We start from the raw sequence: 66,465 nt of genomic DNA on the forward strand, positions 1-66,465 counted from the left end.
ATTGAGTTCAACAACTTTAGATCATGAACTCTCTCCTCCATCCCCACCCCCTTTCCGATCCCCCTTTTTCTCCAATAATTTCTTTTCCCACCTATTTCCACTATTTTAAAATGTATTTCCATCCATTGTTTTATCTCTACCTTATAGCCTATTTCCATCCCTCCCCACCCCCCACCTTAGGGCTATCTGTACCTTGCTCGTCCTTTCTACCCTTAATGTCACCATTAGCACATTTCTTAGCCAATATCACCACTGTCAACACCTCTTTGTCCTTTTGTCTGTGACATCTTTTGGTTATCTCCACCTATCACTGGCCCTCTATCCAGCTCTACCTGTCCCACCCCACCCCTTAAACCAGCATATATTTCACCTCATTTCTATTTTTCCTTAGTTCTGTTGAAGGGTCATATGGACTCAAAACGTTAACTGTGTTCCTCTCCCCAGATGCTGCCAGACCTGCCGAGTTTCTCCAGGTATTTTTGTTTTTGGTCAGTCCACTTGTCACCCTCCTGTGCTGTAACTCTTTCGAGTACAAACCCGTTTCCATCTATTTCAGATGAAGTTACATTGTTTCATAGTTTGCCATTGTGAGATTCGAACTCTTGATACTCTTTTGAGTAAACCTGTTTCCATCTGTTTCAGATGAAGTTACATTGTTTCATAGAAAATGTGATTGATCAAGGCCAGATGTATGAAGTTAATGGCAACTCTTTTGAGTACAAGCCTGTTTCCATCTGTTTCAGATGAAGTTACATTGTTTCATAGTTTGCCATTGTGAGATTTGAACTCTTGATCTTGGGGTTACAAACCCAGTACCATAACCACTTGGCTGTAACCAGGGCGAGGGAGTCACTGCTCATTCACATAGAGCAGGGCGTGGTCACAGTACGCACAGGACGCTGCGTCATGACGTACGACGCTCCGCGTGCGTGGGCTGTCATGTGACCTGCTGGGGTTGAGGTAGGAAGGCGGCGGCGGCGGCGACGGCGGTGGTGGCGGACATTTTGTGAGGAGCAGGCGGAAGCGGCGGGAAGGTGAGAGCGGACAGCCCGGGGAGCAGCAGGAGGCGAGCAGCCGCCCTTCTCTCTAACCTGCGGTGGACGAGGGCCCAGCGGACGCAGACCGGGGTCGGGAGTGTGCGGCTGGGGGCGGAAAGAGGGCTGGCCGGGGGTGCGGTGGGGGGAGTGGCGGACATTTTGTGGAGGGCGGCCCCGAGTTTTGGGGGGTGGCAGAGGAGGACGGAAGACCTCAACACCCGGTAAGGGGAGTTGCCGGCCGCTGCATGGCCATACCCTTGCCCAGTAGCTGAGGTACTAACCGGGGAGAATCAGGTGAAAACAGTCCCCAGGCCCTCCCTGGTGGAGGGGAGCATTGTGTCGGCATTGATGAACCCCAGGGACTTTGCACCTCCTCCAGTCTCAGCAGTGCAGTTTGCCCCCCCTCCCCCGGTTTAGCAGCCCTCTGGATCAGAAGTCCGTAGGCAGCATTCAGTACTGAGTGCAGCACTGTCAGAGGTGCCTTCCGGTGTTAACCCAGCTGCTCCCAGATTCCTGATTTGATGGGTGTTAAAGATATCTGGCCATTATTCAATGAAGAGTAGGGCAATGCAGCTCTCCTTGTCATTATTCCTTCTCACAATCAATGCCACTGAGAAAAGGAACCCACATTATCTGGTGACATAGCCAGATCCCGCAAGCAGCAATGAGATAGATGTGTGTGAAAGTTGGATTTTGTGCTCAATTCTTTGCTTGCTCCCACAACCATCTCTCTTGGCTGAAAATGCTATCCACTCAGTATTGGTTTAACATGGAAACATTTATGATCCATCATGTCCATGCCTGCTGAGAAAGAACAATCTTGTCTAATCCCACTTTTCAGGCTTTGGTCCTTAGCCTTCTTGATTATGACACCTAAAAGTGCATATCTGTTTTTTTTTAAATATGATGAGCATTTCTGCCTCTTACCACCCTTTCAGGCAGTGGGTTACAGACCCCCATGATACTCTGGTGATTAGGAGCAGTCATGCTAGCCAATCTCTTCTCTGTCCTTGCTGAAGAAGTCTTAATTGTATCTCAACTCAGAAGGGCGATCCAATTTTTAAACTTTCTGGTTTTTAATTTAGACCAAATGCCATACCTATTTTTACTAATCTGATGTGATCTTATTACTTGTGAATAAATAGTCATTTAGTAGTACAAATTTTGACCTTTGTTGAAAAAGGAGACATGTCTAAACTTCAGGTGTAAGACGAGAAGCTTAGACATATTTCTCTTTTCAGAAGTACTTATGAATAATTTGAACTTGAGAGCTGTGGTTGGTTTAGTGATGCTAAAATTAGATTCACTGAATAATTCTATTGACATAACTGCAGCGTTTTTTAACTCCTGTTTTGTAGTGTTATAATGTACACTTCATTGCAGATATTTGTAGCAAATGTACTCTGCATTATTAGTGTGGCTAAGCTCTATCATTATGTTGACAGTGAAATATTAAACAACTTTGAAATCTAAGCAAGTTAGAGTAGAAAATGATTACTGCAGCTCACCACCACCTTCTCAAGGGCAACTAAGGATGGGCAATGAATGCCCAGCCAGCGAATCCCACATCCCGTGATTGAATGAAAAAAAAGGTCATTTGGCTCATCAGGGCCATGCCAGCTCTCTGTAACAGCAGCTCAGCTAGTCCTACTCCTCTCATCTTGAAAAATATTCGCTCTTCAGGTCCTTATCCCATTCCCTTTTGAAAGCCATGATTGAATTTGCCTCCGTCACACATTCAAGCTGTGCATTGCCAATCCTAACCACTTGCTACATAAAAGTTTTTCTTCACATCACCTTTGGTTCTTTTGCTAGTAATTTTAATCGACTGCATCTGGTCCTTGACATTTCTACCAATGGGAACAGTTTCTCCCTATCTACTCTGATTGTTAACCCTCATGATTATTAGATTAGGTTCCAACCTGTTTAGTCAAAGTTACTGAAAGATGTAGTTAGTACATTGGGTAACGGACTTACCCTGATTCTCATGTAATTTATACATGTCTGGTTTCATCGCAGTTTGCAATTATAATACCTAGTCCTATTAAGAGCAGAGAAGGGGCAATCTGTAACCCTACAAAATATAGACATAGCTTACTGTTCAGTGATGAAAGGTCAATTGATGCGGACTTTTAAATTCATTAGGTCACTTTTTTGTAAAATTGGTTTGGAAGCCAAATTAATTTCAGTATCCAGGCTGAATGTAATACAACAACTTCAAATCTATAGGCATTGTTGTATTTTTATGCTCCCAAGCGTAATCCACACTGTCACTGCAGTGTAATGGCGGTTGTTAACTTTTCATAATCTATCCATTTGAAGAGTGGAAGACACCATGCAATGCAATTGGATTACAAAATCTGAAATATGAATTAGAGCAGAGATCTGATAGGTGCACTACATTTGGAGCAGTAACCACTCAGGTTAGATACTATTATACAGACACTGTTCATCTCACTCAAGATGCTGCATTTTGTTGCATGTGACAAATACTTTTTTTCAAAGCAGTCATTGATCTGGAGCCTGAAATTTACAAGCAGTTAAAATTGAAAGACCCCACCAGCTGCATTGACCCTGGACTTGCTTACTTAGAGTATTACCTTTTAAAGGAACAGTTTCTGTTAACTACTAAGTGCCTTAACTAAGATGTGAGTAATGCCACAAGAAGTCCATTAGTTTCTTTTTCTTTGCAAAATGCTGATGGATCTGTGGCCTGCTCTGTTTTCAGCTTTTGTAGTATGTCTTTTTATTAGTGTAATTATGGGCTTTGCCTGTACAAATTTGGGTTTTGAAATGTATAATACCAGGGCGGAGTACTCGTGCTTGGAGTAACATAGCTAAATTCAGAGCATCTGGCCAGGTGTGATATTGACACATACTTAAATTGCATTTAAGCTAATATACTTTTTCTAATAAAGGCAAAATACTGCAGATGCTGGAAACCTGAAACAAATACCAAAAAATGCTGCAAAAACTCAGCAGGTCTGACAGCACTTGTGAAGAGAAAGACAGGGTTAATGTTTTGAGTCCGTATGATTCTTCAGAGCTTTTTCTGATACTGTACTGGTTCCAATGTTATAGTTAAGCCTGTTCACGTCTCAGATTTAATTGTGTTTCCATTATTGGGCTGGGATCCCTGTCTTGTACTAGGATAAGAAATAATGATGGTGTAATTCATTTAAGCAGTAACGCTGCTGTAGTTAGTAACCTAGCTGATTTTAGACTTGATTACAATTCATTAGTCTTGGTAGCCAGTCAGACAGCTATGTAATCTCCTTGGTTTAGGGAAAAATGGAGTGATGTGTGTCTGCCTCTGCTCAATGCAGTTACAATATTTCCGACAGTCTGAACTTGTTTCAAGATGAGTAACAAGGTTACATTGTTTGTTTGGATTCCGAGTTGCTCAATATGTTTTACCCTTGGTTTAGCCTTGCGGGAGATTTGACCTCTTCTAATTTGTTAGCTTGCTACATACAGCATGTACTCTGGTCACCCAGTTGTAACATTAACCAAACTAAGCCAAGCTTTATTAGAATTTTGTCCCCCTGTGTCTCAGTTTGGTGGGTATGTCCTACAATTTTCCTGTAAAAATTGCATTAGAATGAGGCTGCACATATATATATATATATATATATATATATATATGTATGGTTCAAACAGATTGATAAAATAGATACATTTTCTGCATTCTTAAACTTTGGGGAACAGTAAGCCATTTTACATATTTCTTTGCCTGGGAGAAGTGGATTAGTCTCCTTGGTCTGTTTTGGGAAGGGTGTGCCCACCTCTTGCTCGATTTATGACTCTTGTCACTGGGAATTCATTCAGCACAGTAACTTTGGTGCTGTGCAAAGTTTTGCTCTTTGACCAGTGAAACAACAATTGGAGATTACTTTTTTCTCTTCAAGGTTGGACTTTTTATTTTAAAAAAAATCTCAGCAAATGGGGATTGCTGGCAAAGTTGACATATACATGCCCTCCTCTGTGTCTGGAAGGAGCATTTCGAGCTGCATAATACTTGGGTAAAGAACAGTTGTGTAGAAAACCTGTCGCTGGTGGGCAGAACAGTTTGAGGTGATGGATTAAGAGCAGTGGACCAAATGGTATCAGCTGAAATGCTCTATAAGCAGAAAGTGCTGGAAAAGCTCAGCCAGTTTGGCAGCATCAATGAAGAGGGAAAGAGTTAATGTTCAAGTCCAATATGACTCCTCTTCGGAACCCTATACTCTATCAGTGGATGAGTGACGTGCATGAGTCTTATTTGTATCAGCTGTATGCAGTGGCCTTGTTTCGGGGTTTGAATTCTGTGTTTGTCCGAGAGATAACTAATCAGGCTTCCTCAGAACAAACAGTTAGTGGTGGAAAAAAATGCAACCAGTAAAGAAATAACTGAAATTGGGAATGAATAAGAAAAACAAGTATTTAAAAAGACTGACCGCAATTCTGTGTTTTTAGATTAAAAACAGCACAATATAACTACAAAGCTTGCAATTTGGATTCTGTGGCATTTTTTTGGAGCTCCTGATTCAGGTACAGGCTGGTCTATAGCTCTTAAACCATTTCTAGTTTTGTCAAATTAATTTCAAATCAACACCATCTGCTTTATGTAGTTTGTTAAATTTTGTTTTGCTGCTCCACTTCCATTTGGGTTTTCTTCCCCTTTCTCCACACTCCTCAGTCTACATCAAGAACTGGAACCTTCCCTTGGTCAGTGCCGTGTTCTGAGTTGCAAAATTATGGATTAAAAATAATCTAGTTGCTACTTCTGAAGGAAGTGTTGCATTATTGGAGATGCTATCTTTTGGATGAGTCTTGAGACCTTACCAAAGATCGCATGGTGCTACTTGAAGAGCAGAGTTCTTCTAGTACCTTGTTTACTGTTCCTCGTAACACATTAAAGACAGAATAAATTACTTATTCATCTTGTTGTTGGGATCTTACCGTGCAATGGTAGTCAAAGAGTTCCATTTGATGCAATGTATCTGAAACATTTGTTTGAGGAGGGGATGCTGCAAGTTTTTTTCAGTAATCTTTCCATTGCGTTTTATCTGGTTTTTTGAGCTGTAACCTAGATCTGGCATCATTAATTGAGAATTGCTCCAGGCTTACCTAAAACGGTCGGCTGCTCAGCTTGAGAGTTGTTTGTAGCAGCACAGACGTTCCTTGTACAAAGTGTCTAGTTTGACGGTGGATCCATAGTTCTGAACTTTAATAACTACTCACGGGCTTCCATTCCAAAAGGTTTGTTACTGGAAACTTCTCTGGAGTCCCTGCTGAGAAGGTAGCGCACATTATACTCTTTCCCCCCTCCCCCCTCCCCCCCACTCTTCCAGTCCTGTTTAACAGCAATAGCACTGTTTATATTAGCGATAGCACCTAGGAAAAGATCACTTTACTATATCATGCTTTGCTTGTGTGAGCTTTGAAGTTCATCACATCAAATTGCTGTCAACACTGCCACCTTCGGTACACTTGCACTTCACTGAACTGCATTCTTCACGAGTTACCAAGCAGGAGCAGAGTTGGTGTACACTATCTGGAAAAAAAATGAGTCTCTGCTTTCTGCAGGAAGTAAGTTTAAAAACAAAGTGCTGGAATACCTTGGGTCTGTGGTGAGAGAAAGGGTTATAGTTTCAAGTCTAATAAGACTCTTGTTTGGAACTGAGTCATATTGGACTCAACGTTAACTCTGTTTCTCTCTTCATGGATGCTGCCTGACCTGTTGAGTTTTTCCAGCACTGTTTTTATTTCAGATTTCCACATCTGCAGTATTTTGCTTTTAGCTAAGTTTAGTTTCTGTTCTTACATCTTCCCTTTCTCCCACTTGCTGCTTCCAAAGAAATCCACAAGAGAATTGTGTAGGAGTTTTTTTTTTACTACACTTAGTGGGTTTTTTGTTGCAGGTTTGACTCATTGCTTTGTGCATAGCTTTCCTGCAGATATATTGCAACATACTTTTCCAGGCACATCCAAGGCTCCTTGCTCAGTAAAAAAATGTGATCTTGACCATTCCATACTTCTGTCACTACACGTTCCCATGAAGACCATCTAGAGCCTATGAGGCATTGCTTGTCACAAAAGATTGTAGGTCAGTCAATCATATGCATCACAGTTCATTTCAGTGTGTCAAATTCAATGGGAATTTGAAGTACATGTAATATCTGTATTAAAAAAACACTGGAGACTGGTTACTGAAGAATAACCCATTGAGCTGCATTTGTGGTTTGTCACACTAAAATGCAGTGAGTTGTAACGTTTTTATCCTCAGTCATATGGCGATGGATGCTTTGGAATGCATGATTACCCAGCAATAGCAAATGCCAATATAAATGTGGATGTAAGGGAGGATTGTGTGGTGCAGTGGGTTTTCACTTCTAGGATCCTGAATTTGATTGCAACTTAGGCTGGTTGGATATGTTTCCATGAGTGCTGATTGTAAGGTTTGAATAGCCCAACCTTATTGGATCTGGCTGATATGTGACTTCAGTCCCCCACCAATGTAGCTAAAGCTACGTACAATGGCAGAGTACGCTGCTGTTATCCAAACTGCAACAGTTCAAAGAGATAGCACACAAGATTCTGAAAGGGCTTGACAGGGTAGACACCTGAGATAAATTAGAGATGGATAACCAATGCTAGTGATACCCACATCCCAAGACTGAATAAATGTAGCTAGCCATGCTTTGGTACCAAGTAAGTGTGGGATGAACACCCCTTACTTCTCCAGATTTGGCACAGAATTTACAATCCTCAGAAGACAACACTGTAGTAGTAAGGGATCTCTGGGAAGATGTTAAAGCGAAGGGAGCTTTGTTGTCTTGACCTAGGATGATCGCAGATATTTGGCCAGTTTTCTTTACGTGGAAGCAGTTGGAGTATCTTAATGTGTTTGTACATACCAATATTTACACAACTGTAGCATCACTGTAGAATGGATTCGCTTTTCACCAACGCAAAGATCTTGGGCACCAGAGGAATCAATGGGGATGGTGCACGAAAGTGGAGTTGAGGTAACTCCTAAGAAATAGAAGTGAGAGTAGACCATGCAGCCAATGCTGGAGCATCCACAACCCTCTTAAGAATTCCAAAAATTCACAACCTTTTCCATGCAGAAATTTCTTATCCCAGTGTTCTAGATTCCCCAACCATGGGAAACGATCTCTTTGTCTACTCTGTCCAGCCTCCAGAATCTTGCAGGTTTCAATGAGATCGCACCTCATTCCTCTAAACTCCAGAGAACATAGAACCAGTTTACTCTGCCTGTCATCATAGGACAACCCTCTCATCCTAGGGACCAATTTAGTGAACCTTTGTTGTTCTGCCTCCAATGTAAGTATATCCATCCTTTAATGTGGAGACCAAAACTGTACACAGTATTTGAACTGTGGTCTCACCAATTCACTGTACAATTGTAACAAGACTTCATTCCTGTATTCAACCCACTTGCAGTAAAGGCCAAAACAATCAGCTATGATGGAATTGAATGGCAGAGCAGGCTCAACAACCCGTGATGACCACCACCTTTTTACTGGCTATCCCGAGTTGCCCAGAAAGTGGTAATAGATTTCCAGCTTGATCTGCTGGCAGTAGTTTTTTTGGATACAATTGAGAGGCTTGTTAGACCACTGCATGCCAGTTAAGAGCCAGCCATGTTGGTATGTAACTGCAATCACGTATAGGCCCGGACCAAATAAGGACGGTCCGATTGCCTTGTCAAAAGAGCATGAGTGAACCAATTGGGTTTGTCTCAATTGCCTGTTTCTCCCGAATGGGCAGGACTGGTTTGTGCTGTAACATAAGCGCAGTGGTGACTATAAGTGAAATCTCAAGACATAGCGCACCTTATCTCTCGTCAGGATGATCCCTGTTATAGCTTTGACGGATTGGGAGTAGGAAGGACTGTTTGTTTTACGCAAATATGTTTTAGTGATGGACTTAAATCTTGCCCCTGCAAGGATATGAGTCCTCTGCCTCCCTAAGTGTGTAACTGGTATTGCTGCGTTTGGACAACTTGCTTGTTCCGCTGAATGGGCAGGGCTGCTTTGTCGCATTGCAGACTTCAGTTTCCCGGAGATGCCATTGCAGATTTTGTTTTTTACCCCGGGAACAGGCCACGCCCGGGCTTGCACATTTAAAAAAAAAACAGCTACATCGCAAACGGATTAAAGCAGCGAGCCGAAAACGAAGCCATTGCAAAGCAAGGGTGCTACAAGCAGAGAGACAGGACATTGTGATATCTGACTGCATGAAGCCACCGCCCCTGTAACAATGCAACCTTTCATTAACCTCTCGGCTCTGTTGAGATAAGCGATGACTTTGCCAGCAGGTGTTTGCGAGCGATACTTATGTCGAATTGAGCCGGAATTCCTTTGAAACAGTATTTTCCTGGAAAGATGCCGTCTGGGAAATTGGTACATTGCAACGCTGAAAACGAATGTACACTACTGCATTAAGTGTGTGTCTGGTGTTCAGCTGATGTGGCAAAGCCAGGGTTAAATGGTTTTATTTTGGATCTTAACATTGAACTGGCCTGTGTATTGATGTGGCAGTTTTGGAGTTTCAGGAAGGATACAGTATTTCTCTTTTTTTAAAAAAAACCCGCTGCTGGGTTATGTTTTGTATGTTTAGCATGTCTGTTTTATTAGTGATCACCGTTTTTGCCGAGGATATTTTAGCCCTGCAAACTTGTGCAATGTTTATGTTCTGTGCAAATACGATTTCCATGCCTTGGAGGAAGGATAAAATCTTACTGATCTAATGCTTGCCTGTATGTATGTGCTAAACCATCCAGCCAAAATACTGCAGATGTCTCAGTAAAGGGTTGTAAGTGATGCCAGAAAACGCCCATGTGGTTTCAAATCAGAGACTTCATTTTGGATGCTTTTTCGAAGGATTCCAGGTGCTGGAACAAAGCCTGGAGTGCAGGAGAGTTCCACGTTGAAGAATAGGAAGGATAGATGAGGTGAATGATGGTTAGGTGAAACCCAGCTTGGATCTTAGAAGCATATTGATAAGTTGAAAGGAAAAATGAGGTTAGTAAAGGAATTCATAAATCCAATGTTCTAGGAAAGTTCAGATGAAAGGAGTCTGTATAAAGTCTAATTTCAGCACAGTACAGGGAGGAGGGTGAGCTTGTGATTTTTCAAAAGAAAAGGCAGATTTGCATTTACATAGCAATTGTCATAACTTCAAGGCATCTCAAAGTGCTTCATGGCCAGTGATTTACTCTTGTGGCATCACTGTTAGAGGAACGGACTAGGAAGTCCATGTAGCCTGGAGACCATGTACAAAGGGAGTTTTTCATACTAGGAGAATGCTTCCCTTAAAAATCTTCTGTACCATCTTGTAGCAGTGAAAGTTTTTTAACCTTGTGTCAGAGTTATGCCATATTAAATACTCCACTGGATCAAATAGTTCCTGTGACAATAGGGAGACTGGGTTGATTTTGGCCTGGACACATGGGTCAGAAGCGAATAGTTCAGGTGCAAGAATAAGTGAATTGCCTTGAGTTATGATGACTTTGAGTAATTAGCAAGTACTCGTGTATAGCCTTCTCTTGGGGGGGGTGGGGGGGTGGTGGTGAAGTGAGTGGAGTAAAATCTGCTGTATTGTTGGGTTGTGCATGGTCTGAGAGAGCAGGCTTGGTGGACTGAACGACCTTTTTAATTCCAGGTTGATAAGCTGAGCTTCAAATGCCACATAATATGCACCATTATTCATATTGCTAACATTCCCTCACCCAAACTTTCTATTTATTTATTAGTTCATGAGATGTGGGCGTTATTGCTTATCCCTAAGTGCCCTTGAGAAGGTGGTGGTGAGCTGCCTTCTTGAACTGCTACATTCCATGTGTTGTAGATACATCCACAATGCTGTTAAGGAGGGAGTTCCAGGATTTTGATCCAGTGATCATAAAGGAGCAGTGCTCTGCCTATTACCCATGCCTTCACGAATGGAAGAGGCAAAACCTGGTTTCAATCAAAAACAAAAATACCTGGAAAAACTCAGCAGGTCTGGCAGCAACTGTGGAAGGGAGCACAGTTAACGTTTCGAGTCCGCATGACTCTTCAACAGAACTTCTGGTTTCAATCAAAATTTGTACCTGCACTTATATTTTCTTCTCTTTGCTTCAGGCCTTTTAATCAACATGGGAAGGAAGGATTAACCAAGGTTCTACCATGATTGGAGGCTTATTCATTTACAACCACAAAGGGGAAGTTCTCATCTCCCGAGTCTACAGAGATGACATTGGGTAAGCATTTTTGCCAGTTGGCACTGAGAAGAGCTTTTTTGTTGCATTAATGAGTTTACCTTTAAGATAGCTTTACGTTATATTGTGAAAGAGCTGCCTCAAGAGGAGTGGGGGGCCGCCTCAAGAACTGATTTTTCTTGGGCAGCTGTAAAGACAGTAGTTCCGTGGACACCATATCCAAGCACTATAGGCCACCATTGTTTGGCTTGTTAATAAAAGTCATCAAAATAGATTTCTGCTCTTTGGCAGGGACTGACCTTCCCTAACCTTAAAGGGCCAGCAGCCTGAGCTCTATGATGACTTACAATTACTTTCACAATGCGTGTGTTTGCATTGCAAGTGGAAAGGTTGGGCAGAACCTCCTCCAATAAACGTTAGCCTTGCAAGATACATGGCTCATGGTGCTATATGCAAAACTATATATTTTTTAAAAATTCTAACTTAATGCAATGCAGTCTTATTAAACTGAGGAACTAGGAACATGAATGCGGAAGAAAAATGCAATCAGGCAACTATCCCAGTGATTGATATTCATGCTAACCCTTCTTCCTGTACTGTTCCCAAAATGCTGACTTAACAGCACTGTGAAATTTGTGTGGTGCTTGAACTTTATTCAGCTGCTGCCCTCTGGCATTCAAGTTTTCACAACTAATAGTGGGATCAAAATTGCAGTCAGCTATCCAAAATTGACAACAAGTGGTATGTGAGGTGGGGAGTAGAATAGAATCCTGTTGACTGAAAGTAACATCTCCTGTCTCCTAATTCAAATGTGAAAATGAACTAAACTCTTCAAACTTCAGCTTCACTGCAGCCCTGCTTTAAGCGCAACTGTGTACCTATATATGAAAAAATGGAACTGATTGAAACATAGTCTTGTTTCAACTTCACCTCCTCTCCCTCCTGCATTGTTTTTTGGTTTCCACATGCAATGGTTTTACTGTTTTCAAATGGATTTTCAGGTTTTCCATGGACTAAAGTGGATTAAGCACACATTTTTACTGTACGACCTTGCAGCAGTCTGGCTAAAGCAAGCTAAAAATTTAAACTGTACAGTAGGAAATTAACCATGAAAGAAAGATAAATACTTAAACCATAAGAGGGGTGCAAATGAGTTTTAAAATTGGACCAGGATGAGGTATTTCAGTTGTGTGAAGAGGCCAGGAAGGTGTTCAAAATTGAGGAATTTTGTGAGAGTAAATAGGGAATAACTTTCCAGTGGCTGGGAAGGTCAGTAGCCAGAGTGTACAGATTTAAGGTAATTGGCAAAAGATTCAGAGAGGATTTGAACCTTTTAGCACAGTGAATTATGATATGGAACACACCACTGAAAAGGTGGTCGAAGCAGATTTAATAATAGCTTTCAAAAGGGAACTGTGATAATCTCAAAGAAAAAAATTATAGGTCTGTGGGGAGAGTGTAGGAGATTAGGACTAATTAGATAGCTCTTTGAAAGAGTCTGGCACACGCACAATGGGACGATTGATGTAAGAGTGTATGCTTTTATGACAGGCCAAAAGTTCCTCAGTTCACTGTGACTTTCATGTTTCTCAAGGTGAGAGATGTTAGCTGACGAATGGAATACTCTCCGTATTGGGCACTTTGTGTGTGCATCAGGCACCCAGGATGGGAATTGACTGTTGATTATCTGAGTCACCAGGTTGAACGCCATTGATTGATCATTCTAATGTCCAGTCGTTCAGTAGATTCAGCTAATGTTTGAATATTGCTGAAAAAAGCAACATTTTTGTCAAAGATTTTGGTCTTACACTCATCAGGACAATTCGCAAGAAAACCAAATGTAAAGGGAACACAATTTTATATGAGAAGAGAATGCTGATTGGTTGGCAAGTAAGTGGACTCTGATTGTAGAGATGTCAATGGCGAATGCAACGCTTGATGGTGACTGATAGTTAACAGTCAAGCCCTGTTCTTTGCAGACAGTGAGAACGTGTACACAAATTGTGCCTGTTTCAGCTAAACAAAATAAGTGACAGCCATTTGCTGGTTCATTCCTCAGGGCAATGCCTTGACCAAAGTTAAGCTGTCTGGTTTAAATTTCAAACAATGCTTGGCAGTTAATTGTCAGTCACAATCAACTTCATGGCATCACATCTACCAAGTCCACTTGCAAACCAATCAGCACTCTCTTCTCATACAATATAAATTGTTGTTCCCACTACATTTTGTATTCTTGCGAATTGCCCTGATGAGTGCAAGATGAAAAGCTTTAGCAAAAGAGTCTCTTTTTCAGCAATGCTTAAGTTCTGTAATATTTATGAATTTGACTTTCTTGTGATTGTGAAATCAGTTTTAATGTGACTTCGGCTGCTATTTCCCAAATGGCTGTTCTTCCCATCATTCATGACAGCATTTGTTTGGGAGTTGAACCACACCCTGTCCTTGTCTGCATCTGTGTGAACTGCTGTGCACTCGCATGCTGTTTCCCTACATTAGCTGAATCGTCCCCAGGTGTTACAGCTCTCGGTTGTTTTACCTGTGATTCGTGAGACAGTGTAGCACTGTAGCACTCTGGCTGAGATTGTAGAATTCTGCTTCACAGAAGATGCCATTTGACCCATTGTGCCTGTGCACATTCTCTGGAAGAACTGTCCAGTAGTCTAATTTCTTTGTTTTTTTTCTCACATCCTTCAGAATTTTTCTTCAAATATTTATTCACTTCCTGTTTGAACTGTCTGCTGTTTCTAGCAGGGAATTCCAAATCTGATAACCTGGTGTTAACATTGTTTTTAAAATCTATCATAAATAATGGGAAGTGAGATTTCAAAGTGTGTTGAGGGTTGCTATGAATCAGCTGGCCTTCAAAACTATGATATAAGCTGGGCACAGAGTTGTTTTCGCAGAATCTCCTTGAACTGTTCAACTTCAGGCCCAAATTAAATCCGGGAAAAGGTGCTGATTGAATGGGAGTACTGTGCCAAATATCTTATCCCACTTGACCTTAAAATTAAAGATATCTGAATAAATCAGGGAAAGAAACTTGGTGTCAACATATAGCAATGTTTTAGAGGTACTGATGCAGGGAAAACTTTAGGTTTTCTGCACCCTGCATTCTGCTTAGGTGTGAGTGGGTGGGGTGGAGTTGTCATTGTGACCTGCTTTCTTAGTTTGTAGTGTTGTTGCCAAAGGCTCTGTCTATGCTGCTCGAAATAGAAGGCAATTTTTCACTTGGCATTTGTTCAGTTTGAATTGTGGGAAAGTAATGTGCGAGCACCCTTGAGCTAATGCTTCAAAAAATGACGCTTTCATCCTGATCGCAGATTCTTAGACCCACAGAAACACAGGTGTACAAGTATCATGAGGGAACATTGAGTTAATTTTAGCAACAATGGCACTTTGAGTGGAAGCATGGACACTGCTCCCCTGTCATCAGTGCTGAAGAAGCACCAAAGATAATGTTTTGATGTGACTACTTGCTAGCAAAGCCCAATATGCATAAGTTCACAAAGCCAGTGTGAATGAGGCACAAGTGATATGTTAATCTGTTGACTGTTTGTAATGCTTTTGTATATGTTGGTGATTAGCACCTCGCACTTATCCATTGTTCTCCTTTTAGATGTCTGTGAGTAGTCCTTTGTGTTTCTCATCTGTGTTTTTCTTTCTGTGCTTGTGTATTCTAATCCTCTCTCTCGTTGGTCTGTCACCTCCCCTTCCTTGCTGACGTCTCATTTTCCCTCATCTCATCATGTGCTCATTGGCTGCACTAGGAATAGGTAAGAGTCATTTGTCATCTTGTACTAATTAACTAGTGATTTGACCTATGAGCTTTATCTTGGTCATGTTGTAAAATTGAAACATAGCTGAAGCCGCTTAACTAAGGGATGGGGAGGAAGAAGTGTCTTTGAGCGGTAGTTAACTGGCAGTGAGTTCAGTTCTTTTACAAAATTTAATTGCGTTTAGGAGGAAGCTAGATAAGAACTTGAGGGAGAAAGGAACAGGAAGGCATGCTGATAAGACTAGATGAAGAGGGGTGGGAGAAGGCTCATGTGATGCATAAACACTGGTTTGGACCTGTTACGCCAAATCATCTGTTATGCTTAGACTGGATGTAACTTAATTCCCCCTCATACCTTACTGCCAGACAGGGAATTCACACACAGTTGGTTACAAAACAACAAAAGGTATCAGCCACTTGACTGTTAGTAATGCCTGGGCACCAGGAGACAAACATTTATGGAGAGTGAGTGCCCTTGACATCAAGACAGCATTGGCAGCATTTGACCAAGCGTGGCCTCAAAGGGCCCTAGCAAAACTGGAGTCAATGGGAATCGGGGGAAAAAACTCCACTGGTTGGAGTAATAGCACAAAAGAAGATGGTTGCGGTTGTTGGAAATCAATCATCTCAGTTCAAGGACATCACTGTAGGAGTTCCTCAGGGTAGTGTCCTAGGCTCAACCACCTTCAGTGGCTGCATCAAATGACCTTCCTTCCATCATAAAGTCAGGAGCAAGGAGGTTAGCTGCTGACTGCACAATGTTCAGCACCATTTGCAACTCCTCAGATACTGAAGCAGTCCATGTCCAAATACAGCAAGACCTGGACAATATCCAGGCTTGGGCTGACATGTGACGAGTAACATTTATGTCACACAAGTGCCAGGCAATGACCATCTCCAACAAGAGAGAACTTAACCATCGCCCCATGGCATTCAATGGCATTACCATTGCTGAATCCCCCACTATTGTCATCTGGGGGTTACCATTGACCAGCAATTGAACTGGACTAGCCATATAAGTACTGTGGCTGCAAGAGCAGGTCAGTGGCAAGGAATCCTGTGACAAGTAACTCACCACCTGACTTCCCAGAGTCTGTCCACCATCTACAAGGCACAAGTCAGGAGTGTGATGGTACACTCTCCATTTGCCTGTATGAGTGCAACTCCAACAACATTAAAGAAGCTTGACACCATCCAGGGCAAAGCAGCCCGCTTGATTGACACTCCTGCCACTGCTCAGTAGCAGAAGCATGTATCATCTAAAATGTGCACTGCAGAAACTCATCAAGGCTCCTATTCCAAGCCACGACTGCTGCAATCTAGAAGAACAAGGGCAGCAAATTCATGGGAGCGCCACAACCTGGAAGTTCCCCTCCAAGCCACTCACCATCTTGACTTAGAAATATATCGCCTTTTCTTCACTGTTGCTGGGTCAAAATCCTGGAACTCCCTCCCTAAGAGCACTGTGGGTGTACCTACACCACATGGACTGCAGTGGTTCAAGAAGGCAGCTCACCACCACCTTCTCATGCACAGTGAGAGATGGGCAATAAGTGCTGGCCTACCCAGCGATGCCCACATCCCATAAATGAATTTTTAAAAACTGTTTCTGGAGAAGGAGCTCAATGTCCAGATCCCCTGTACTTGTGTTTAAATATAGTAGTGAGTGTCCAGCTCCCAAAGCAAATCCCAGTATGTCATGCACGTGTAGACTAGTTGTGACCACTTGCCTGTTTTGCATGTCGTGACATCACTGCTGTGAATCAACACTTGCTGGCAGCATAGCTTGATTGCACTGTTGTTAGAGAAGGCTGTTTATCAGGCCCATGAAATGCAGCAGGTTTAGGGAACCCAGTAAAGAAAATGGTTGTTTTGTTAGTGGGGTGGCTGAGATGGGAGAGAAGAGGGGGGTCTTCAGACAGCTGGTACTGAAACAGAATCTAGTGAGTTTAGCTTCTGGTTGTTGTTCGCTGCACAAGAACAATAAAAAAACCTGGTTTACATTACTTAATTCCCACGTCCCAATTTAACTGATCTGAGATGGTCCGATTAGCCTGACCACCAGGTTAGGATTCCTGCTCCTGAATGCTCTCTTGTTCAGTGATTCTTTCCTCTTAATCCCTCCTGTACTAGAAATGTGTCTTTGTCTTGTGAGGATCAGCTGCAGGGCTGGCTTTTTAGGTCAGTGCTTTTTAGAAGAACATGTTTTTAAAAAAAAAAATCCTGGAGCAGATTCTTTATTAGTGCACTGAGATTCACACCTGTCTGATACTGTACTCTCGGTGCGTGAATCTTGACTTCAGAAGCGCACCTCATCCATCAGGGGCATCTACTGCTGTTTGTGAACTTTGTTTCCTTGCTAATAGTTATGTTTCCTGATCTTTCTAGTTGGTCTGTCTGTACAAGTTTACAGTTTGATACTACAGATCCATAGAATTGCATGGTTTGTAACTTAATTTTATATTGCATGACCGTCTTTCTATAAAAATTGCATTCCTTGAGCTTGAGTTATGGATTTGTAAATAAACTGGTATTGCAATACTGCAATAATATAAAAGCAAAAAATTGCGGATGCTGGAAATCCAAAACAAAAACAAAAATACCTGGAAAAGCTCAGCAGGTCTGGCAGCATCTGTGGAGAGGAGCACAGTTAACATTTCGAGTACGAATGACCCTTCAACAGAACTAAGTAAAAATAGAAAAGAGGTGAAATATAGGTTGCTTTAAGGGTGGCGGGGGAGTGGGGGTGTTGGGACAAGAAGAGCTGGAAAAGAGGGCCAGTGATATGTGGAGATAACCAAAAGATGTCACAGACAAAAGGACAAAGAGTTGTTGAAGGTGGTGATATCTAAAGGAATGTGCTAATTAAGGGTAGAAAGCAGGACGAGCAAGGTACAGATAGCCCTAGTAGGAGTGGAGTGGGGGGAAGAGATCGAAATAGGCTAAAAGGTAGTGATAAAACAATGGATGGAAATACACTTAAAAATAATGGAAGTAGGTGGGAGAAGAAAAATCTATATAAATTATTGGATAAAACAAAAAGGAGGGGGAAAATCGGAAAGGGGTGGGGATGGAGGAGAGAGTTCATGATCTAAAATTGTTGAACTCAGTATTCAGTCCGGAAGGCTGTAAAGTGCCTAGTTGGAAGATGAGGTGCTGTTCCTCCAGTTTACCTTGAGTTTCACTGGAACAATGCAGCAAGCCAAGGACGGACATGTGGCATGAGAGCCGGGTGGAGTGTTGAAATGGCAAGAGACAGGGAGGTCTGGGTAATGCTTGTGGACAGACCGAAGGTGTTCTGCAAAGCGGTCACCCAGTCTGCGTTTGGTCTCTCCAATGTAGAGGAAACCGCATTGGGAGCAACGAATGCAGTAGACTTAAGTTGAGGGAAGTGCAAGTGAAATACTGCTTCACTTGAAAGGAGTGTTTGGGCCCTTGGATGGTGAGGAGAGGGGAAGTAAAGGGGCAGGTGTTGCATCTTCTGTGGTTGCATGAGAAGATGCTGAGGGCGGGGGTTGAGGTGTAGGGGGTGATGGAGGAGTGGACCAGGGTGTCCCGGAGGGAACGATCCCTGTGGAATGCCGCCGGGGGTGGTGAAGGGAAGATGTATTTAGTGGTGGCATCATGCTGGAGTTGGCGGAAATGGCAGAGGATGATCCTTTGAATGCAGAGTTGGTGGGTGATAAGTGAGGACAAAGGGGACCCTATCATGTTTCTGGGAGAGAGAAGAAGGTGTGAGGGTGGATGCGTGGGAGATGGGCCGGACACAGTTGAGGGCCCTGTCAACTACCGGGAAAACTTCGGTTAAGGAAGGAGGCGAACATGTCAGAGGAACTGTTTTTGAAAGTGGCATCATTGGAACAGATGCGACGGAGGCGAAGGAACTGAGAGAACGGGATGGAGTCTTTACAGGAAGTAGGGTGTGAGGAGCTATAGTCGAGATAGCTGTGGGAGTCAGTAGGCTTGTAATGGATATTGGTGGACGGTCTATGACCAGAAATTGCTGCAAATTGCAGAGGTTACAGAATCCCTTTGATAACCAGGCTAAAACTAATCTGACTGTCCCCTCTCACTCTTGTCCTCTGCGTCCTACTTTTCCCTTAACAAATGCATTGGGTTCTGCAGATAATCCCTGTGGCAAAGGTTCACAGACGTGGGGTTGGGTTTGCTTTTCATCACTGCTTTGTTTCAGAATTGACAGCTCTTCTCATATGGAACTAACTGATGTAGATCTTCACAGAGTAAAGCACTGCTAAAAGTGCTTTTGCATCAGTGTATGAGCTGTAGTCAAGCAGGCACCTTTTGGCACACTTTTTAACGTGCCATGCACTAGTGACTGTAGGGCCATTTGGAAATCCACTGCAAAAGAAGGGGCTGTCTTCTGCTTGTGATTGTCTAAGTCAGGTACTCATTTGAAGGTGTGGAGTTTGCCTCCTCTTATATTGGGTTCTGGTAGAAAATAACAGCATGTCAGTGAAAAATTAGATGCAGTAATCCATCTTGGTTTGGCTTGGTTTGGTTTGGTTGCCATTTTGGTGCAGGGTAGCTTGAAAGAGCTTCTATCCTCCCCTGTGATTAGATGTTGTATAGTAGATGTGGGCTACAGGTGATATCGTGGTACAAAAAGTAATTGTCGTTCTATGACTCCAGGCTTTTGAAAGCACTAAATCTTCGAATTACTGTTGGTCAGGGACCAAATATGGTGCAATACCTGACCCTCCCACTGGAATGTGACATTACTTGCTGGTGGTCTCTAATAGAAACTAAGAATTGCAACATGTTATTGGAAAGGAACTGCATCCTCTGAAACATAAATATTGAATGAGTCAGAATTGTCATCAGAATTTCACTGAAATGTGTTTGTGAGCATGACTATCTCTACCGTATCTAAGTGGGGGTTGTGCCTAGAGAGAATACTGAGAGTATACAACTGGGGTGAGTGAGGTACTAACTAGCAACAGCTCCGCCACTTTAGGTGGGAGCAGTTAAGGTGATTAATTAGGAGCATCACAAAAGAAACTTCCTATCTTAAATGCAATATTTTCTATATTTATGGATTATACAAACTGAGTGACAGTATCTGTGGTCCCTAAGGTTTCTCATGTCTCGAATGAATTGAACATAAATTAACATTTAAATGAAGACTCTTCCAAAGTGGCCTAATTGGTTGCATTTTTTCTGTTTATAGACGGAATGCAGTGGATGCCTTCCGCGTCAATGTCATCCATGCAAGGCAGCAAGTTCGCTCACCAGTGACTAACATCGCACGTACCAGCTTCTTCCATGTTAAACGTTCCAATATTTGGCTAGCTGCAGTCACCAAGCAGAATGTTAACGCGGCCATGGTCTTTGAGTTCCTGTACAAAATGTGTGATGTCATGACTTCATATTTTGGAAAGATCAGTGAGGAAAACATCAAGAACAACTTTGTCCTTATTTATGAGCTGCTGGATGGTAAGTGTAAGATGCAGGGATTGAAAACAGCAGTGTGGACTGAAGAACATGGAACAGAAACCCAGAGCAGTCAAATAATCTTACTGTGCTGATCTGAAATCAGTTAAAGGATTTTCCATCTGTCTCTCTTGCCGTTAATGATTTTATATGGATTGTGAATTCGTAATATTCAAGTGTCCCAAGCATTTGGATACTCAGATTGCACTCAGTGCAGACTGATGCTATTATGGTGATTGCTGAGTCCAGGGTAAACTTCATATGGTTGAAGGCAACCCACCACCACTTTAAGGCAACTGCCAGTGGGTAATAAATGCCAGCCTTGCTACAATGCCTATTTCACAAGAATGAATTAGAAAAACACCTGGGGTAGTGGAGAAAAAGAAAAATGCTGACATTCTGGATGAGTTTATAGGAATTTTTAATAGATTAGCTGCAATATCATATTGCTTAGATGATTTTCCCCTAACTAATCCACCTGTGGAAGATTGCATTTTATGAATGATTGTAACCCTGCCCCCACAAAAGTTAGGTTATGAAAGGGGTAGAGGTAGAGACTGTGTTTCTATTTGTGGTGGAGACCAAACCTGAAGACCATCAATCTAAAATAGTCATTAAATCTAATGGAGAATTCAAGAGAAACTTCTTTACCCAGAGTGGGAATGTGGAACTCACTACTGCAAGGATTGGTTGAGGTGAATAGTGCAGATGTGTTTAGGGGAAGCTAGATGAACATGAGGGAGAAAGGAATAGAAGGATATGCCTATAGGGTTAAATTAAGAAGGGCTTGACTACTGGCACAGACCATTTGGGTTTGAATGTCCTATTTCTATTCTGTACAAGCTGACATGTAAAACAAAAGTACATTCAATAATTCCATGACTGACCTGGAGCTTGATAAGCATGGCTTGTTCACTTGGTTTCGTTTCAGACGAATGTTCAAAAAAAAATTTTGTAATCGTGTTCAGTCTTAAGGTTTCAATTGATTTTAACTGTCCTGATGTCGCCCCCACCCTGGGATGAATTTAGTTGGTCTGCATGCTGAGAATTTGTCCCTTTTTGATTGGGTTATCCATTTTTACAAATTAGCTACTGTTTTCCTCTTAAAAAACTGGCCCCACACATTGTTATTTCTGATGAATTACAGGGTGAGACTTTTTTTAAAAGGCCCATTTTCAAGTTAGGTAAAATTGGAGACTTAGGACAGAATGAGTTGGATACACATTCCTCTTGATTATCAAACAATGCAGCTATATGTGAAAGAAGAAAATTTTTCAAGGGGAATATATATACTATAATTATTCAGCAGCTTCTCCCAAACCAACAACCTCCACTTCTAAGGCAAGGCAGCAAGTGCGTGGAGCTCTCATCACCTCCATGCCTCACACCAACCTGATTTGGACATACAGCAGCCCAGTTTTGTCACTGGGCCAAAATACTGGAACTCCCTACCTAACAGCATTCTGGGTACATCTTCACCACACAATAGTGGTTCAAGAAGGTCATCACCACCTTATCAAGGACAACTAGAGATAGATGAATGCTGTCCTTGCTAGCAATGCCCATAGCCCAAGAATACGTTTTAATAAATGTCTTAATTTCTGAACATGGTAGGAGGGAGAATGTTGCCCAAGCTGAGGCAGCGCTAGAACCCACGGACTTCTAAGGGGAACTGTATTGTCCTCCTGCCCTCTGTCACAATGGCTTGGGATACATAATGGGGGAGTAGCTAAGTCATGCAGGTGAGGAGATCCCAGGTTCAATCTACAGCTTGTATGTCAGACAATCTTGGTTGGAGTATTTTGATTTTATGTTTAAAAATAATGATTTATTACAATGCTGTATAATTTTTTTTGAAGAGAAACAATTCCCAACAACTTAATTATAGCATTACTGGAAGCCAGTATGTTTTCATAAAGTCAATAATCACAATCTCAGAATCTTTACAGTGCAGAAGGCAGCCATTCGGCTCATTGTGTTTGCACTGGCTCTCTGAAAGAGCACTCTACCTAGCCCCACTCCCCTGCTTTATCACTGTAACCCTGCATTCTTTTCAGATAGCAATCCAAATCCCTTTTAAATACCTCGATTGAATCTGCCTCCACCACCCTCTCAGGAAGTGGGCAGTGATAAGTGACATCAAAACTTGATTATTTCTCTTAACAAAAACTTGTATTTATATAACACCTTTGATGTAGTAGAATGTCTTGGGGCACTTCACAGAAGTGTTATCAAATAAAATTTGACACTGAACCACTTGAGACATTAGGACAGGTTGGTCAAAGCTTGGTTGAAGAATTAGGCTTTAAGGAGCATCTTAAAGGAGAAAAGAGAGATGGGAGCACAGAGATAGAGTTCCAGAGCTTGGTGCTTAGGCAGTTTAAGACACTCGCCAGTGGTGAAGCAGTGGAAATTGGGGGCTGTGCAAGAGGTCAGAATTGTAGGAGCACAGAGATTCCAGAGTGTTGTGGGGCTGGAAGAGGTTTCAGAGAGGAGGAGTGTTGAGACCCTGCAGGGATTTGAAAATAAGGCTGAGAATTGTTAAAATGGAATTTCCAGATTGGGATGCCCTATGAGCTTGACAGTGGAAGCTGTTGAATGGATACATATTCCTTAATCGCTGCGTTAAGAAAGGCAATTTATAGTTGAACTATGAAATGAGATTGGTCCCATGGTCAGCTGTTAGTCTTGAGTTGCCACTTGGCATGTCTGTACTGCCTCATGACACTTGCCTTTCACGCAAGCATTGCATATCCCACTGGCTGCTCACTGAGCTCCCACTTAACAAATGACCATGTGGGCAAGGTACTGAAGGTATTAAATGAAAGCTAATGGTGAAGTGAATCTGGTTTCAGGGTAAACTAGCACCTCTGTTTTAAAAGAGGATATAGGGTCTATTACTGAATTGGAATGAGTTTCTTTGACTTGTGTTCTATTCCAAAAGTCTGTCCCTACTCTTCTTACTTTGTTATTTCCTCTGGGCATTGTAGTTGAAAAGATTTTTTATTTTGTTTGCTCAGAAATCCTAGATTTTGGCTATCCACAGAATTCTGAGACTGGAGCACTGAAAACGTTTATTACCCAACAAGGAATCAAAAGTCAGGTAAGCAACAATGAGCCTGAAGAAAGCTGCAGTGTTCAAAGATATTGACATTGAGCTATTTGTGCCTTTTGACTAGAATTGTAATCTGCAGATTGCCACTGATTAAAGGATGACTATATTTAAACCCTAGTTAATTCTAAAGCAGCTTTAATGCAGCTTTCTCTGAAGACTGTCCAACATCCACCAAATCGGCAAAGGCATGGCCTTAATCCAAATAAATTTATTGGCTCTCACTGGGGTTGAGGAACAATTTAAGGGAATATTTCAAACTCTCAAGTTTTCATCCCTTCTTTCCTGAAAACAGTAGTTCATGCTGGGTTGCTGCTGTGTGACATTGCCCACCCTCACCTAGGTTGTTGCTCTTTGTGTAACACTAGGCGTGAGGCTATTGCACCTGATTTTGGTTGTGTCGTCTTCGAGCTGCATAAGTGTTTCAGTGGGAGTCACTGACTGCAAAGCAGTATCCCTGCATAATTCAAGCCATATGCATGTATAGTGCATGCATGCACGCACACTACAGTGCTGGAATATTGAAGCTTCTTGTATTCCACTCTGCTTAAGGTCAGGTAGCTTGGAAATAACTCTTTCTAAAATGTGCTTTTCTTTTTACTCTGAATAGTGTTGAATGAGGAGTAAAAGTGGCTTCTGTTAGCAATGGATATTGTGCTGAATTGCATTCCTTACGGTGCCCACTTTCTGATGAACCATGCCTTGCTAGTGGAGTGCCCCATGTTTGTATTCCCAGCAGTGGAGTGGTGAATTAGCAGTCCTCCAGGAAGCCGAAAACAGGGCTGGGGGCCAGTACTACTGATAACAGTTCCTATTTGGGAAGGCTGGCTGGCGCAGATAGGATTATTTGCTGCTGGTGGACTCTGGGGTGGTCTGGGATGTGTCCTGTGTTTGCTCACAAATGCTCAGCCTGACTCAGCAGGAAGTCATTCAGTATAATGTATAGAGCTTTTTTTTTTGTTGTCGCAGGCAGTTTTGTATTCATTCCAATTTATTTAATATGTCCAAATTTCACCCTCCCAGTCTCCTCTTCAGTTTTTGAGAGAACTGAGGATAGAAGAAGGCTATGATTAGTCAACTAATCCATTGTCATTAACCTACAGGGATGGTGGCAGGCGAATTATATACACTGGTCTTTTTCCACCTAGCAATTCCACAATCTCAGAATTGCTACAGCACAGGATGAGGCCATTTGGCCCATCATGACTGCACTAACTCTCCGAAAGAGCAGTTTAGCTAGAGCCATTCTCCTACCTTCTCTCTGTAACCCTGCACATTCTTCCACTTCAAATAAGTGTAATTCCCTTTTGAGTGGCTTGATTGAACCTGATTCCAGTTGTCTTATTGAAGGTTTTAAGAAACGATCAAGTGCAAAAGGAATTCCTGCTGTGGTTCCAGGGACAAATTCACTCATACTACAAATTCCACGCGCACGTAATGTAGTGATCACGGGGTTTTCCTAACTCCAGCAGGGCTTTGTAACTTCGGAGAGAGCAACCACACTGTGATAGAAATAAACTTATGTCAGAGGCTGGGATCGCCCTTTGCCCTACAAGTAAAAAATAAGAGAAAAAAGTCCCAAAAGAAGGAGCTGCACTATTTGTACTCCAGGCCTGACCCATTGGCCCTGTTATCTCAGTAGTCTTTCGATAGAAAATCACACCTGACATTTTAAGACAAGTGAGATTGTGTTTCATGGAATTCTGGATGCAAAGGAACCACCCAGGTACTCCCTCCATTTCTCTCACATCTCAATCAGTGGAGTGAGTGAAAAATTCAGTTTTATTTCAAAAAAAGAATCTTAAATAGGAGCCAGGGTGAGTTATTCAGCCCTTGAGCCTGCTCAACTCTTCAGTGAGATCATGGCTGATCTGATTGTGCCCTTAACACCACTTTCATGCCTATCCCCCATAACCCTTTAACTCCCTTATCAGTCAAGAATCTGTCTATCTAAGCCTTGCATATATTCAATGACCCAGAGCTATCTGGAAGAAAATTCCAAAGACTGATGACTGTTCTGAAGAAATTCCTTTTCCCCTCCATCTTAAATGGGAGGCCCCTAGTGAGAAAGGTGCTAGTGTCTCTGACCTAAGCTTTTTCCGACCTAATACTTGGCAGATTTTTCTGAATGTAATGTGTTAGTAAAAGTGCATTTTGCCCTGGAGCCATTTAATAAAATATTGGTCTGAAACTAAATCTTTAATTTTTTTTCTGAAGGTGCAGTTGCTCAGAGAACGTGTAGGTTTATTATAGTCGCAATGGAAATTGAGATTGTTGGTGCTAGAGTAAACCTAGAAGCTATGTAATGTATTGCCTGCCAGTACAACTACAATCCTTGCTTTAAATGTTGCTGCAACTGAGGCTGGTCATTTGTGCTTGTAAAAGTCACTACACTTCACAGTAATTAATTGTAGGCAAAGCGTTTTGAGACCTTTTATGAGATGTGATGCAGAACTGTTTCAATACGTCATTTATTTTCAGTGCACCTGCTCTCATAGCTAACTTGTTTTCTCTTTTTTTTTAAATCAACTCTTCTGTTCACTACTTGCCTGTTAACCCTGTGTGTGGCGCTCCTGGTTCTAAACCTGCTGTAACATTTTCTTTTTCTCCACCTGTGACTGATGACCTGATTTATAGCACCAGGTAGGAGAATCTACCTGCTTCTGCTTTGCTTATTGGTGGTGGGGCAGGGAATTCAAAAGTGGCTGTGGAAATATCTTGAATAATTGAACTCTTAATCTAGTTTTCTAGAGAAAAGGGGAAAGTCAGCGCTGAGACCTGTTACAGTGTAATGTGCTGTGGGTGTATTATTGCGTTACTCCGGTTTACAATCGTGATTGACTGCTATGCTGATGTAACCTGGTGCCACTTTAAAAGTTTTTTGGAGTCCAGTTCAAAGCCTTGAATTGAGATCAGACAAATGTTCTTTATTCCAGACCAAGGAAGAACAATCACAGATCACCAGCCAGGTAACAGGACAGATCGGATGGAGACGCGAAGGAATCAAGTACAGGCGAAACGAGCTTTTCCTGGATGTTCTGGAGAGTGTCAATCTGCTAATGTCACCTCAAGGTACATGATAAATAGATGCCGCAGCTGTACAGTTGAAGGGTAAATTTTAGTTCTTCCCCTTTCTCCTGCCAATTTTGACTCCACCTTGCCCCCCATGAACCTCAGCCTGAAGTACGTACTGCTTTCAGGGGAAAATTTCATTGATGCATCCTTCTACTTCAGTGTAGACAAGCTATTGAATGTGGGAAGCTGGTCTGTGTACTTTTTGATAGCCCATCCTACAAACATTCCAACAGGAATTACTTGATAGTCAGGAAAGGAAAGTTGGCTTCTTCTTTAGCCCAGGGCACATTTTAAAAATTATTCAGTCAGAGGATGTAGATGTTGCAGGCAAGTCCACCGTTTATTGTTCAATGCCTAATTGCCCTGTTGAAGGTGGTGAGTAGCATTCTTCACTACTGAATGATTTGCTAGGCCATTTCAGAGGACAGTCGAGTCAATCTCAGAGCAATGTATTAAGAGTCACATATGGGCTGGACCATGTGAGAGCTGCAGATTTCCTGGGAACTGAACCTGGACCTTGCTAGCCTGCATAATTCAGTTATTCATTTCTTTAACCAGCTGAGCTATTGGAAATAGCACAGATGAGTAATTTTCATTGGGCTGTTCCCCCAGTTTTGTATTTTCAAAAGTAAACATCTTTAATTTCGCCTTGTGTCAGCTTAGCTGTGGTTGATTTTGTCTGATGTGAATGATCTGTTCATTGCATATCCTGTTCATTGCAATAGAATGCTAAACTTTGATTTGTTGATCTGAAATAGTGTATTACGATTTTCATTGACATTCAAAGTGTTTTCCAGGGAAGCAACTTACTCTTTGTACACTGAGGGGTAGAACTAGGTTTTCTCAGAACATTAATTCTCCTTAAGTTGTTAGCTCTGTAAGTTGATGTAACATGTTTTTAGCTTCAAGAATATTATACTATAAGTTTATTTTATATCAGGGTGTCAAAATTATGCCTCAGCAGAACAGTTTTATCCATGCAGTGTGCAGTGCAGTCTCCTAGGCACTGCTTCTTTCAGCCTGGAACAATTGTGCCTTTTAAGGCACAACACCGATGTCTTCCCCACCCCGTCAGATCACTGGCATAGAGTCAATGCTCACTTAGCGGTGACCAGAGACGAGGTTGCAGGATATTAGTGGTCGGGAAATTGGGACTGTGGGTGGGGAGGGGTGATGGACAACATTTGAGGACCCATCACTGTGTTTAAAAATCAAAGCTGATTTCAGACAGCTGTCAGGGACTCCTAAAATACGAGCAAGGACTAACATAGATGTCTCACCTAGAAATTGGTACGTGTTGCATATTTTTATGGCCAAAAAGCAGGCAAGAAACACAATGTTTTTTGCCTCAATTTGTCAAGATAGCACGCTGAATGTGACACAAAGTGCCAGGACACCAAATCGGGCCCATCACATTAGTTTGAGTATGACATTCCTTTTCAATAAAGGTATAATGCTGGAAATAGAGTAGGTGAGAGGAAAGACAAGTTATGACATTTCAGCTGGTGGACCCATCATCAGAACTGATTGGTAAGCAAGACTCTGATTGGCGTGGGATGTGTGGGCGGAGATGTACATGAGTCAGGACTTAAGATTGGATGAACTTGGGTGGCTGCAAACCTAGAGCTGAAGGAGTTACACCCAGAGACAACAAAGGCAAAGATGAAGGTTTCAGTGGTGCTGCAAGGACTAAGGGATGAATAATGTGGAGGTGGAAGTAAGCAATCTTGGTGATGGACTAGATGTTGGGGATTTGAAGCTCAGCTCAAGATCCAGTTAAAGCTGCAAAATCGGTACAGAAAGCATAACATTAAAAAAAAATGTATTAACCAGTGTTGACCTGTAGAGAGAAGAAAAGCTGCAAGAACAGAAAATATGAAATTTAAGGATGATTTGCTGGGAATTATCAGATGGTTGGTCTGAACCGGAAATGTCAACATGTCTCTTCTAGGTGATCACAGACTTCAGTATGCAGTTTTTTGCATTTTAATTAATTGCTCCATCTAATCAATTTTGTGCTCCTTTTAAAATGTCTTGCTGTAACTGCTTCTCTCATTGCCCCTGAGCTTTGTGATCTTTATTCGAAAGGATGTGTTGCTTCCTGCTTTGAAACCTTTTCCTTTGTGTTTCAGGTCAGGTTCTAAGTGCTCACGTCTCAGGCAGGGTAGTAATGAAGAGTTACCTGAGTGGAATGCCAGAGTGCAAGTTTGGGATGAACGACAAGATTGTTATTGAGAAACAAGGCAAAGGAACTGCTGACGAGAGTGCAAAAAGGTGAGGGATATGAAATCTCTTCTCCCATTATGCGCTTAACTGATGGTCCATGCTGCATGTAACTACAGAGCCCTGGCAATTCCATTCGGGCAGCTCTGTTTGTACTGGCTGATTTATCCTGAGAGAAATTTGAGGGTTGTGAGGTTTTGAGAAGATTATTATTTCTTTGTTGGTAGATATATCTTAAATCGGAAACCCAACATCCGTTACAATCAGCAACATGTATGATGTTTGATAAGTAAACTTTACATGTGGCCCTGGAGGCTCCACATGCAAATCCATGCAGTCTTTGAAGATGAAAAGCTTGAATGTTCCTTGGCAAATGGATGTTTAAAAGCAGCCCAAGTAGTTGTGCCTGTGCCAGAGTTTGCAATGTGAGCTTCTAATGTCCATGCACGTCTGCCAAGAAGAAAATCTGACTAATCCCCCCCAACCCCCTAACCCCTTGTATTTATATTTGGCTTTGCTGAAGATGGAGAAAAGTCACTTTGCTTGTGGTTCATGTATACATCTTATTGTAGATCTTGGCATAATGACTATCATGTAAATTTGACATTTTGGTATAGTGAGGAGAAAAACAAGTGAGAGCTTCCACTGTCTGAGATTGAAGTATTTCTCTGATCTGTTTCATGGCATTATCTTTAATGGCATAATTAGCCATTAAACAGACATCTGAGTGGACCTACACTAATACCAGTATTGAACCAGCCCCTGAAACCTTGTTAAGGGCATGTGGCAATAATATGCCAATACCTTCAGTTTTGTCCAGTATAACATAAAAGCAAAATACTGCGAATGCTGGAAACCTGAAATAAAAATGGAAAATGCTGGAAAAATTCAGAAGTTCTGGCAGCATTTTTGAAGATTCCACGTATTCTCCACACATGCTGCCAAACCTGCTGAGCTTTTCCAGCATTTTCAGTTTTGTTTATGTTTGCCTATACTTGTTCAGTTGGAATGACAATACTTTGAGCCTGAGTCTGACCAGAGATCTGCCAATGATGGGATTTGGGCAAAGGAGACTGAAGGCTGGAGGCTGAAAGACGGGATGAGGAGACTATCTGGATCAATTTAGGGAGATAGGCTGGGAGAGGTAGCGAAATCATTTGAAAATGAGAAATTTTAAAACCGTTACACTGGGGTGAAGAGAGCTAGGTCTGTTAGGGTAAAGTTGATGATTTAATATAGGGACAAGTGTGGAAAGCCAAGTTGAGCAAGTTGTAGTTTATGGAACAAAAACAGAAGATGCTGGAAAAACTCAGCAGGTCTAGCAGCATCTGTGGAGAGAGAAACAGAGTTAATGTTTTGAGTCCATATGACCCTTCTTCAGAGCTGAGTTTCTGGAGTTTGGAGGCCAAATGTAAGAGATTGGTGAAATTGAGCCCAAGTGAAGGGGTGACAATTGAAGAGGACCTTGTAGTTGCCTGCAACAAACAGCGTTGTTTGAAGAAGGCAGGGAGGTATAATTGCTTGATTGCTGGCAGTTTGGTGAGTGAGGGGGTGTTAATCTCTTTGTAAAATCTAATTTTGTTTTTATTTAGCATTGACTGAAATTTACTCTCTAAATTCTAAATTTCCCAGCCTTAAGTAAGGTTTCAGGGCTCTACTGGAAGGGCAGCTGAAGCTAGCTAATTTAAGGAAAGTAGCTTAAGCCAGTTTTTCTGTAACTGGGGTCAGCTAACTCCTTAGTTTGAGAAGGATAAATGAACAGACATTTCAATGCGACTTAGCATGGAGTGCGACTTTGAACAGAGTGCTGGATTTAGGTGACTAAGGCAGTTAGATGAGATGGAGAAACAGGTGCTCCTTTGTTTTTTCAAACTTTTTCACGCTATAGAAATAGGTTCTTGCTCTACTACAGGGGTAGGAGCTAGCTTTTTGGCGAATATCTGGTGAATGGTTAAGGTCTATTCTATTCCTAAGGCTTAAAAGGAATGCAAACTGGTGATAAGGTTAATAAAATATATTTAAAAATGGAAATAAAGACACATTAAGGATGTCAGGGACAGGCAGTGTTGGAGCTGCAGCATGTGGGTGCTCCTGAATGCCAATGTGACCTAGAGCAAACATGTCTGCAGTAAGTATTTGCAGCTTGAAGAGCTTTGGCTCACTCATTGAGCTGGAGGCTGAGCTGCACACACTATGACACACCAGAGAGGGGGAAAGTTACCTGGATGCTTTGTATCAGGAGGCAGTGCATCTCTTTAAGAACAGGGCCTTCTGATTTGGTCACTGGCTGACAGGAGAGTGTGACTTGGTTGGATAGACTTGGGTTGTTTTCATTGGAGCAGAGAAGACTGAGGGGCAACCTGATCGCAGTGTACAAGTTTGAGGGGCATGGACAGGGTGGATAGGGAGCAGCTGTTCCCCTTAGTTGAAGGGTCAGTCACAAGGGCGGGACAAGTTCGAGGTGAGGGGCAGGAGGTTTAGGGGGGATGTGAGGAAAAACGTTTTTACCCAGAGGGTGGTGACGGTCTGGAATGCGCTGCCTGGGAGGGTGGTGGAGGTGGGCTGCCTCACATCCTTTAAAAAGTACCTGGATGAGCACTTGGCACATCATAACATTCAAGGCTATAGGCCAAGTGCTGGTAAATGGTATTAGGTAGGTAGGTCAGGTGTTTCTCATGTGTCGGTGCAGACTCGATGGGCTGAAGGGCCTCTTCTGCACTCTGTGATTCTGAGACTGTGCCAGAGGACAGAAGCACAGGAATCTCTGCCTTTGCTTTGGTCCAGCAGGTTTGAGATTCTTTCAGCCTGTTTGGGAGCTGCAGGGTAGCTGAGCTGACCATGGCACCGTGCTACAGGAAACTATTCAAGTGGGGAGTGCAAAAATGAATGTAGTGATAGTAGTGGAAAGTCTAGTGAGGGGGATTGACATTGTTCTGTGAGGCAAGGAGCGAGAATGTCTATGTTGTCTGGCTGGTGCCAGGGTTCGGGACATCTGCTCAGGACTAGATAGGAACTTGCAGTGGTAGAGGGACGATCCAATCAATGTGGTCCACGTAAGTACCAAAGCGACAGACAACTAGGAAAGAGTTTCTACATAGTCAGTATGAGGAGCTAGGCACCAAACTAAGAAGCAGAACCTCAGATGGTAATCTCTGGATTATTACCTGAGCCACATAGGGCAAATAAGATTAGATAAGTGAATGCATGGCTCAAAGACTCAGGTGGGAGAAGTGGGTTCCAGTTCGTAGGGTACTGGCACCAGTATTGGGGAAAGTGGGATCTGTACCATTGGGACGATCTACACCTGAACCGTGCTAGTACTGGTGCTCTAGCGGACCATTTAACAAGGGAAGTATAGAAGATTTTAAACTAAAGAACAGAGGCAAGAGATCACGCTTGGCAAGATGTGGTAAGTCAAAGAGTATAGACAAGGCAAGAGAGAAAGATATTAATATGGCAAATGATAGATTGTGACAGGAAGGGATAGAGAGTACAAAGCTCAGAGTACATCGGGTAAGGCTAGAGGTTATAAAGGGGCAAAACTAAAGGCTCTGTATCTGAATGCATGTAACATATGTAACAAACAGATGAACTGAGAGTGCAAATAGAAATAAGTATGATCTGATAGCCATTACAGAGACATGGCTGCAGGATGACATAGATTGGGACCTGAATAGTGAAGGGTACATGACACTTGGGAAGGACAGAAGGCTGGGAAAAAGTGAATGGGTGTCTCTGTTAATTAATGACGGTATTAACACAACAGAGAGAGACGATCTACGTTTAGGAAACCAGGATGTACAGACAGTTTGATAGAGATGAGAAATGAAAAGGACAAGAAGTCACTTGTGGGAATGGTGTCCAGGCCTCCTAACAGTAACCACATGTTAGGACAGAACATAAAGGAAGAAATAATGGGAGCTTGTCAGAAAGGTATGACAAAAGTCACGGGGGATTTTTACCTAAGTATAGGCTGGATAAATCAGATTGGAAAAGGTAGCCTAGATGAGTTCATAGTGTTTGGAGCCAGCCAGAGAACAGGCTATACTAAGATAAAAGCAAAATAACTGCAGATGCTGGAAATCTGAAACAAAAACAGAAAATGCTGGAAAAACTCAGGTCTAACAGCATCTGTGGAGGGAAAAAGTGTTAACGTTTCGAGTCTGTATGGCTCTCCTTCAGAGCTTCAGAGCAGGTTGGACAAGCTAGGATAAAACCAAAAAACTGCGGATGCTGGAAATCCAAAACAAAAACAAAAATACCTGGAAAAACTCAGCAGGTCTGCCTTTTCCCATCTATTTCCATTATTTTTAAATGTATTTCCATCCTTTGTTTTATCTCTACCTTTTAGCCTATTTTGATCCCTTGCCCCCCACCCCACCCCAACAAGGGCTGTCTGTACCTTGCTCGTCCTGCTTTCTACCCTTAATGTCACCTATTATCACATTCCTTAGATAATATCACCACCTTCAACACCTCTTTGTCCTTTTGTCTATGACATCTTTTGGCTATCTCCACCTATCACCGGCCCTCTATCCAGCTCTACCCTCCACCCCTTAAACCAGCTTATATTTCACCTCTTTTCTATTTTTACTTAGTTCTGTTGAAGTCATACAGACTCAAAACGTTAACTGTATTCCTCTCCACAGAACAAAAACAGAATTACCTGGAAAAACTCAGCAGGTCTGGCAGCATCGGCGGAGAAGAAAAGAGTTGACGTTTCGAGTCCTCATGACCCTTCGACAGAACTTGCGTTCGAGTCCAAGAAAGAGTTGAACTCTTTCTTGGACTCGAACGCAAGTTCTGTCGAAGGGTCATGAGGACTCGAAACGTCAACTCTTTTCTTCTCCGCCGATGCTGCCAGACCTGCTGAGTTTTTCCAGGTAATTCGGTTTATGTTTTGGATTTCCAGCATCCGCAGTTTTTTTGTTTTTTTCCTCTCCACAGATGCTGTCAGACCTGCTGAGTTTTTCCAGGTATTTGTTTTTGTTTTATATAGGCTAGGGTTGTATCCACTGGAGTTTAGAAGAGTCAGAGGCAACTTGATTGAAATCTTAAGATCCTGAGAGGTCTTGACAGGGTGTATGTGAAGAGGATGTTTCCCCTTGATGGTGAACCTAGAGCTTGGGTTGGGGGTCACTGTTTAAAAATAAAGGGTCGCCCATTTAAGACAGATGAGAAATTTTTTCTGAAGGTAGTGAGTCTTGAAACTCCCTGCCTCGAAAGGCAGTGGAAGCAGAGCCTTTGAAGGCAGAGCTAGATAGATTCTTGATAAACAAGGGGGTGACAGTTTATTGGGGGGGTAGGCAGGAGTTTACAATCAGATCAGCCATGATCTTATTGAATGGTGGAGCAGGCTCGAGGGGATGAGTTGCCGACTCCTCCTAATTTGTATGTTTATATAATGCAGCACAGTCACAGAAGATGTCATTTGTGACTTTGGCTGGGGTGGACTCAACGCTGCGCGCAGAGCTGAAGACAGGCTAAAGTGATTAGAATGGTTAATTCTGAAAGAGGCTGGAATCGGTTGGAGAGCCATTAGGGGTAGGGAGGTTAGGGATATCGGCAGGGGGTGGGGCAGAATGGAATTGATGGGTTGAAATTAATTTTTTGTGGAAGTGAGTGTCCATGATGTTTGTGTTTACAGTTTGTATTTTGCATATCGTTGGTTAAAAAGATGGATGTTGCTTGAGCCTTTGACAGTTCAGAATGGAGGCAGATGTGAATCTAATAGTGATTGGGTTAAAGGAGCAGAATATTGGGCATGAATCCTGGTAATTTACAAGTTCCATTCCGTTGACTGAAGTGCTCATGGCTCACATGAATTTTAATGTGTAACTCAATAAATCAAAAAGATGATGTCACCTTCCAAAGCGATGCTTCTGACATGTCTTCCTCTTTCCTTAACCGAGGCCCCCCCGGCAGGGCCGTCAACAATGTCTGACTCATCTCCTGTGTCTGTCCCCTCACCCCTTCCCTTGCCTCCCAAAACCATGATAGGGATCCGCAGTCCTCACTTTTCACCCCACCAGTCTCTGCATTCAAAGGATCATCCTCCACCATTGCTGCCAACTCCAGCGTGATGTCATCACCAAACACATCTTCCCCAGAGGGCTTTATCTCCCAGAGGGGATACGTAGGCTTACAAAGCAAAAGAACATGGCACCCTTGAAGTGCAGCTGTTTGGTAATATCTAGAGTGTGACAGGAAAGGACAGAGTGTTCAAACATTTTTTTAAAAAGTGCAAAGAGGGAAAAAATGGTAAAAAGGTAAAATTAAAGGACATAGTATTCAGAACAAAATTAATGAATTAACGGCACAAATAGAGATTAATGGGTATGATCTTATAGCCATTATGGAGATGTGGTTACAAGTAGATCAAAGCTGGGATCTAAATATTCAGGGGTATGTAACTTTTCGAAAGGACAGACAGGAAAGCAAGGGTGGTGGGGTAGCTGGAATAAGTGCAATAGCAAAAAAAGATTTTGGATCGGAAGATGTAGAATCCTTTTGAGGGGAGGTAAGAAATAAGGGGAAGAAGACACTGGTGGGAGTAGTCTGTAGGCCCCCTGACTGTAGTATACTCAAGGACAGAGAATAAATCAGGAGATAATGAGGGCATATAAAAATGGCAGTACATTAAACATGGGTGACTTTAATCTTCATGTAGTTTAGAAAAATCAAATTGGCAAAGATAGCCATGAGCAAGAAATCATAGTGAACTCAGGACAGTTTCTTAGAACAATATGTTATGAATCCAACCTAGGATCAGGCTGTTTTGGATTAGGTAATGTGTAATGAGGTAGGTTTAATAAATGATCTGAGTAAAGGATCCCCTAGGAAACAGTGACCATGATATGGCAAAATTTAGCATTCAGTTTGAAAGTGAGAAACCTGGGTCGGAAACAACTGTGGTAAACTTAAATAAGGGTAATTACAATGGAATGAGGGCTGAGTTGGCTGGAGTGGACTGAGAAAGGAGTTTAGCAGAAAAGACGGTTGATGAACAATGGCAGATGTTTAAGAAAATAGTTCATGGCTCTCAACAAAGATGTATCCCAGTGAGGAAAAAGGATTCTAGGAAGGGGGTAAACCAACGAAGGTAAAGAAGGTATCAAATTGAAAGAAAAAACATTCAGTATGGCAAAGATTAGTGGTAAGCCAAAGGATTGGGAAAGCTTTAAAAACCAACAAAAGATGACCAAAAAATAGAGGGAGAAAGTAAACTTTGAAGGTAAACTCGCAAGTAATATAAAAATGTACAGTAAGAGTTTCTTTAAATATATATAATGGAGGAGAGGGGCCAAAGTGAACATAGGTTCCTTGGAGAATGAGGCTGGGGAAATAAAGTTCTTGTGCATGAATCTCAAAAAGCTAACATACAAGTTAAACAGGTAATAGGGAAGGTAAATGGAATGTTGGCCTTTATTTCAAAGGTAATGGAGTATAAAAATAGGGAAGTCTTGCTAAAACTATACAAGGCACTAGTTAGACCACACACACAATACTGTGATCAATTTTGGTCCCCTTATCTAAGGAAAGATATACTGGCATTGGAGGCAGTCCAGAGAAGGCTCTCTTGGTTGATCTTGGGCATGGAGGGATTTTCTATGAGGAGAGGTTGAGTAGGTTGGGCCTGTAGTCATTGGAGTTTAGAAGAATGAGAGGCGACCTTATTGAAACACACAAGATTTTTAGGGGGCTTGACAGGAAAGATGCTGAGAGGTTGTTTCCCCTTGTGGGAGAGCCTAGGACCAAAGGGTATAATCTCAGAGTAAGGGGGCGTGCATTTAAAACAGAGATGAGGAGGAATTTCTTCTCTGAGGTAGTCAATCTCTGGAACTTTTTACTGCATAGGCTGTGGAGACTGGGTCGTTAAGTATATTCAAGGGTGAATCGACAGATTTTTAATCAGTAAGGGAATCAAAGGTTCTGGGCAAAAGGCAGGAAAGTGGATTTAAGGATTATCAGATCAGCCATGATTTCATTGAATGGTGGACTAGACTCGATGGACTGAATGGCCAACTTCTAAGTCTTATGGTCTATGGTCCCTTACCCCCACCTGTCAGTATTCTGTAGGGACACCCTCCAAGACACCCTGGTTCACTCCTCCATCACCCCTAACTCCTCATCACCCTTCCCACGGCACTTTTCCATGCAATCGCAGAAGGTGCAACATCTGCCCTTTTTTTTTACCTCCTCCCTCCCCACCCTCCAAGGCACCGAACACACCTTTCAGGTGAAGCATTGCTTACTTGCATCTCCTTCAATTTGATCTATTGTATTGGCTGCTCCTAATGTGGTCTCCTCTACATTGAGGAGGCTTGGTGACTGCTTTGCGGAACACCTTCGCTCAGTCCACAAGCATGACCCATACCTTCCTGTGGCTTGCCATTCCAGCACACCATCATGCTCTCGTGCCCACATGGCGACCTTTGGCCTGCTGTAATGTTCCAGTGAAGCCCAGTGCAAACTGGAGGAACAGCACCTCATCTTCTGATTAAGCACTTCACAGCCTTCTAAATGTAACATAGAATTCAATAACTTCAGACCATAACCTCTATCCTCCATCTTTACCCACTTTAAAAAAAAATCCAGTTTTTTAAATTGTAATTTTACTTGTAATTTTCATTTTTTTTTACTTCCCTCCACCAAACCCACCATCCCACATGGTAACCTGTCATCGGTTTCTGTGTTGTACTTTCATAGAGCACTGACTCTTGTTCTGCTATTAACACATTCTGCTCTTACGTTTTATGCCGTTATCAGCACCTTCTATAGTCTTCACCACTACCGTTAACACTCGCTTTGTCTTGTGTCCTAGACATCTTTGTCAGGCTCTCCTTGGCCCCCGCCTTTCCCTGATCTTTTATCTTGCTCCACCCTCTCTTAAACAGTATAACATCCATCACATTTCTATTTCTGTTTAGCTCTGAAGAAGAGTCATACGGACTCGAAACGTTAACTCTGTTTCTCTCTCTCTCTCCACAGATGCTGCCAGACGTGCTGAGTTTTTTCAGCATTTTTTGTTTTTATTTCAGATTTCCAGCATCTGCAGTATTTTGCTTAAATCAAACATATAATTGGCTATTTGTATTACATGGATCCTCTCACTTCTGATCTCTATGATGTTTCCTATCCTTGAAAGCAAGTTGAAATCACGTTCATCCAATACCTCTGTTCATGTTGCTAGAAGAAACTGACTGCAAAAACGCTAGTCTTAATATGTAATTGAGCGGATTTGTCCGTTCTGAGGCAACTTGCACTTTTGTCCAGTGTAATTTATGTATTAAGTTTATTATCTTTAGACCCACAGTGTAATGCTTTCACTTAGTGCAAAGGGAGAAACCTGGGTATGATACTTGGTCTGTTTTTTTAAGCCAAATTATTTTGTAATTCTAGACCCCTCTCTTTTATTCTGTAGTGGTAAACAATCTATAGCAATTGATGACTGCACGTTCCACCAGTGTGTACGGCTCAGCAAGTTTGAATCTGAAAGGAGCATTAGTTTCATCCCACCAGATGGCGAATATGAACTTATGAGGTAAGTACCCAGCAATGTGGGGAACAAAAAAGGTTCGTGAAAGCAAGCATAGGGAATGGCTTCAGATTTCCAAAACAATTACGTTACTTGTACCAGCTGATTCCTGGAATTGGACTGCTTTTTCTACATTAAATGAGTACTAAATCATGCATGCTATATAAAATGTTGGATTTCAAATTCCAGTCAGTAATTTATATTAGCAAATATGTTTTTTTCCTTTTTCCAGCATACTGCAGAACATTTATTTCGAGTTTTTGAGATACGTAAATGCATTTGTTGTTGGTTTCCCTCATACTCTAAACTTAATTATGTTGTTAATTAACCAGCCAGCATTGATTAGAGTCAGAAACAAAAAGTCTGAAGAGTCATACGGACTCGAAACATTAACTCTGTCTTTCTCTCCACAGATGCTGTGAGACCTGCTGAGTTTTTCCAGCACAGTTTTTTTTGTTTCAGGTTTCTAGCACCCGCAGTCTTTTACCTTTGATTAGAATTAGAGTAATTATGGCACAGAAGGATTACCCCCCTCTTGTTATTATTACCCCCCCATGGAGAAGGAGGCCATTCAGCCCATTGGTTCAATTTCAGCTCTGTAGAATATTTAGCCTTGTCCTGCATCTTTAAGTGCATATCACCCTTTGCCCCTATTAGGCCTCACCCCACCTCTCACTACTTGCTTACTATTTGGATAACGGTGGAAGATTTTTGGGTTCCCTTTTATGTTAATATTTATGATGGAATACAGTACTAGAGTGTTGGTTAATTCCTACTTAATAGAACAATTAATGAGGTGGTCGATACGGTTAACACCATCACAAGATAAAAGGTTTAAGTGACTAGGCATTTAATACAAATCCGAAAAACCTAAATTATGGGCCCTGCAGCCATTTCCATGCATCAAAATATCGCATCTCAGGTAGGCTTCAATTAGTCATTGTAAACCTCAGCAATCTGAGATTACAATTTAGCATAGTTGGATTTACAGTTTGTATTCAGCATACCATTTGTAAGTTCCAATATCGAGGCTGTCCCTCTGTGACATGAGTATAAGATGTACAGGCTCCCTTGTGTAGCAGAGCTAACAGTGCATTATTAATCTATGTAGGGGTCTCGATTTTGCCACGGTCAGAACCCTGGAGCTACGTATAGATAAGGGTGGCGTTTTGGCTCATTTTGACTATTATGGAGATCCACAGTATCTAAACATTTGCTGATTGGCTTAGTTTGCTTCCTCCGCTGGCCATGATTGACAGTGTTTAACTTTTTAGAGTCACAGCCACTATTTTTTTTACATTTTTCAACGGTGCTTTGCTCACCTGCAAGTAACCCCTGAGGCCATTAAATAAGGATTGACATCACCTGTGATGTCTTGGAAATGAGGCAAGAAAATTTTTGTTTGTTTAAAGCCTCTGACCTTTGGATAAGTAATGCCTGTAAACTTTTGAGGGCAGGGTCAAGCGGAGAAAACACTATTTATTTTGTTCTATTTGTAAAAGATTACATTGTTTTCTTAAGGTACCGAACCACTAAAGATATCATCCTGCCGTTCCGTGTGATCCCATTGGTCAGAGAAGTAGGTCGCACTAAACTTGAAGTGAAAGTTGTCATCAAATCAAACTTCAAACCATCCCTGCTGGCTCAGAAGATTGAGGTAAAGGATTCTCACCCCCTTTTCTACTGCTTTCGCCATGTTTCCTTAGCTTCTTTGTGCGCCTTTATAAGCTCTCTCAAATGCACAGCATAATAAAAATACTGTTAATCAGGGCAAGGTTTGAGCGTTTTTCATTCTCCTACAATGCTAATACACTTTGTCTTAGTCAGGGTCCACTACAAGACCTGAGGGCACAATTTAGACTGATATGTCACAGGAGAACTGCATTATATGAATGCCATCCTCAGGTGAAATATTAAACTGAAGCCCCAATTCACCTCGTTTAGTTTGTTGCGAAAGATCTCTCTACCTTAGCCAATATTTATCCTTCAGTCAATGCCACCAAACAGATAATGAAAGGAGTTGCATTTATACTGTCTTTCATGGCCACAGGATTTTACCAAGCACTTTGATTAAATAATTTTTAATTGTGGGCACTGACTCTGGTAGGAAAAACAGCGTCCAATTTCCACACAGTAAGATCCCACAAACAGCAATGAAAATAAAATTACCAGGTTATCTTCAGTGATGCTGCTTGAGGAATAAATATTGGCCAGGATGCTGAGAGAATCTCTGCTACTATTTGAATAGTGCCGTGGTATTTTGACGTCCATCTGGGTAGATGACAGTGACTAGGGTTAATGTGTCATCTGGGAGAGGGCATCTCTGAAAGTGTTGTGCTCCCTTGGTGCTGTACTGGAGTGTCAGCTTGGATTAAGTGCTCAAGTCTCTGGAGTGGGCCTTGAACCAACGTCCTCCTGACTCAGGCAAGAGTACTTGCCATGAGCCATACCCAGCACCATAACTCTCATAATCTCTGCCGTTGTGGCTGTTTGCTATTGCAACTTGGCTGCTGTGTTTGTCTATAGAACAAGAGCTAGATTGAAAAGTAATGTGACCCACTTTGGAATATCCTGAAAGGTGCTAAATAAATGCCTATTTCTCCCCTATAATGAACCATAATGGAGAATTCTGATGTTCGTCCAATGTTACTTTTAATTGGGACACCGCCCTTTAGGAAGGATGCCAGGTTCTTGTAGAGGATGCAGAGGAGATTTATCAGAATGTTACCAGGAATGAGACTTGAGTTATGTGGAATGATGGAAGAAGCTGGCGTTGTTTTCCTTCAAGCAGAGAAGGTTAAGGGGAGGTTCAGTAGAGATGTGTAACATTGAGGGGTTTTGATAGAGTAAGTAAGGAGAAATTGTTCCTTCTGGCAGGAGAGTCAATAACCAGACAACACATATGTACAGTAATTGGCAGAAGAGCCAAGAGGGAATGATTTTTTTTACACAGTATTTTTAATCCTCAGCTGGAGGGGACCTTGATTTGGTCGCAGGGTAATTTTGGCAGGATGTCACAGCTTTGAGGGGTTCATACCAAAGATAATAGTGGGATGCAGGGTTTGCTACAGAATAAGGTGATTCAGGAAAGCTATTTTAATTGTGCCTGAGTTGAACTGCTCATATCTTATTGTTTATTCTTAATTGAGACGCAAGTCAAGGCCACACTGTGGTAATCTTAGTAACTCTTTAACCCTGAATGTCTAGCACAAAGCCAAGTGCATTTGGCAGTTCTCGACATTTTGATTTTGCTCAGTCTCCATAAATGTTATTGGTTCCATATGTCAACAATCAGTTGGGAATCAGCATCTGCTGGGAAAGAGATGCAAACCGTTTCTATTTCTTGGCAGCTGCCCGGTTTACTGATTGAACTCATATTCCTGAGAATGTCTGCGGTTTGCCGACTCAGCAAACTTCTGGCCTGAATGCTGTTCTTTGATTTACTGTCGTCTGTTCAGCTTCGCCCTTTAGATCGAGATGAGAAAATGTCATTCAGCCATTGAAGCTTAGCGCTCTAGTGCATTAACTGATTGTTTTGCCTCAGTTACCTTACTGGATTACTGAGTTTATATGATGTTTGGATCTTAAATGTGCACACAGGGTGTATGTGTGTGATTGGATCGAAGGGAAGTGTGTGTATATGTTTGACATGATCGTTGCTGTAATTGAATAACCTGACTTATGTCTCTGCGGTCACTACGGTTATTCTGAGCATCCATGTTTAAAAGAGAAAGAATCAACTGTCATTTCTCTGGTCCACTGATGTTTGCTGAAAAGGGTGCTAATTAGAAGTCAGTAAGGATCAAAAACCGGCATTAACTAGGTTATTGGTTGCAGCCAAGTATTGTTTAATGCATGCTGTCTCAATTACTCATAAAGTAGCAAAGTACTGTAAAGTTTGTTTTCAGGACCAGTCAAGACAACAGGAAGGTTTACAATTATCTGAATGTGATATCCCTTCTCGACCTCCACAAATTAGTGAGGGGACCTGGGCTTTAGATCCATAATGGCAGATAAGGAAGCCATTCAGCCCCTCACATCCATAATGCCTTGCTGTAGAGCAGTCCAATTTCTCCCATTCTGTCCCAGTAACCCTGTAATTTTATTTCCAAGCGCCCATCCAATTTTCTTTTGAAATTATAATTATCTCCACTTCCTCCATCCTCAAGCAGCGAGTTCTAGGTTGTTACCACTCACTATGTAAAAAGTTTTTCATCCCTCAAATCTCTTGCCCAAAAGCTTAAACCTGCCCCTTAGTCTCTGCATGATCATCTAATGGAAACAGCGTTTTTATGTCTACCATCTCTACTCCTGCCATTACCTCGTACACATTTCTTGCTGCTAAAATAATTCCAACTTATTAATTTTTTAAGAATGAGCTAGGGATCCCAATGTTGGGGTTTATGGAGAACAAGAGTGCGTCTCATGGAGTTTTAGGGGCCACATGCAAAGTTTAGCTGCATGTTTTTTTTAAAATTTTCCTATCTCAAGTTGGTTATCTCCGGTGTTCTGATTCAGGATGCATTCATCAGCAGTGCTAAAAACGGGTCTTCCTAAACCTCCAAGCCCTTAAAATTCAAATAGTACCAACCAATAAATAAGAAATACAGATAGGACTAGTTACTAGATTGGTACCAGGGATGAGGGGCTTTGGTTGTGAAGAAAGACTAGAGAATCTGGGATTGTCCCCAGAGCAAAGAAGGTTAAGGGGAGAATTGAGGGGTTTTGATTGAGTAATTAAGGGGAAACTGTTGTCACTGGCAGAAGGATCAGTAACCAGAGGTAAAAGGACTGAGTCGAGATAAGAATTTTGTTTATGCAGTGAGTTGTTGTGAAATGGAATTATCTGAAAAGGAAACATTTACAGGACTAGGAGGAAAAGGCTGGGGAGTGATTGGCACTAGGTGAATTGTTCCTTCAGAGGGCCAGCATAGACACTGGTTGAATTACCTCCTCCTGTGCTGTAACTATTCTATGTTTCTATGGAATGACTGCCTTGATAGAATTGTGGAAGCAGATTTAATAACTTCCAAATGGAAATTGGATGAATACTTGGGTTGGGGTGGGGGGGGTCGGAATTAGAGCTTTGGAAAGAGTGTGTGGGAGTGGGACTAATTGGATAGCTCCTAGAAAGGGCCTGCACGGGTATGATAGACTGAATGGTCTTCTACTGTGCAACATGACTCTCATCCATGACTGAATCTCTTTGCCTTGAGGGTTTGGATTGCCAGAGGAGCACAATTTTGCCTGACCACCTTTTTTGAAAAAAAATCAAGTATGCACTCCAGTGGATATAATGATTAGTGGTGACCACTAACTGAAATGGGTATTAAATTCAATGGTGTGAAAAACCAAAACATGCAATTGGTGGAATTTAAACAGTTGAGCAAGCATACACAAGCCACGTGGAATAATTTTATAGCGGGGCACATAGTGCATTTGATTGAGGTTAATAATCAACGGGAGCTTTTTATCTAATCTGTTTAAGCTAAAGTAATGAAAAAAAAGCGAATTTAAATTTTTAGCTTTTGAAGTAGAATCAAATAATGCAGATTTAAGGCAACTTCACCGTTTTCATTGCAACTTTTGCTCTTTGTTAAGTAATCTCAAGATTTCCTGATGATTTTGAGTAGCAAGTTCATTACTGGTGTGCTTGTGCCTTAATTTTGCAGTGCAAATGGCATGTCCACTACAACGAATGAGATCCTTACCCCTTATGCATTGGCCATCTTCTCCCCCTCACCATCTGTTTTTATACCAAACTAATTTCCTCCCACTGCTCTGCTGAAGGCATGCATTTTTCTCTGCAGCGTAGTCCTGCTCGTCGTCCCAATGGCCATTTTTGATCTGTGCAGTAAATGCTGGCAGTCTGTTTGATTGCCGGGGAGTGTACCAGAACAGAGTCTAATCCTGTTCCTATCCAACATCCGCAAGCGTTCACTAGGCTGTTAACTAAGGTCACGAATTGTGGTGCCGGTGTCGAGGGGATATGTACTACCCAGCTGAGATCATCTAACAGATTGGAGATTATACTTGGGACCTTTTTTTTTAAATGAGTTTCAGTTTACTCACTGACTTAACCAGCTGAGCCACTGGCGGAGTCCCAAAGAGCATGTATATTTGGAAAGGAAAATGCCATGCTATTTTGATTGGAGGACATTGAAATATGTATCGGGATTAAGTACAGATGATTGAAGCTTGCTTTTTACAAATCATTTGATAGTTTTACTTGCTCATAACTTAACATTTCTAACTTTTCCCAATTCTGATGATAGGCCACACATCTGAAACATTAACCCTGTTTCTCTCTCCACAGTTGCTGCCAGACCTGCTGAGTATTTCCAGCATTTCTGTTTTTATTTTTGATGTATGGGAGAAACAGCAGACTAACTGGAATTATCAGAAAGAGGTTCTTTTGCAGTTGAAATTCTTCTGCTTGAAATCCCGATCCTGCAGTGAGCTGCTTACTCCATTTCATTTTCCTCGAGCTCCCATTACAGAGAAAGTTTATATTTTAGTTCCACGAAACCAGACGGTTTGACCCTTGCCAGCTTTTACAGTGCCGAGCTCTGTTTGGATTCTTCCACTTGGACGTTCTGCTTGCAAAACATTCAAACGTGCCCGAAAGCTCAGTGGCATGCTTTTGATTAAATATACAGCTAGCAGCAAATGGGCTTCTTGAGCCAAATCCATTTTTCTGGCTTAAGAAGTGATAAATACACAGCAGACCTGCCAGCAGATGTTAATGTTAGTGCTTTGAGTGTGAATTGTGTCCCAGGATCTCCACTTGGAACTTCAGCCTCTCTTTTCTCTCCCCAGTTACTGACTGAGCTATTGGACTATTCTCTGAAGCCCAGGAAGTAAGGATAGTACTGGAGCCTAATCTTTACACGCTTGATAAGCTTTTAAACATTGCAAATTTGCACCTCTTAACCCAACCACCACAATTTCAATCTGTTCTTATCCAAAGAAGCATGCATGTTTACATTTTTAAAAATGCAAAATTTAGGATTATTTCAGCAGTCAATGGTTTTGTGTTGTGTTAAACACTGCAACCCTCTTCTGGTACATGGAGGGTTACCATTACCAATCCAAGCTTTTGACTTGTTCCAACTGAAATGAATGGATTTTGCTTAGTGTCTACTATTTGGAACTGCAAATGTTTCTTCCCATAGCATTGTGCTCTCGGCTTAGTTTGCCCACTTGGGATGAGCATCGTTCCATCTTATAGCTTCAACTTTACCTTCAGCATGATTTTTCGATCACCACCTTGAGCAACTTCATACAAGTTTGCAAAGGTCATGATGTTGCACATAGCACCAGTGTCTATCTGACACTTTATATTAGCTTGAAGGTCTGCTTCTGCAGTGGTCATTCCATTAGTGTCTCACTATTTTTTCCTTGAGACTTGATGGTGCCAACCTGTTGTAGGGTGTAGAGTGATTCATCAGGTTCTTCGACAGACTTTTTTCCAGCAACCATCTTTATAGGCTTCCTTTTCTTTCCTGCAAAGCACTTGCAATCAAAGTGATTCAACTTCTTGCAGTTAGAGCACTGCTTTCCCATGTTCGACGTGTTCCTTATTTGTGTGGTGTCCTCTGCAATATTTACATCCAGTACTCCTTGACCTTTCTTTTGGCTCTTATGCCAATAGTTCTTCTCTCAATTGTTTTGTGCTTGCAAGGCCACAACTGCTTCTCAGCAGAGTGCAACGCCTCATCAGTTCTCCCATCAATACACTGCAATTGATGATTGACCGCTTCAGAGCTTCTGCACATGTTAATTTACACTCAAAGTTTCTCTTCTCTCAGCAGACGTGCTCTCGCAGCAGGGTCCCCTGTTTCTAAGATAATCCTTCCTCTGATCAGATCATCCTTCGGTTTCTCAAACTCTCAAGATTCAGCTCATCATCTCAGTGAAGGCACATACTGATCAATATTCTCCCCCTCTTCCTGAGCTCTGGTGCTCAACACACAGCATTCATAAGTAGCATTAGTCAAGGGCTCAGAGTGGGTCCTTGAGGCCTCCAAAATTTCACAAGACTAGCTTTTCTGATCCTCAAGGTGCAGTAAAGGTTGTCGCACGCTTTCCACAGCATTGATAAGTGGTGTTACTCTTAATTGTTCAGTTTTCTTGTTTAACTCTGGCGATTTCATAGTTTTGCCGTTGAGACTGGAAGAATTGCTAATTTATCTTCAAATCCACCTTCATCTGCATTGGAGCAGGTACTGGAATACTAAGTCATACTGACATAACCAGTGACCAATGTCCTGTGTAAAGTTGGAGATTGAACTTTTAATTATTCTCTGCTGTTTGTTACAGCTGCTGGCGCTCTCAGCTATCAAATTCCACGCAATTTCAGCTGCACACTCCTGACACCATGTTCCAAGTCATGGATGAAATGGCTTCTGCTCGCAAGCCTTAATACATCAAGGAGGACATCAGAGTTCACATGACTATGGGCAGCCCATGGCCACCTTGCACAAAGGCACTTCTCCAAACAGTTAGGATCTGCTGCCCGAAAATGTGGTGGAGGCAGGTTCAATTAAGACATTCTAGAGAGAATCGGATTATTATCTGAAAAGGAAGAATGTGCAGGGCTACTGAGAGAAGGCAGGGGAGTGGCACTAGGGTGAATTGCTCCTTCAGAGAGCCAGCACAGACATGGGCCTTGTTCTGTGCTGTGAGCATTCTGAAGGAAACTTAAATCTTGTCTGCTGCACTGAATTTAAAGAAAAACTAATGTAAGTTTATAGAGCACCTTTCACAACAAGATATCCCAGAATGTTTCAAATGAGACCATAAGACATAGGAGCAGAAAGAGGCAATTTGGCCCATCGAGCCTGCTCTGCCATTCAATGAGACCATGGCCGATCTGATAATCTCAAATCCACTTACCTGCCTTTTCCCCATATCCCTTGATTCCCTTACTGATTAAAAATCTGCCTACCTCAGGCTTGAATATACTTAACGACCCAGCCTCTATAGCCCTCTGCGGAATTCCGTAGATTGACTACCCCCTGAGAGAAGAAATTCCTCCTCATCTCTGTTTTAAATGGGCGCCCCTTTTACTCTGAGATTATGCCCTCTGGTCCTAGACTCTCCCGCAAGGGGAAACAACCTCTCAGCATCTACCCTGTCAAGCCCCCTAAGAATCTTATATGTTTCAATAAGGTCGCCTCTCAGCCTTCTAAACTCCAGTGAGTACAGGCTCAACCTCTTCTCATAAGAAACATCCCTCCATATCCAAGGTCAATCTAGTGAACCTTCTCTGGACTGCCTCCAATGCCAGTATATCTTTCCTTTAGATAAGGGGACCAAAATTGAGCACAGTATTCTAGGTATGGTCTAACTGGTACCTTATATAGTTTTAGCAAGACTTCCCTATTTTTATACTCCATTCCCTTTGAAATAAAGGCCAACATTCCATTTGCCTTCCCTATTACCTGTTGAACATGTATGTTAGCTTTTTAGGATTCATGCACAAGGACTCCCAAATCCCTCTCTGCTGCAGCCTTTCTCCATTTCAATAATATTCAATTCCTCTATTCTTCCTGCCAAAGTGCATAACCTCATATTTTCCCACATTTTATTCCATCTACCAAGTTTTTGCCCACTCACTTAACCTGCCTTTATCACTCTGTAGACTCCTTGTGTCATCCTTACCACTTGCCTTCCCACCTATTTTTGTGTCACCCACAAACTTGGCGATAGTACATTCACTTCCTTCATCCAAGTCATTAATATATATTGTAAATAATTGAGGCCCCAGCACTGATCCCTGTGGCACTCCACTACTTAGAAGTTGCCATCCCGAAAATGCCCCCCCCTTATCCCAACTTTTTTTTCTAATATTTAGCCAATCTTCTATCAATGCTAATATACTACCACCAACACCACGGTGGTGTTGTCACTGTTGATTCGTAGGAGCATTTCCCCTGACTACTCCTTTTTATGATTCCACCAGGAAATGGGACCTGACCAGATAACTCTGCTCCAACATTACAGATCCAGTGGTATCTTCTTTTAGTATCTGCGATTCACACAAGAGTCTCATTTTGACTTTTGCACGAGTTGGTCTGGCAGTGGAAAGAGCTGTTCAATGCTCTTTTTAAATACTCGAACTACTTGGAACTTGGTACTTGACCTGAAGGTGGCAAACGTGTCTTGTATTTTCATTGAAGGACCTGTGCATTCCTTTTATTTGATGGTCCTGAAGTATCGAGACTTTGGACGTTTGGAGTCTAATAACTTCAGTGTTTTACTGTCTTTAGATTAGGAACTTTTAGTAACAAAAATTATGAAATGTTTTTAATTTATAATTGCTTCCACTTATGGGCACCCAGATGAGAGATGAGTGGGACTCTGTTGGCAGTGGGCATCAAACTGAGAAAACATTAAATAAAAAGTTTTGAACGTGCTTTGTGAAACATCAAATGTTAAAATTCACCAAGCTTCCCAGTCCAGACACTACCAAATACCACTAATTATAACAATTGTTTGCGTTTGTGTAGCGCACTTAATGTAGTAAAACATTCCAAGGCTCTTCACTGAAACGTTGTCAAACAAAATTTGATACCAAGTCACCTGAGGAGATATTACGACAGATCACTCAAAACTTGGTCAATGAGATACATTTTAAGGAGGCAAAAATGTTTGGGAGGGGGGAAGTCTAGAGCTTAGGGTCTGGACAGCTCCTGACTGCAGAGGTGTGGCGAAAATTAGGATTGTGCAATTGGCCAGAATTGGAGGAGCACAGATCTTGGAAGATTGTAGGGTTGGAGGGTGACTTGATGTCACGGGGGGTTTAGGGGAGAAAAGGTAGAAAGCTTAGATTCATCAAACTACTTGCTAATTTTTATTAAGCTCTGTTGAAATTAAGTATGATACCATCTCCTAATCTTAACTACTTTTTTCTTTCCCAGTGTGCCAGAAGTCCAAAACCACCGGCTGTACCTCTTTCTTCCCTGCCCTACAATTTCCTGGCCTTTAAGGCCAGGCTTGACTTAACACTCAGATGTTCCTTCTCTCTATCAGCTTTTGTGACCTGCTCTGAGTCTTGATCCTTTCCTACAGTCGCTCAATAACAGTGTTTGTACTTGGCACTTGGCTGCCCATGTTTCAGATTTAACAGGGGGTGCAGTGCCAAATGTCCTGTACTTGTCATTAGACAGCAATCATGACTCCTTCCACCTGTGTCTTCAGTCTATCTAATTTTCAATAACCCTTTTCATGGACAAAGCTCTACAATGAAAATATAAAATGCTGGAAATGCACAGACCACTCGGTTTGTGTAAAGACGGAAGGCAAGTTCTGAGGATTCAGATTTATCACTCTTTTTCAGAACTGAAGAATTCTGAAGCTCCGATAAATGGTACACATTCATTGCCAATGACTTTACTGGCTTTGTAATTCTAGCGATTTCAGTATTACCTTTCATTGCAGTTTTGCTTTCCACTTTTTACAGCTAAATACCATAATGGATTAGTACTGAAGTGCAAATGCAATCCTGATAATGTTTGAGCCAAGTCTGTACTGACTGGAAAGATCGTGATTTTAGTTCTTAAAATAAATACAGAATCACTGGAAATGTTTAAGTCAGCCAGAACCTGAGAAAAATATTCTGCGTTGATGACTTCTATCAAAGCTGGAAAAAGTTAAGCAGGTTTTAAGCAAGCACAGCAGCTGGAGAGATTGTGGGGAGAACCAAAGGGACAGTCTATGATATGGTAAAAGGCAGGAAATATTTTTTAAAAAGAGGTGATGGTGGTAGGCAAAAGGACATGGTAATGGAACAAGTAAAGAAACCAAAGATGATGCTGAATTTTAACAGAAGTTGATATTGATAAAAAGCAAAATACTGTGGCTGCTGGAAATCTGAAACAAAAGTGGAAAATTCTGTAAAACTCAGGTCTAGCAGCATCTGTGGAGAGAGAAACTGAGTTAACACTCCAGGTCTGTATGACCCTTCTGAAGAAGGGCCTTATGTACTCGAATGGTTAACTCTGTTTCTCTCTCCACCGATGCTGCTAGACCTGATGAGTTTTTCCAGCATTTTCTGACATTGATATTGAGTTTGACTAGCTGATCAATGATGGTATAACTTGATTCTGGCCAAGGAAGTGCATGACTGGGCATATGTAATCGTTTTTTCTCACCCTGCCAATTCACTGGATTTACTCTGCTGACAAGTTCTGCTGTATCCTGCAGGTGCGAATTCCAACCCCGCTCAACACCAGTGGAGTGCAGGTCATCTGCATGAAAGGGAAGGCCAAGTACAAAGCTAGTGAGAATGCAATTGTTTGGAAGTAAGTAACCTTAAACTGTGTTTAAATCTTCAAGAATTGTCTTTATACTTGTGCATTGCAGCAGTCACAAAATAGCTTACCAGGAGTTTAAACAATCAACATAGAGATGGAAAACTTATAAAGAGGAATTAATTTCCCAGTGATTCAGCAGGCTCTCTTCTCCCTTTTCTGGTTAGGCAGAGTCTTCTCATGCCCTTTCAAAAGTCTCTTCAATCAATCCACCTGAGTATAATTGAATTGATTTCTGAGGAAGGCACTCCGGCGAATCCTGGGTCTTTCTATCTACATAGGCCCCATTTCTTCAAAGAGGGAACCTGTTCTCACGAGCATTTTGCTTGGTGGCTAACACAGAAAACAGTCTGTCTTTCTCGGTCTCCCCTCACCCCCTCTTTCCCCTCAAGCCCCTTCCATCTCCCTGCCTCCCTCTGTGACTGAGAGCCTGTGTTCATCAGACTAACTGCCCCACTTTTGTGTCAAGGTGTAAAAACTGGCACTTAAGTTTTTGAATTTTGGCCATCTCTGGACAGATTTCAGTATAATAATTATCTCTCATTCCAGGACATTCTACCTCAATTTCAATTAAAAGCATAACCTTAGTCTTAGTCTCTTAATCCATAACAGTGAAAAATACCAAGTAAAGATAACTGTTTGCAATGGGATAAAAGCAAAGTACTGCAGATGCTGTCTACAGTGAGTATTCCCTAAGTCGGAAACAGCGTTGCTTACATGTAAACCCAAGCTGCTCCTCAGCAGAAAAGCAGCCTCTGCTGCACCAGTGTGGCTTTTATCAATTTCTGGCTATTTGTGCTGATTTGAAGTTTGCACTGTGGCTACATGCCCACCAGGATCTGTATAGAGTCATTTTCCATGAAACATTAGAAAGTCGTCAGACCAAGACCTACTTTCAATCCTAAATTTGAACTTAGGGTCTTGAGGTCAAAGCACAATACTTCACTTAGTCCATCCTTGAAATATTTAGGGAAATTTTATGTAACTGCATTCATGGATACACTGATGGCAGTCATAATTGACAACATAGAAATTCCATCAACAGAATTTGTGGAGTAAAGATGCTAGACACAAGTCAAGAGTGTGATGGAATACTCTCCACTTGCCTGTACCGGATGAGTGCAGATCCAACGAGTGCAGATTCGAAGCTCGACACCATCCAGGACAAAGCAGCCTGCTTGATTGGCACCTCATCAACCACCTTAAACATTCACTCCCTCCATCACTGACGCACAGTGGCAGCATTGTATGTACCATCTACAGGATGCACGACATCAACTCACCAAGGTTCCTTTGAGCACAGTCCAAACTGTGACCTGTACCACCTAGAAGGACAAGTGCAGCAGATGCATGGGAGCTCCACCATCTGCAAGCTCTACTTCAAGCCACACACCATCCTGACTTGGAACTATATTGCCGTTCCTTTAAAGTCACTGGGTCCAAGTCCTGGAAATTCCTCCCTAACAGCACCATGTGTGCCTACACCACATGAACTGCAGTGGTTGAAGAAGGCAGGCAGCTCCCCAACACCCTCTAAAGGGCAGTTAGAGATGGACAATAAATGCTGGCCTAGCGAGTGAGACCAACACCCTGTGGCCAGAAAAAAAAAAGCTCTAATTGCAGCTCCTTGTGGAGATGCACCTCCTGTGCAAAACTATCCTAAATTCAGCACAAATAGATATTCAAAGACTTTGCTATGCATCTAACCCATGACCTTGGATTCCTTAACACTGACGTGTTCAAAATTGCTAAAATACCTAAAAGTTCACAAAGGTTTTTAAAATTATAGTTATGACGTAATAGTCATAGAGAATAGCTTTAAATCCCTTTGCACATTACTTAATATGCTTTTAACCATTTTAACTGGACAGGTTTAGCTTCAAGCAAAATGAATTTAATATTAAATGCTGCGGATTAGCGGTGCTGCTTGAAACACCGTCATACACTTTGTTTATGGGCATTTCTGAATTTGAATATGGGCGGTGTTGGGTCATGTGAAGCAATGTCCGGTTGGAAGTGCAGGTATTGGTGCATGGAGTGATAGCAGCTCTTTCTTTGACAATTTAAGTATTCCAAGCTTTTTGTCCTTTATAGAACGACTAGCTATATGGTCAAGCCTAGTATATGAAGCCAATTTTAGCTAGTATATGAAGCCAATTTTATGAAGATAACTTGGAGTTACAGGAACAGTTAAGCAGACCATAAGAAAAGGAGCAGATGTAGGCCATCTGGCCCCTTGAGCCTGGTCTATCGTTCAATAAAATTGTGGCTAATCTCTTAACTCAGCTTGCACTTTCCTGCACTATCCCCATATCCCTCACTTTCCTTTGTATCCAAAAATCTGTCAACCGCTAACATGAATGAACTTGACGAGTGAGCATCTACAGCCCTCTGGGGCACAGTATTCTGAAGGTTCTTAACAGTTTGTCGAAATTTCTGCTCGTCTCAGCCCCAAATAGTCAGCCCTTCTTAGCCTGTGCCTCTTAGTTCAAGACTCCCGAGCTTGGAGAAGCAACACCCCAGCATCTCTCCTGTCAAGCCCTTAATTTTATGATCTTCTCATTCTGCTAAACGGTGTTCAATATAGGAGCATTATAATTGATAACTCCTCATAGGGCCATCTCCTCATGCCAGGAGTTATCCTGATCAGTATTTCATGTAAGCCAATTACGTCTGTCCTTGGATAAGGAGACCAAAACTGCACACTGTACTTGAGGCATTGCCTCACTAAGGCCCTAGACAATTTTTAATTAGGATTCTTTACTTTTATATTCCAGTCCCTTTGTATAAATGCTAGCATACCAGTTGTTGTCTGCCTTGCTTGCTGTACCTGCATGTTAACTTGATCCATGTACAAATGTGCTGAAATCATTCTGAATACCAACATGCTCAGTTTCTTGATTTTCCTAGGCGCAACCATCTTCAGCTGCTTCAACAATGACCTTCCTTCCATCATAAGGTCAGAAATGGGGATGTTCACTGATGATTCCACAATGTTTAGCACCATTCGCAACGACTCATACTGAAGCAGTCCATGTCCAAATGCAGCAAGACCTGGACAATATCCAGGCTTGGGCTGACATGGTGGCAAGTAACATTCGTGGCAGGCAATGACCATCACCAACAAGAGAGAATCTAACCATCGCCCCTTGGCATTAAGTGGTATTACCATCACTGAATTCCCCACTATCAACATCCTGGGGGTTACCATTGACAAGAAGCTGAACTGAACTAGCCACATAAATACTGTGGCTACAAGAATAGGTCAGAGGCTAGAAAACCTGAAGCAAGTACCTCACCCCCTACGGCACAAGTCAGGAATGTGTTGGAATACTCTCCACTTGCCTGGATGAGTGCCGCTCCAACATTCAAGAAATTTGTCGCCATCCAGGACAAAGCAGCCCACTTGATTGGCTCCCCTTCCATAAACATTCAATCCTTCCACCACTGATGAATGTTGGCAGCAGTGTGTACCACCTACAAGATGCAATGCAGGAGCTCACCAAGGCTCCTTAAACAACACCACCTAAACCCATAACCTACCATCTTGAAGGACAAGGGCAGTAGAGACATGAGACCATCACCGCCTGGAAATTCCCCTCCAAGCCACACACCATCTAACTTGGAAATAACACTGCTCCTTCACTGTCACCAGGACAAAATCCTGGAACTCACTCCCTAACAGTACCTACACCACATGGACCTCAGCGGTTTAGGAAGGCAGCTCACCACCTTCTCGAGGGCAATTGGGGATAGACAATAAATGCTGGGCTAGACAGCGTCAACTACATTCCATGAGTGAATTTTTAAAAAAACCTATCTAAATCTCTTGCAGCCTCTTTGTGTCCTTTGAACAGTTTTCTTCCCCACCTAACTTTGTATCGCCAGCAATTGATATGAGGGCCTAGCCCTGATCTTTGTGATGCCCCACTGGTTACAGAATGCTACCCCAAAAATTACACACACATTCCTGCTCTTTCAGGCGGCTGTAGCTCTACATAGTGAAATGCTTTGTATTTTGCTGTGTCATAACTTACATTTGGAAAGCAGAATCATGAATTTCTCTTCAACTTATCCCCACAGGATTAAACGTATGGCAGGAATGAAGGAATCGCAGATCAGTGCTGAGATTGAGCTTCTACCCACTAATGACAAAAAGAAATGGGCTCGTCCACCCATCTCCATGAACTTTGAGGCAAGTACAATTATAGCCTGCAAGGCACTGAAGCAATGTATGTTTTATTGTTTGTGAATTCTGCAGTACAAATGAATGTTACATTTGTTATTTCCCTGTAAAAATGCATCTCTTCACAGTACATGTGTTTTATTAATCCAAAACTTTCAACTTTTTCCTCGATTTCTTCAAGAGTCTAGACAGAGGGCTTCAAGACTTTGTGACAACAAAACAACTGAGTGGAGTGACATTTACACTTTCTCAATCCAAGAGCACAGTTCCCAAATGTAGAAAGCAATGGAAAATGACGACTAATGTATCTGTAATTTCATTACCTACTTCCTTTAATAACCTGTGATGGAAATCACCAGGTCCTGAAGATTTGTGTATATTTCAGTCATATTTCTCCCTCATATTTTTCTTTTAAACTTGCAATAAATCCAATGTTCCTCTCCTTAAAATGTAGGCTGCCTTGTACTGCTGGGATTTTGTCCTGTGTCTCTGGAATTTTAAAAAAAGTCGTTTCTTTATTACCCATTTCATAGGACCAGACCAACTAACCCTCATCTGTTCTGCTGTTTATTTTGGCAAACTCCATTTACCTGCCTTAGTTCTGTAATCCTTATACCCTGGCCTCTCAAAAATCTATTGATCTCTTTGAAATTTCCAACTGACAGTCTTTTTTGCGGAATGGTGTTCCAAGCTTCCACTACCCTATGTCAAGACGTGCTTCCTGGCATTAAAAATCCTAAATATCCTAGTTCTAGTTTGAAGTTCTAATTAGCCTGCCTTGTTCCCAACTCCTGTATCCTGTATCTTCAATGGGCTCACACTTTTCTTTGCTATTCTTTCTCAGCATATTTCTAAAAGGTTTTGATATTAGCTATAATATCCCTTTGTTTTTTTCATATTTCCATTTTCTTGCAAGATGTAGGCTTCGCAGCAGCGTAATGTAGATATCTTGCTTTGCTGGCCAAATGAGCTTTGTTCTTTTTGACCACTACCAGTTGTATGAATTCAACCTGCCCCATTATTCTGTGCAGGTCCCGTTCGCTCCATCTGGACTGAAGGTGCGCTACCTTAAAGTGTTTGAGCCGAAGCTGAACTACAGCGATCATGATGTGATAAAATGGGTCCGGTACATTGGACGAAGCGGGATCTATGAGACCAGGTGCTGAGAAGCAGGGCTTACCCACTAGCCCCCTGCGGCACCCACTGGAACACATCAGACTCTCTGCCTCCTTGTCGGTCACTACACCATGCACTTGACGTTGCCTAGGAGATGGCAGTAGCTACACTTATCAGGGTGTGGCTGCACCACCGACAACGGAGACCCGGTCGACACAATCCTGCTTTTGCCTCATTTCAGTTGATTTTTATGTACTCCCCTCATTGATGACGCCCAGCGTTCAAAGCAGCTCCCGTTCCATGTCCCATTTCACATTCACCTCATCAAATGTATTTTCCAACTATATATGCGTATTGTAGTTCCATAGAACATAGAGTGTAACTGGACGTTCCTGATAGAGATTGAACTGTGTACTGATGGCAATGTTGTAATGAATGTTCTGTGCAATCAAGAGACTCTGCTGGTCCTTCCTTTGAGCTGTGGTTGAATTGCCGAAAGTGTCTTTTTTTTTTTAATTATTTCCTGTGACCAAAAGATTCTTGTCAAAAGTGTTGCTATTTGTTTTTGGTTAATGTGATGGTGAGAGAGAGAAAGAAAGTTTGTCAGTTCGCTGGCTAACTTTTTTGCAAAATCACAAGCAACTTTTTGCAGTGAAGGCCACTGGGCAAGAGGTGTATTTGGCAGATGGCCCCATAAAAGAGAACATCATGAACGATTAAAATCTGAAGTATTTGGGGAATGGCCCAAGGGTATTTCTATATGAAGTTGGCTGATTTGAGAGGAGCAAATATGTACTTTATCCATTTGAGAAATAATAAGCTTATATACATCTTAACTAATCCCGAGTATAATGACCAGGACCTTTTATTCAGGAAGGACAAAGCTAGTCAGAATGGCACAATTTTAAAAAGTTGGTTAATTGGTGGTCCTTCGAACTCATGGCATTTTCTCTTTTTATTGGCCACTCTGGTTTTCACTTGTTTACCCCTCTCCATGGAACTAGTTGGTGCACATAACTTTACATTACAGCACAAGAGTTGCATATTCCTACATAGGTCTGCTGATGGTGGACCTGAGCTCTGTGTATGTATACGCGCGTGTGTGTGTGTGTGTGTGTGTGTGTGTGTGTGTGTGTGTGTGTGTGTGTGTGTGTGTGTGTGTGTGTGTGTGTGTGTGTGTGTGTGTGTGTGTGTGTGTGTGTGTGTGTGTGTGTGTGTGTGTGTGTGTGTGTGTGTGTGTGTGTGTGTGTGTGTGTGAGAGAGAGAGATCATGGCGATTTTGGTCAGTCGGTGGCCTAAACCTGCACCATTTTTAGAGAAGGGAAGTCTTAAAAGGACAAATGTGGAAGACTCTCGCCTGTAAATCCTTTTGCTTGATGGTGTGATCGCTCTTTGGCAACTTTTGTGATCGTCCAGTTAATCTTAATAAACCATACTGAATCAGTACAGATTGTGATTTTTTTGTGAACTGGAAAATGTATTTTGCTTTACAATCTATATGCCACTGTTCAAAGTAAACTTCTTTGCCTCACTTTTTTTCAAAATCCTTCGGTGCTTTCCTCTTTGGTGCCCATCAGTCATCTGAAGACTTCAGGGTTATGGTGGAGAGTTTTTCCTTTTATAAAGTTTCAAGGGATATGGAGGAGGAGGAAAATGGAGTTGCGATGCAGCTCTGTTATGGTCTGATTGAACAGTGAATGATCATAACTCCTGTAACTTCTCTGCTGCTTCCCACTTATGCTGTAAAGTGCATTGGGAGATTTGGTGAAGTGAAAGAATACTACCAGGAATGTATTTTCCCCCTCCATCCTTGCTCTCTCCTGAAGACTTTGACTTCTGATGGTTTTCTCATCCTGCTGAACTGAATATTGTCCAAGTGTCTGAACAGAACATTTGCAGCCAGTGGACCATTTATGGGATGTATCACAACCAAGCATTGATCCTGTCTTTGCCTGTCTAATCAGGTTCTCTCAACGCATGTTCCCTCTCCTGTGTTCACTGCCCTCTCATCTTCCCTAAATTCCACTCCCTTAAGTCTCAGGGAAGCAGACTTGATATGATAGGACAACTGGTATAACCATTCATTGTCAGATCTGGTTAGACCAATTAAAGCACTATCAATTCTGCTGTCATCTAAAACTGCTCACTATTCCAGGATCATGCTAGAATGCAAATAAAACCCTCTGGGTTCTTTACTACACACTTGTCCTAAACCCCTCTTCCCTGCCTCTTCACCACCAGCAAATGTAAGAAGCTCGTGGACTTCTGTGTCACTAAGATGGAGGCAATCTCATCAGACTCTGCTGCCTTTCTCACTTCCATTATTACACTTGGCTTTAATGTTCCCACCTCCCCTCACCCACCTGCCCCACCCTAGCATGAAATTGTATCTTTCTCTTTCTGTCCTATTTCCCCTCATGCCCTCTCTGAACTCTTGTCCATGACACCCAACTTCTGTCCCTTCAATACTATTTGCACTAAATTGCTGATCATCCAATTTCTCCATCTGGCCCCATATGTTATCTGATATTGTGAATGGTTCACTCCCTGTCTCATATCCCATTTAAATCTATTGTCATCAATCCTCTCAAAAAAAAAAACAACCTTTGACCCTGTTGTCTTTGGAAACTACCATCCCAACCCTAAACCTCCCTTTACTCTCCAAAGCCCTTGAATGGGTGTCACCCCCCAAATCCATTCCCAACTTTCCCAGAACTCCATGTTTGAAGCCCTCCAATTGGCTTTCTGCCCCTGCCATAATACCAAAACAGCCCTTATCAAAGTCTCAATTGACTGTGACAACGATGTTTCCAGAAGGCACATGAAGTGCTACATCAATGGTTGTTGCAGAAAATAAAAACTCATGGTGTAGGGGATAACATAATGGCATGGATAGAAGATTGGCTGGCTAACAGGAAGCAGACAGTAGGCTTAAAAAGGTCTTTTTCAGGTTGGCAAAATGTAATGAGTGGCTTGCCACAGGGATCAGTGCTGGGACCTCAACTGTTTACAGTTTATATAAATGACTTGGATGAAGGGACGGTTGTCAAATTTGCTGATGACACAAAGATAGGAAAGTAAGTTGTGAAGAGGACATGGGGCTATAAACAGATATAGATAGGTTAAGTGAATGGGCAAAGATCTAGCAGATGGAGTATAATGTGGCCATTTTGGCAGGAAGAATAAAAGATTATCTAAATGGTAAGAGATTGCAGAGCTCAGGTGCAGAGGGATCTGGGTGTCCTAGTACATGAATCACAAAAGGCTAGTATGTAATACAGCAAGTAATTAGGAAATCTAATAGAATGTTATCATTTATTGTGAGGGGAATTGATCACAAAAGTAGGGAGGTTATGCTTCAGTTATACAGGGCACTAGTGAGACTACATTTTGAGTACTGTGTACAGTATTGGTCACCTTATTTAAGGATATAAATGCATTGAAAGTAGTTCAGAGAAGGTTTACCAAACTAATACCTGGAATGGGTGGGTTGCCTTATGAGGACAGGCTTGTATCTGCTGGAGTTTGGAAGAGTAAGAGGCGACTTGATTGAAACAACATATAAGATCCTGAGGGGCCTTGATAGGGTGGATGTGGAGAGGATGTTTCCTCTTGTGGGAGAATCTAGAACTATCGGTTACTTTAAAAATAAGGGGTCGCCCATTTAAAATAGCTGAGGCAAAAATTATTCTGAGGGTCGTGAGTCTTTGGAGTTCTCTTCGTGAAAAGTGGTGGAAGCAGAGACTCAATATTTTCAAGGCAGAGCAGATCGATTACTACCAGATCAGCCATGTTCTTACTGAATGTTGGAGCAGGCTCTTTGTTCATACGTTTGTACAAACTTTCCCTCATCCTCCTTGACCCATTTGCAGCCTTTGACATGGTTGAGCAAACCAAACTCCTCCAGTGCCCTTCCACTGTTGTCCAGCTGGGTGGGACTGCTCTCACCTGATTCCATTTTTATTTATCTAATCATAGCCAGAGAATTTCTAGCAATGGCTTTTCTTCCTGCTCCTGCACCATTCTGTTGGTTTTCCCAAGAAACTATCCTCAGCCACTCCTATTTCTCATCTACATGCTGCCCCTTGGCAACATCATCCAAAAGCAAAGCCTTGGTTTGGACATGTAAGCTGACAACTCTACAGCACAACCTCCGCTTTTGCTAAATTATTAGATTGCTTATCGGACATCCAGTATTGGATGAGCAGAAATTTCCTTCAATTAAATATTGGGAAAGCTGAAGCCATTATTTTCAGCCCCTGTTCCAAACTCCATTCCGCAGCTGCCAACTCAATTTTTAAAAATTCATTCACAGGATGTGGACTTCGCTGGCTGGGCCAACATTTATTACCCATCCTTAGTTGCCCTTGAGATGGTGGTGGTGAGCTGCCTTCTTGAACCACTGCAGTCCATGTGGTGTAGGTACACCCAAAGTGCTGTTAGCAAGTTCCAGGATTTTGACCCAGTGACAATGAAGGAGTGGCAGTATATTTCCAAGTCAGGATGTTGTGATTTGGAGGGGAATTTCCAAGTGGCAGTGTTCCCATCTATCTGCTACCCTTGTCCTTCTAGATGGTAGCGGTCGTGGGTTTGGAAGATGCTGTCAAAGGAGCCTTGGTGAATTCCTGCAGTGCAGCTTGTAGATGGTACACACACTGCTGCTACAGAGGCGCTGGTGGAGGGAGTGAATGTTTGTGGATGGGATACCAATCAAGTGGACTGCTTTGCCCTGGATGGTGTCGAGCTTCTTGAGTGTTGTGGGAGATGCACTGATCCAGGCAAGTGGGGAGTATTCCATCACACTCCTGACTTGTGCCTTGTAGATGGTGGGCAGGCTTTGGGGAGACAGGAGATGATTACTCGTTGCACAATTCCTAGCCCCTGACCTGGTCTTGTAGCCACAGTATTTATATGGCTAGTCTAGGTCAGTTTCTGGTCAATGGTAATCCCCAGGATGTTGATAGTGGGGGATTCAGTGATGGTAATGCAGTTGAATGACATGGGGTGATGGTTAGATACTCTTCTTGGTGATGATCATTGCCTGGCACTTATGTGATGCCAAGCCATTCCCCTCCCTGTTAACTATCTGAAGTTAAGCCTGTCCACTCGCGACCTTGGTGTCACGTTTGATCAGGAGATGAGCTTCTGACTTCATTCATGCCATTAGTAAGACTATTTCCACCTGTTACATGGCCTGATTTCACCCTGTCTCAACTAATCTGCTGCTGAAACCCTCATTTGTGCCTTTGTTACCTCAACTCAGCAATTACAATGCATCTCTAGCTGGTTTCCCACATTCTACCCTCTATAAACTCTAGGCCATCTGCTGCCCATATCCTAATTTTCATCAAGTCCCATTACCCTATCACCTCTGTGCTTGCTGACCTACATTGGTTCCTGGTCAAGCAACATCTTGATTTTAAAATTCTCATCCTTGTTTTCAAAACCCACCATGGCCTTGCCCTGTTCTAACTCTAATCTCCTCCAGCCCACAAGCCTATGACATATCTGCGCTCTAATTCTGACCTCTTTTGGATCCCCAGTTTTAATTGCTTCACCACTGGTGGCTGAGTCTTCAGTTGCCTCAACCCCAAGCTCTGGAATACCATGTACACCTCTCTACCTCACTTTTCTCCTTTAAAGTACTCCTTAAAACCTACCTCTTTGCACTAGCTTTTGGTCATCTGATGTGGCTTGTGTCATATTTTGTTTTAGAATGTCCCCATAAAGCACTTTGGGATGTTTAATTATGTTAAAAGTACTATATAAATATAAGCAGTTGTCATCCAAACAAGGAGGGACTGTTGAGCAACAAGTGTAATGTTTTTTTTAAAGATGCAAACGTTTGGAATAAGTATATTTTTTTTAAAAAAAAAAGATGGATCTGTTAGTTTTAGGGTGCCCTAAATCTCACCATCTCTAACTCTCTTCCTATAAGATGCTCCTTAAATACCTCATTATCCAAGTTTTATGTCAGCTGTGTTAACGTCTTAGATAGCTTGCAGTTGGATTATATTAACTTTGCTGTGAAGTGTCAGAGATGTTTCACCAATGTTAATGGTGCTGCATAAATGCATGTTTTATTGTTGTCATAAGTAGATAATGGGGATCAATTAAAATTAAAAATCTACAAGGACTGTCATGATGACAAAAACTGAAGGGAGTGAGAAAACAAGCTTGAACTATGCAAAACTAAAATTGATTGAGGAAGAATTGTAAAAACCATTGAAAGTATCTTAAAAGTATATCAGTAAAAAAATATTGTTAAAAGTCAGCCTTGTATGATTGTCAACTTCTAGATCAAAAATGGCAATGTATTTACTTTGCATTGACCTTTATAAAGGACAGGTTGAGAGAGAGATGAGCAATATAATTTACTGTACAGAAACAGACCAGCTTGTTCATGCCAGTATTCGGGCCTCTCACATGCCAACTCCCCCCCCTTAATTTAACCTCATCAACATTTCCTATTCCTTTCTCCCTCAGGCTTATCCAACTGCCACTTAAATACATCTATGCTAGTTACATTAATTGCTCCACATTCTCACCACTTCCTGGCTAAAGAGGTTTCTCCTGAATTGAAGTATTGATAAGATGGAGAAATGGGCTAAAAATGGCAGATGCAATTCAATGTCAGTAAGCATGAAATGCATCTTGGTGAATTAACAGTAATTATAGTCTGGAATAAGCTGGTACTGTGGCAGAAATGTGGAAGCATTTAACATTAAGGATAGCACCTCAGGTTGATGAGGTTATTGAAAAATAAAACTAATGGAATTATTAGTTTGCCATGAGGTCTAGAACATACAGCAAGAGAGGTGATGAATATATGTAAAACTGTAAGAGCTCAGTTAAATAAGTGTAGAATTGAACTCCATACTAATGGAAGGGTATTAAGGCTTTGGAGAGGGTACAATACAGCCTCAGTGCTATGCTGCCCAGAATGAGAAAATAAAGGACTTGACAAAAAAACATTAGTGGGGGTTATATATAGACCCCCAAACTGTAGTGGTGATGTTGGGAATGGCATTAAACAGGAAATTAGAGACGTGTGCAATAAAGGAACATCTGTAATTATGGGTGACTTTAATATGCATATAGATTGGGCAAATCAAATTAGTAACAATACCGTAGAGGAGGGATTCCTGGAGTGTATACAGGATGTTTTCTGGGCCAATACATTGAGGAACCAACTAGAGAACAGGCCATCCTGGACTGGGTATCGTGTAATGAGAAAGGAATAATTGGCAATCTAGTTGTGCGAGGCCCCTTGGGGATGAGCGGCCATAATATGATAGAATTCTTCATCAAGATGGAGTGACGTGGTTGATTCTGAGACTAGGATCCTGAATCTTAATAAAGGAAACTATGATGGTATGAGGCGCGAGTTGGCTATGATGGATTGAGAAACATTACTTAAAGAGATGATGGTGGATAGGCAATGGCAAACATTCAAAGGGCACATGGGTGAGCAGCAACAATTGTTTATTCCTGTCTGGTGCAAGAGTAAAACAGGAAAGATGGCCAAACCATGGCTTACATGGGAAATTAGAGATAATATTAGATCCAAGGAAGATGTATACAAATTGGCTAAAAAAAAACAACATACCTGAGGATTGGGAGCAGTTTAAAATTCAGCAAAGGAGGACCAAGGGATTGATTAAGAAGCGGAAAATAGAGTACAAGAGTAAGCTTGTGGGGACATAAAAACTGACTGTAAAAGCTTCTATAGGTATGTGAAGAGAAAAAGATTTGTGAAGACAAATGTAGGTCCCTTACAGTCAGAAACAGGGGAATTTATAATGGGGAACAAAGAAATGGCTGACCAACTAAATACATACTTTAGTTCTGTCTTCACAAAGGAGGACACAAATAACATACCAGAAATGTTGGTGAACACAAGGTTTACTGAGAGGGAGGAACTGAAAGAAATCAGTATTATTAGGGAAATGGCGTTGGGGAAATTGATGGGATTGAAGGCTGATGAATCCCCAGGGCCTGATAATCTACATCCCAGAGTACTTAAGGAAGTGGCTCTAGAAATAGTGGATGCATTGGTGGTCATCTTCTGAGATTCTACAGACTCTGGAACAGTTCCTACAGATTGGAGGGTAGCTAATGTAATCCCACTATTTAAAAAGGGAGGCAGAGAGAAAACAGGGAATTATAGACCAGTCAGCCTGACGTCGGTAGTGGGGAAAATTCTAGAGTCCATTATAAAATATTTAATAGCTGAGCACTTGGAAAACAGTGGCAGAATCGGACAGCGTCAGCATGGATTAATGAAAGGGAAATCATGCTTGGCAAATCTACTGGAATTTTTCAAAGATATTACTAGCAGAGTTGATGAGGGGGAGCCAGTGGGTGTGGTCTATTTGGACTTTCAGGAGGCTTTTGACAAAGTCCCACATAAGAGATTAGCGTGTAAAATTAAAGTGCATGTGATTGGGGGTAATGTATTGAGAGGGATAGAAAACAGTTTGGCAGACAGGAAACAAAGAGTTGGAATAAATGGGTCTTTTTCCGAATGGCAGGCAGTGACTAGTGGGGTACCGCAGGGATCGGTGCTGGGACCCCAGTCATTCACAATATGTATTAATGATTTAGATGAGGGAACTAAATGTAATATCTCCAAATTTGCAGATGACACAAAGCAAGGTGGGAGGGTGAACTGTCAGGAGGATGCAGAGATGCTTCAGTGTGATTTGGACAAGCTGAGTAAATGAGCAAATGCATGGCAGATGCAGTATAATGTGGATAAATGTGAGGTTATCCACTTTGGTAGCAAAAACAGGAAGGCAGATTATTATCTGAATGACTGTAAATTGAGAGAGGGGAATGTGCAACGAGACCTGGTTGTCCTTGTACACCAGTCGCTGAAGGTAAGCATGCAGGTGCAGCAGGCGGTAAAGAAGGCAAATGGTATGTTGGGCTTCATAGCGAGAGGATTCGAGTACAGGAGCAGGGATGTCTTGCTGCAATTATACAGGGCCTTGGTGAGACCACACCTGGAATATTGTGTACAGTTTTGGTTTCCTTCTCTGTGGAAGGATGTACTTGCTATAGAGGGAGTGCCGCGAAGGTTTACCAGACTGAATCCTGGGATGGCAGGGCTGACATAAGAGGAGAGATTGAGTTGGTTGGGATTATATTCGCTGGAGTTCAGAAGAATGACGGAGGGATCTCATAGAAACCTATAAAATTCTAACGGGACTCGACAGGGTAGATGCAGGAAGGATGTTCCCGATGATGGGGGAGTCCAGAACCAGGAGCCACAGTCTGAGGATATGGGGTAGACCATTTAGGACTGAGATGAGGAGAAATGTCTTCACCCAGAGAGTGGTGAGACTGTGGAATTCGCTACCACAAAGTAGTTGAGGCCAAAACATTGTATGCTTTCAAGAAAGAGTTAGATATAGCTCATGGGGCGAAAGGGATCAAAGGACGTGGGGAGAAAGCGAGAGCAGACTATTGAGTTGGATGATCAGCCATGATCATAATGAAAGGCAGAGCAGGTTCGAAGAGCCGAATGGCCTACTCCTGCTCCTAGTTTCTATGTTTCTATTAACTTGCATTTCTATAGCAACTTTAACTTAGTAAAATATCTAATAGTATTTTGTTAAAAACCCTATTGAAATGCAAGTTGTTGTTAACTGACTTGCCCACCCCCACCCCCTCCCCCACAACCCCAAACCCCCTCCCTCCCCCACCGCTTTGGTCACCAAACCTGTCCATCCTCATGGCACACTGCATTCCTGCAGCCAACTGGAAAGCAGTCAGATTCTTTATTGCCTGTTTGAGAGTCAAGAATGATCCAATCATTGACTTTTTAACCACCTCCAAAATTGTTTTATCTAATTAATGAAAGGAAACAAAAAAAGCAGTAGACAAAGATCTGTTATTTAAAATGCCCGATAATGTTTCTCCCAGGTTTTTCTTGCAGCATTGTCCTGGGGATTAATCTTCCATTCCTGGAGATGCCCGGCCAATCCTGGAGGGCTGGCTGTAGATGGCTATCTGTGATAAGTATGGTGCAAGTGGTTGGGGGTGTGGGGGGAGATGGTGGGGGGGGGGTGGGGGGCGGTGTTCTACTTGATGGGGACCAAGATTGTATCATTTAATCCATCATTGGTTTTCAAGAGTGGAATCTGAATATCTCCATAGCATAACAGGAGAAGTTCACCAAGGCTCCTTAGACAGCACCTTCCAAACCCATGACCACTACCATCTAGAAGGATAAGGGTAGAAGATAGGTGGGCACACCACCACCTGGAGGTTCCCCTCCATGTCACTCACCATCCTGACTTGGAAATATATCACTGTTCCTTCACTGTCACTGGGTCAAAATCCTGGAACTCCCTCCCTAACAGCACTGTGGGTGTACCTACACCACATGGACTGCAGTGGTTCAAGAAGGCAGCTCAC

At 42.1% G+C, this 66,465-nt stretch overlaps 1 protein-coding gene across 5 annotated transcripts; it reads left to right on the forward strand.

Annotated features, from left to right (window-relative positions):
- The first annotated feature begins 905 nt into the window (after positions 1-905).
- On the forward strand, positions 906-57,486 carry LOC121289768 (AP-2 complex subunit mu). 5 transcript variants are annotated; one of them, XM_041209526.1, is made up of 12 exons: positions 906-1,034; positions 11,171-11,289; positions 20,211-20,476; positions 23,494-23,576; positions 26,223-26,228; positions 26,522-26,657; positions 28,793-28,934; positions 38,308-38,427; positions 39,943-40,078; positions 50,632-50,729; positions 54,822-54,933; positions 55,956-57,486. In XM_041209526.1, the coding sequence occupies exons 2-12, from the start codon at positions 11,216-11,218 to the stop codon at positions 56,088-56,090; spliced, it is 1,308 nt and encodes a 435-aa protein (XP_041065460.1). In that variant the 5' UTR covers positions 906-1,034; positions 11,171-11,215; the 3' UTR covers positions 56,091-57,486. The 5 variants fall into 5 exon arrangements, with proteins under 5 accessions (XP_041065460.1, XP_041065499.1, XP_041065468.1 ...); XM_041209534.1 differs by lacking the exon at positions 906-1,034 and adding an exon at positions 5,547-5,567; XM_041209544.1 differs by lacking the exon at positions 906-1,034 and adding an exon at positions 9,130-9,448.
- The last annotated feature ends 8,979 nt before the right edge of the window (positions 57,487-66,465 follow it).

The sequence above is a fragment of the Carcharodon carcharias genome, chromosome 2 (genome assembly GCF_017639515.1).
Source record: "Carcharodon carcharias isolate sCarCar2 chromosome 2, sCarCar2.pri, whole genome shotgun sequence".
Taxonomy (NCBI): domain Eukaryota; kingdom Metazoa; phylum Chordata; class Chondrichthyes; order Lamniformes; family Lamnidae; genus Carcharodon; species Carcharodon carcharias.

What these genes read in the sequence shown, in the direction of transcription:
- LOC121289768 (XM_041209526.1), top strand. Translation starts at nt 11,216, where the DNA reads ATGATTGGAGGCTTATTCATTTACAACCACAAAGGGGAAGTTCTCATC. An exon ending in TATTTATGAGCTGCTGGATG is followed by an intron (nt 20,477 to 23,493) that starts GTAAGTGTAAGA and finishes TTGTTTGCTCAG; the next exon opens with AAATCCTAGATTTTGGCTAT. An exon ending in CCATCTCCATGAACTTTGAG is followed by an intron (nt 54,934 to 55,955) that starts GCAAGTACAATT and finishes TATTCTGTGCAG; the next exon opens with GTCCCGTTCGCTCCATCTGG.